The sequence below is a fragment of the Oryzias latipes genome, chromosome 20 (genome assembly GCF_053564925.1).
Source record: "Oryzias latipes strain Hd-rR chromosome 20, Olatipes_Hd-rR_3.1".
Lineage (NCBI taxonomy): Eukaryota > Metazoa > Chordata > Actinopteri > Beloniformes > Adrianichthyidae > Oryzias > Oryzias latipes.
Genome location: NC_136256.1, coordinates 1,889,805 through 1,958,510, shown reverse-complemented (window position 1 = coordinate 1,958,510; position 68,706 = coordinate 1,889,805). Strand labels below are relative to the sequence as shown.

General features: G+C 43.7%; 1 protein-coding gene across 3 annotated transcripts; it reads left to right on the top strand.

The window, feature by feature from the left end:
- The first annotated feature begins 16,703 nt into the window (after positions 1-16,703).
- plppr5b (phospholipid phosphatase related 5b) lies at positions 16,704-62,276 on the top strand. Of its 3 annotated transcripts, none has more exons than XR_002872350.2 (7): positions 16,711-17,073; positions 30,823-30,955; positions 42,952-43,202; positions 46,703-46,879; positions 48,480-48,614; positions 56,058-56,897; positions 61,767-62,276. XR_002872350.2 is itself a non-coding variant. In XM_023950171.2 (6 exons), the coding sequence occupies exons 1-6, from the start codon at positions 16,870-16,872 to the stop codon at positions 56,085-56,087; spliced, it is 930 nt and encodes a 309-aa protein (XP_023805939.1). In that variant the 5' UTR covers positions 16,704-16,869; the 3' UTR covers positions 56,088-62,276. The 3 variants fall into 3 exon arrangements, 1 of the variants encoding a protein (XP_023805939.1); XR_002872351.2 differs by lacking the exon at positions 61,767-62,276 and having other exon boundaries at positions 16,713-17,073; positions 56,058-56,165; positions 56,253-56,392; XM_023950171.2 differs by having other exon boundaries at positions 16,704-17,073; positions 56,058-62,276.
- The last annotated feature ends 6,430 nt before the right edge of the window (positions 62,277-68,706 follow it).

Genomic DNA, 68,706 nt, shown 5'->3' with positions numbered 1-68,706 from the left:
TAAGTGAGACGGAGTCTGAGATTTTAATGACAGCGGAAAAAAATTACAAGTCCATCAAAAAAGTAACATGGCTGAAAAATAATTTAGTTAAATTTATTCAAACTCAATAATTGTTTATACAACTCAAATTTACGTATTTATCTAACTAAATGTCACATTACTTCATTAATCTTTTTTCCATCTTAATTACTTATATTTCTTGAACTTTCATATGTCTAAGTTTGAGCCGGCAGATATGCTCATTTTTATAACAATAAAAAGAACGGAAAAAAATGCACGGAGTGCAAAAATTCATCAAAGAATTTCCCGTCACTGTCATAACATGACTAGGAGGTAGGGGTGCTATATAAACTCATCATCCTCTCCCGTACTCTCACTCATGGTGCAGAGACGTAAGCATAGTAGGACAAAATAGCTCGGCAAAACACGGTGAAACACGGTAAAACAGCTATACAACTAAACACATTTTGTAAAAAACCCACACTTAAACCCAAATCCGTCCAGACAGGCAAAGGGAATGATATCCCAGAATCCCTTGCGGTGCCGATCTAACGGCAGCACCAAAGTTACACCTACTTAATTGAATTAATTTGAACGAAAGGAAAATAATTGTCTGAAAACTATGTGTTATTTTTAAGGTGACCTAACAAAAAAAATGATTTATCTTAACTGAAGCAAATAATTAAGTTAGATCAAAGTATAAAGTTTATGTTTCCAACATCCATATGTGGTCTTATCACCCTCTCATGGTGGAAAAAGTATTATCTGAGCTTTTTCATCCACTAAGTCATCTTTAAATGGACACGCCATGCTGTTTCACCTGTCTGTAAACAAACTAAGCTTCAACTAAACCTGCTCCAGACCAGGTTATGTTCAGAGCATGAGTTGCCATGGTAACTTGACATACCCTGAAACATACCTCCATTTCTGGAACCAAATGCTGAGGTTATCAACTTCCTTAGCCTCAAACTTATCTAGTTTTGACAGTGAGCTAACCGGGAAATTTAGGACAAGCAAGAGCTGTATCCCACACAGACACGTCAACTAAAACTAAATGTTCTACTCATATTTTTTCTGCACAACTTTGCCTTTATGAATACATTTTTTGTGACAGCAAATATCCAGATTGCTCCACAACTACTGACTGGCATGCTCACCTTGGCACAACACCATGGGAAGTCAGCCGCGCATGCGCTTCGGCTCTGGGGCGGCGATCGGGTCACATTCAGCAGACAGGCAGTAAAAGAGAAGGTGCAGGGCGCCGGGTGGAGGAGGAGCTGAGGTCAGCGGCTGTCCCACAGAATCCAGAGACCCCCGCCGACCCCAGGAGCTGTCCAAGGTAGGAAACTCTTCAGCTGCTTGTGGCTGTTGTTTTTCCTGCAGACGCCTGTTTGTCAGTCCAGAGAGGCCGCTCATGTTCCAGTCCCACACAGAACAGGTTCTCATGTCAGTGAAACTCTAACCCACAATGAGAGCGCAGCGTGAGGACATCAGATCCACGTCTCTGCTCCAGAATTCAGGCCTCATTCATACTGAATGATGCTTTTGTGGAGAGGCTTCATGTGAGCATGAACCCTGATGGAAGCTCTACAGAACTGGCATCCCTGAGCTGATGAAGGGGATCCACAGGAATCCTGCTCTTTTTAACGGGAAGCTACTGCTGATTTGGTGTCATTTTTCTTTGTTTATGGTTGATGTAGATCTGAGATTTTAGGACTAATTTAAGTAAGGATTAATGGCAGACGAAGTGTAAGTTATTACTTTTTAACGCACGCCGTGGAAGCCTGAAGTGCATTAAAAAGTGATAATGCACACTTTGAAGGCTATTAACCCGCTTATACCATGGTCACTTACAAAAGCAATACATATTAACCAGCTTTTAGGCCTTAATTCTAGTTTTTTTCTGATTTGGATCACTTTTCTCACAAATAGTCTGCGTGGCACCGCACCACCACTGTAGTCAAGATTCTGTCATATAAAGCGATACATGTTTATGTATATATACATATATATATATATGCTGAGGTTGTTTGTAACCCTTGTGCTATCCTAGGCACATTTATTTAAGAAAAATTAAGACGGCTGAACTGAAGCAGTCAGGACAGAGAAGTCAGTGTTTGAAGACAATCTAGGTGATGATGAAACAACTTTCCCTAAACTAACTTTTGTAATGAGGAAAATATAGAAAAAAACAGTAAATAACCCTAACCAATAGCAAATGAATAAAAACAAATGAACAGACGCCTGTTGGTCATGTCTGTGTGAAGCAGGTGGAACTGCAGGTTACAGCAAACAGTCTGCTTCTCCTTCAAACCTCCATACATCAAGCCAGTGGTTCTGACAGGTTCTCCCCTGGACGGCGTCTGTTCAGGAGAAGAGTTGCTGAGGCAACAGCAACCGGTTTGGAATAAACCTCAGACTGAAGTGTTTGAACCCGTGTTTGACGTCAGTTTCATGAGTGTTTCTCTGTTCAAAGGTTTGGGACTAAATCTGCTGTGAGTGCAGGCGTCACAAGCAGGAGCTTCCTGTGTAATCCTGGGCTGGTTCTTCACGCCAAAGATCGTCAGCATGCCTCCACATCATCTCAGCAGGAAGGAGCAGAGGAAACTGTATGTGTCGTTTGCATGGGAGGTGAGCTCTGTCTAAAGAAAATGTACTTTAAATCTTAAGATGAATTTAGTTTTGACACTGTTTATAAAGTTTCTTTATGTAGGTTTTACTTAGATTTCCACCATGACTCCATATTTTTCTTGGAACAGTTTCACTGAAACTACACTGTCGTGTAACTCCATCCATGTGTTGTCACCATCTAGTGGCAGGACAGCGGAATCAAATCACATCAAACTTAATTTATAAAATAGCGCTTCTCATACATTATGCAGCTCGATGCGCTTTAACATTAAAAAAAAAAAACACAAAATATTACAGTAAAAACCCAACCCACCCTTCACCCTTCCCAGTCCCCTCCGTTAAAACATATGACCCGTGACCCATGACCCCATGAATACTGATATAAGTAACTCCTAAAGTGAGGATACAGTATTTGGGAATCTCTTCATACAAGGAGCCAGCCTGGCCATAGGAACATCGCCACAGTGCCCCCCCCCCCCCCCCCCCCCCCCCCCCCCCCCCCCAGCAGGGGCGACAATTGCAGCAACAACCACTCACCAAGCTGGCAGCCCTGGAAGAAAAGATCCCCACAAGAAACACTGGGGCTAAAATCATGATTAGATACTAAAATTAAAGACAAAATATGAACATAGGTGCTGCACAGTGGCACAGTGGTTAGCGCTCTTGCCTCACAGCAAGAAGGCCCCTGGTTCAAGTCCCAGCTGGGGGACCTGAAAAACATAACATCAATGGGGGACCTTACTGTGTGGAGTTAGCATGTTCTCCCTGTGCATGTGTGGGTTCTCTCCAGGCTCTCTGGCTTCCTCCTTTATTTTAATTTTCATGCTTGTTTTTATGTTGTTTAATTTGTTGTGTTTTAATGTAAAGCACTTTGTGTTATACTATTATATGAAAAGTGCTTTGTAAATAAAGTTTGATTGATTAAGTTGACTTAACTAAAAATAGATTTATCTTAACTGAAGCAAATAATTAAGTTTGATCAAAGTATAAAGTTTATCTTTCCAACATCCATACGTGGTCTTATCACCCTCTCATGGTGGAAAAAGTATTATCTGAACTTCTTCATCCACTAAATCATCTTCAAGGACACACCATGCTGCTTCACCTCTCTGAAAAAAAACTAAGCTTCAACTAAACCTGCTCCAGATATATGGATATATCTGGCTCAGATCTGGCTCAGCGTGGGCGGGGTTAACATTCCACAGCGTTCCAGCATTCCACTATGTTGACCCATTCTGCAGGCTGCAGCCAGGGCTTACTCAAATAGTTAGTCCTTCGTGTTTACATGTGTGGGTAAGCTGTGACTGCTCACCCACGTCTTAATGATTATAGGAAGATTTGGGACACATGGAGCCATGAAATTTTATTTGTAGTGAAACTACAATAATGTATTTGTGATAATACAACTGAATTGAAAGTTTAAACTGAAAGTTATCATAATGTTATGTTTAAAGTTACTTCAACCTTTGGTTAAGTTACCAATAATTGGAATTTACAGTTGTTTCAACTAAAAAAATTGAGTCTTTACATCTTAACATGAGTTGGGAAAGGTTAAGATTCAGAGTTAGGATTACGTGACATTTTATGTCACTGTAACTTACATCTAAGTTGGTCAAAATTAGGATTCAAAATTAATCCAATTTGAACTTTTAAGTTCATACAACTTACAACTGAGTTAGAAGAACTTAGATAAATGAGTTTGCAAATTCCAACACAAAACTTAAAATGTTGAGTTTAGGTCCTTAACTCAAAAGTTTGCGGAACTTCGTTGCCTTACAATTTTAAGTTCTACGAACCTTTCTTTTTTTGCAGTGTGAAGGGATAAGCTCAAAGGTGAACATTGCTGTCTGGGGTTTCTCCACTGGATGGCACAACAACACTTTGAGAGGCAGATATGAAAAGGAGTCAGAAACATGCTCTGCATTGGTCCTACAGAGCATTTTGTTTGTGTGTTCCTGAACTTTACTGAGCTGAAGAGGACTGAATTTACAGTCTTCACATCCTGATGAGGAAGGAGAACAAGTCCTCAACACATGACTGTGTGAAGACACAAACATCAGAGGTTCTGGGACACTTCTCCATGCCAGGACTGATTCAGATTATTGGTAGCTTTCCAAGCATTTTTTCTCTCAGTGTGAAACAATCCAGATATGTTTCCTTTCTGACTTTTGTCAGACTTTCTTTTGGGTTTGGTTCAGTCCCTGTGTTGGTTTTGCTTCATTCACAGTTTTGGCTATAGACATAAACAGGATTTTATTTTAGATTTTAATGTGTTTGTCTTTTGCAGTTCTCTGCTTCAGGTTCTTTGTTTTCATTTTCTTAACTTGTTGCAACCCTTTCACAGGCTTGCCAGAGCCTGTCTTGGCTACTATTGGTTGAAGGCAGGGGTACACCATGGACAGGTTCCTGGTCTGCTGTTTTTTCTCTTCTTAGAATTTAAAATTAATCTGTGTAACGTATTTTGTGCTATTCTGTGTGTGAAAAATGAAGACAATTCAGTGCTGCTTAGTGTAGAATTGGCAAAAAAAAATTAATTCAATTCAATTCAATTTTTTATTTCTGTTGTCCATAATCACAACAACAGCCAGCAACAGCAATGAGCTTCGTACCAGTAATTGTAAAGTAAACATAAAATCATGAGGATCATGAATACATAGAATTCAATAGGAACATTCTAAATTGAACTAACAAACTGACTAAACTAAACTGGGCATTCCTGCCATTAGATTCTCATTCTCTGTGAAGAAAACCTCCGGGAAAAAAACAGTTTCCGGAAAAAAGAAGAAACCTCAGGGGTGTCCACATGAAGGAGGGATCCTCCCCCAGGATGGACAGGCGATTTACCAGAACTCTTAGAGAGAATCAGATCATCTAACTCTACAACTACAGGTTTAAATAGTCCAGATGGAGTTGGGGGGACGGCTGGGGGCACGAAATGAGCCGGAGACAGGATCCACAGCCAGGTGTTGGAGCAGGAGTAGAGACGAGGTACACAGCCAGGTACAGGAGGACGGATGAGCCAACTGGAATCTGGAAGCACTCCCACTCCCCAGAAGGGGAGAGGGAAAGAGGGACAATACATGAATCGCACTGAACCAAACAGAGGCATGGAGAACTAAATGATGACAATAATCCTGTTCAAAGAGGAATGTTTTCAGTCTAACTTGGAATGTAGAAACTGTGACGGCTTCTCTTCCATGAGCTGGGAGTTTATTCCATAAAACAGGGGCTTGGTGGCTAAACGCTCTACCTCCAACTGTAAGTAAGCAGGAGGATTCTGACCTTGATTCTAGAATCAACTGGGATACAGTGAAGTGAAACTAACACAGGAGTGATGTGATCTCTTCTGCTAGTTCCAGCTAACAATCTAGCTGCTGCGTTCTGAACAAGCTGGAGACTTCTTAAGGAACTCTTAGGACACGCTGCTAACAAGGAGTTACAGTAATCCAGCCTCGACGTAACAAATGCATGGATGAGTTTTTCAGCATCACTCTTAGAAAGCATATTTCTGATCTTAGCAATATTCCGCAGGTGAAAAAAGGCAGTTCTGCACGCCTGAGATATGTGAGCCTTAAATGATAAATCCTGGTCAAATAAAACCCCAAGGTTTCTAACTGTGGAATTAGGGGCTATACTTATGCCATCCAGGGAGACTATCTGATCAGACAGAGCATCTCTGAGGTTTTTAGGACCAAGTATAATGACCTCAGTTTTTTCTGGGTTCAAGAGGAGGTCATTAATTGTCATCCAGGTCTTGATGTCACTGATGCAGGCGTTCAGTTTCTCTATCTGGTCATTCTGGTCAGGCTTCATGGATAAATACAACTGCGTATCGTCGGCATAACAATCAAAATTAATGCTGTGTTTCCTGATTATGTTTCCTAGGGGTAGCATATAAAGCGTAAACAGGATCGGTCCCAAGACTGAGCCCTGTGGGACTCCATAGTTGACTCGAGTGCACTGAGAGGAATCTCCATTTACATTAACGAACTGATACCTATCGGACAGATAGGATTTAAACCACTGGAGAGCAGATCCTCTGATCCCTATGTCCTGCTCTAGTCTATGGAGTAAAATACTGTGGTCGATAGTGTCAAAGGCTGCACTGAGGTCCAACAGGACCAGAATAGAAAGTAGTCCCTTTTCTGAGGCCAATAACAAGTCATTAGAGACTCTAACTAGTGCAGTTTCTGTACTGTGGTGGGGTCTAAACCCCGACTGAAAGTCTTCAAAGTGGCTGTTGTCCTGTAGGTGGCAGTAAAGCTGCTTAACTACAACTCTTTCTAGGGTTTTAGAAATAAAGGGCAGGTTTGATATCGGTCTATAGTTGGCCAAGATGCTAGGATCCAAACTGGGCTTTTTCAGAAGAGGTTTAACAACTGCATATTTAAAAGACTGTGGCACGTAACCCGTTTCCAGAGAGGTATTTATCATTGTTAATATGGGATCATTATTTAGGGGAAAAGTTTCTTTAAAAAGTCTAGTGGGAATTGGGTCTAACAGACACGTTGAGGATTTGGAGGATGTAATAATTGATGCTATTTCCGCTTGATCCACAGCAGTGAAGCAGTCTAATGTTACAGAGGTTTCTATGGATGCCTCCATTTCTACCGCTTCAGCCTGTTCTGGGCTGATAGTAGGAATAACTTGATTCAACTTATGTCTAATATTTGAGATTTTACTGTCGAAAAATGTAAGAAAATCATCAGAGCTGAGAGAAACAGGAACATGTGGTTCTACTGAGCTCTGACTGCGAGTTAATTTAGCAATAGTGCTAAAAAGAAATCTTGGATTATTTCCATTCTCTGATATTAAGGTTGAATAGTACTGGCTTCTAGCTCTATGCAGAGCTTTTTTATAATTTAATAGGCTATGTTTCCAGGTATTCAGAGACTGCTCTGAACCGGAGCGGCGCCATTCTCTTTCCAACTTACGGGTTTCTTGTTTAAGAGAACGAGTTTCAGCGTTAAACCACGGTGCTACTCGGTTTTGTCTGACGAACTTAGGTTTCAAGGGGGCAACAACTTGGAGTGTACTCCTGAGGGCTTGTAAGGCATCATTAACAAAGTGGTCATTTATATTAGGACTGATACTATGGGAGCTGGTCTCAGAGTATTTTCTCAGAATATCACTAAGTACTGGCTGAACTGTGAGTTTAAACTCAGACACAGAACGGTCAGTTAAGGTTCTTCTAAGTTGTTTCTTATTCACTGGGGCAGAAGGATGTTCTAATCTAAACTGGAAGGTAATCAGGAAGTGATCAGAAATGATGGGGTTAAGAGGAAGGACACTCAGCTGGCTGATCTCTAAACCATGGGTTAGAACAAGATCCAGGGTGTGCTTATGACAGTGAGTGGGTTCATTCACACTTTGGGTGAAACCAACATCATCTAATAAAGCTGCAAAAGCCTTTCCTAGACAGTCACTGGGGTCATCAACATGAATATTAAAATCCCCTAATATTATAGTTTGATCAGAATCTAAGACAATAGTCGATAGGAAGTCGGAAAACTCAGTTAAAAATTCTGAATATGGGCCGGGGGGGGGCGATAAATAATTATGAGTAAAACAGGTTTTGGAGTTTTCCTGTTTGGGTGATTTATAGACAATATGATGTTTTCAAATGAATTATAAACATTTTTAACTTTAGGGCTGAGAAGTAAGCTAGACTGTGATATTACTGCCAAACCACCTCCTTTCCCTGAAATCCTGGATTTCTGATAGTTAGCATAAGTGGGGGGGGTTGCTTCATTCAATCTAACATAGTCATCCTGATGGAGCCAAGTTTCTTTCAAGGCTAGAAGACTGAGGTTGTTATCAGTAATTAACTCGTTGACTAAGAGGGACTTGGAGGAAATGGATCGAATGTTTAATAAACCGCATTTAATGACATAATTCTGCTTGTGAGAACTGCTGTCTGTCACTTTAAGGTTTCTATGACGCGCTCCTTTCATTTGTCTTTCAGCACATAAGCTAAAGCTAGGACCTGCTTGACTTTCCCTGCATGGGTTTTGCACCAGCACTAACCCTAAGGGAGGCTCAGAGGAGCGTTTTACACTGCTGCTCTGCGCCCGGGTCTCGTCTCTGGGTTGTCAGGTTAACAGACTAAGGCTAGCAGAAATGTTTCTAGAAAGAAGAGCGGCACCGTCCAGAGTAGGATGGACGCCGTCCATTCCAGTTGGCTCATGCTCTCTGCATGAGACCGGGCTTCCCTCAAAACGCTCCCCAAAAGACTCTCCTGTCCTTCTAAAACTTTTGAAAAACACATTGCTTCATTTATTTATGTATGGCAGCAGGCCAGACGTTATTAGAAAAGTGTTTCAGTTAGAAAAATGACTTGGACCAAACTCTGGGATGTTTGGCTAAACTGTTGACCTCTGATTTCATCAAGAAGATTTAAAAACTGTTTGATGTGTGTTCGTTGTGGTTTAAGACATTTAACAGGGAAGACTCATTGTACGCTGAGACGCTGTCACTTTAACCCAATGCATCATGGGAGATGTATTGCAAAACGCAGAAAGACAAGCGTCTCTGAGCTTTATTGTTTTGTTCACTTGTTCCACGGTCTGACACCGGATTCTGTGGAAAGCTACACCGCTAAAGACGAGCTTTAGCTGGTATTTTTGTTGGAACTGAGAGACTTTATGAGCAGAATCAGAACAAGGAAGTTTAGACTTTAAACACTTCTGATTGGTCAGACTGATGACATGTGATTAAGACTCCAAGAATGATTGGTGGAGAAATTTAAATCACGGTACCGTCATTCTGATCAAAGTGTCTTTAATTGAATCAAATAAACAAAGAAAAAAGTATTTTATGATCTTTCATATTTCTAACTACTCAGTGTTTTATCAGGGCCTGTTTGGATGAACACAGAGCTGATATCCTGGAGATGGAAAATCTTTTTAGATCAGGGAAAATAGGCAAGGCAAGGCAAGGCAAGTTTATTTGTATAGCACAATTCGTACACAAAGTAATTCAAGGTGCTTCACAAAACAGAAAAGTGCATTAAAATCACAATACATCATAGAAATAATCAACATAAAATTTACTTTAAAAGAAAAGGAAGAAAAAAAAAAGATTTAAAAAGAAAGGAAGGAAAGAAAGGTGCAGATAGGACCTTTCAGTCATATACACGGCTAAACAGAAATGTTTTAAGTCTAGATTTGAACATGAACACAGAAGAGGCCTGTCTTACGCCTTCAGGGAGGCTGTTCCAGATTTTAGCTGCAGAATATTGAAACGCTGATTCCCCTTGTTAAAATAGGTAATTTCCTGCGGCACACCGGTTGAAAAACACTGGAGTAGGTGAAGGTTTGGCTGCTTTTAAAAGAGTTCAGTGGTTACAGTTCCATCTAGAAGATTATGTTTGTCATTTCTGTTTTCAGTTTGGTCACAGTTGACGTGTTGTCTATAATAATAGCAGATGACTCGTGCAGATTTTGGTCACAAATGCTGCCTTCATTCAGCAGCAGTGGCTTGCAGGAACAGCCTTCATGCCATCAGGTTGAGCGTTCATTTCTCATAAAGTATACCGTTCCAGATAAGCGATGGATGCTGGCAGCATGCTTCTTTGAAGGTTTTTTTTGTTGCTTGGCCTGTTAATGTTTATTTGCATGCAGCGGTACTGAATTCAAAAGTCTAACTTGCCTGCAGAAACCAACGACCTATTTTTGGCCCGTGTTCATGCTGCTTCTGATTGTTCAGGCCATTCTGTGACCTTTAACACATGCTTGAAACGTACAAAACAGACCAAGTGAGGCTTTTCCACTTCATCAATCCCCTGCCTTTGTCATGGCAAAAACAATCCTTTTAGAGGAATGGATGTGTCAAATGCAAAAGTTAAACTCATCCCTTATAAGCTCCAATAAAGTCCCACTCCAACTATATTTTATGTATTGTAAAACTGTTCCCAGTCATTTTTTAAATTAGGATTATGTCGTTTTTAGCTCAAATCAAAAAGCCTGGGTCATTTTTTACGACATTTTCTGCACATCAGCAGTAGCTCATTAGAGATTTGCTTTTGGGTTTTGGGCGCGACTGTTGGCGCGAAAGTTAGTTTAGCTAATTTCCCAGAATGCCTTTGTTTATAATCTCTCCCGCTAGCGACAAGTGGCTCACCAGCCCAAGCTAAGATTTGTGTAGCAAAAACATGGCGAGCAATATCAGAGCTATCCAGCCGCACAGTTTAGAGCTAGACGGGGAAAATGAAGACGTTAATGGATCTATCTGTTTGTCTGCAAGTGGAGGACTGAGAGACAGAGCGGAGAAAGCGAGACTTTGGCCCACCCATGGCAGTAGCCGTGTCACAAGTCCAAGCTTTAATCGTGCGATTTTCTTCTGCTGCTGAGATAATGCAATTAAACTAAAGGAACACCCAGAAACACACTTTAAATATTAAATACTTTAATATATGTCCTCCAGCATGAGAAAATGCGACAAGAATGTGTTAAAAACACCATTTTCATTGGTGGGTCTTTAACTGAAACTTGACTCATGCTGCTGGTCAACTGGAGGATTTTCTGTACACCAAAGAATTGAGGCTTTTGCTGAAGCAGATTTAAATAAAAGCCTCCAAATCAGACCTACACAATTGACCTGACATTGAGATGATCGTGTGCAGTCGGCTGATGGCTTCAATAGTGTTGACAGTTTTTCATCTGGATTGTCTTTCATACTTAGACTCCTGGTGTCAGAGGCAGCTTTCTTCTGAGCTTTATGGCTACGTCTTTGCTTCCATAGTGAACTATCTAAGGAAACAAACTGGTTCAGAACAAAAAGTAATCAGTCAACTCTGGCCTTTTTAAGCTAATTTCAAGGATGTCTTATGACAGTGCTTTCATGCTCTCCACAGATACAGGCTCTTAAATGCGTATAAATGCTGCTGGAGTGAACCACCTGCAAAGCTGATTAGTCATTCTTTAGAAAGGAAAGAGCGTCTACTTCATTAAAGGAGAAGCAGCAATGCCTTCCACATGCAGCCGTCGACTCCTGTTTTTGGAGAAAAGCCTCCTTTGCTTCAAATCAGATTATGTGGGTTTACTGAGACCCTGGAAGTCTGTTCCAGAACTGTGGAGCATAGAAGCTGAATGCAGCCCCTTCATGTTCAGTTTTGACTCTAGGAACTGACAAAAGACCAGATCCAGATAACCCGGACAGGTCTAGCTGGTACATGCTGGGTCAGGAGGTCAGTCGTGTATTTTGGTGTTAAACCTTTGAAAGCCTTATGAACCAATAACAAACTTTTAAGTCTATCCTCTGGCAGACATGCAACCAGTGGCAAAACCTCAGAACTGGACTGATGTGGTCTACTTCTGGTCCTTGATTGAACCCGAGAAGCAGGAACTAGTCTCTCCTGGTCCTGATCGGACATTTCTGGCCTGGTTGGTTTTTAGATGAATAGATTGAAGCTCTGTAGATTGGAGATGACCCCAAAGACAATAACCTCAGTTTAATATTGTTTAACTGAAGTAAGTTATGACACATCCACTCATTAATGTCGTCAATGCATTTACCAAGAGCCTGTACAGGGCCTCAGTCTCCTGGTGTCACTGAAACAGCTATCTGTGTGCCATGGTAACTAACGTTGTTGTTCTTTATCACTTGGGCCACTGGGGGGCATGTGGCCCCCGGATGGAGCCTTGGAGAACTCCACATATAATTTCTGTGAGCTCAGATGCCAAGTTAGTTGACAGAAAATATTTACTGTTTTTCAAGTACATTTTGAATCAGTTCAGCACTGACCCAGTGAGACCCACCCAGCTTTCCAGTGGTTTGAGCAATTAAGCATGGTCAGCTGTTTCAAACACAGCAATGAGATCCAATAAAACTAGCACAGACATATTTCCACTGTATTAGAATCACTGTATTTAACACTGTATCATAACGTTTCTTTGGTGAAAGCCGTGTTGTGGTGCTGGAGGACATCATAGCAGCTGACGGGACTGATCTATTCACAGTCCAGAGTTTTGCAGAGTTCTGACGTGTAGGTTTAGGAGAACCAGACTGTTAACACTTTCTAATTGTCTCTCAGGGCCAAAGCTGATTCCCGCAGTCTTGGTGTGTGTGTGAGTGTTTGGGTGGGGGTGCATGTCGGAACCTGGCCGGTGCCTCAGTCGGGCAGTGACAGATGGACGTGTAGATTTACTGCTAACGCTCTGATTGGATAAGCTGGGTAACTCTTGACGGATGGCTCATGTGGCTGTATATTTTTATCCAAAGGGTGCGTGCACTGCAGATGTAATTGGCTCCATGAGCAACACTTTCATTTGAGAATTCATGTTTAGTTAATAAGAAATGTTGTTTCCAAGCCTTCATTCATGTTCTGCCAAGCTGGGCTGACTTTTCCAAAGGAGCAGTGTGAGTAAATCTGGGATTGTGCCATGAGTCCATGCTGAAGAAGGAGAACTGCAGAGTTTTCTGCACACCGAGGCTCAGTTCTTTGCTTCCATGGAGCTGAACTTACTTCGAAGCAGAACTTCATCAATATTTCTACAGAAATTCTTAAAGCTTTTTGGTTTGGTTCGACAGCTTCGTCGCTCATTTTTAGTGCAGTCGCTGCACTCGACGCTTTCTACGGCATTGAAAATGTCTTTGCTATGTCTTGCCTCTGGTATGTAGACAGTAGACTGCTTCATTGCCTCAGTTTCTAGTTCCAGCTGCCAGGCTGATGCCACAGGATTCACAGAGGAGTTCATGAGCTCCTGATGATATCATTAAGAAGCAAAACTCTGCATTAAAGCTGTGATGTTTAAGTTGGCCTAGTTAGTAATAAAACAGAGAGCGAGTGTGATTCCAACAGCAGCCATTTCTCAGAGTAACCAGTGTGAACCCACCTGACTGCGAATGTGCTCTCATCTCATCTCTCATCTCTCTCTCTCTCATCTGTCTGCGCCTCCATCTGTCTGCGCCTCCATCTGTCTGCGCCTCCTCCGACAGCCTCAGCATACGGACTCCGCCTGTCCTGAAGCCAGCCCGGCTTCTCGTGCCGCTCTTGGATCTCCAGTGCCGGCCGGCCGGCCTCCCTGACCCTTGTGTGGAAATGGGATCAGAGCAGGAAGGCTCCAGGTTTCTCCTTCAACTTAAGGAGAGTGGAAATGGTAGCAATACTGCAGTGAAGCACTTTCAGCTGGAACCAAGTCAGTAATGTGACGTTCCCACTGGGACCGGAAACACTCACTCAAGCAACCACTTCCAATAAAAAGTCGATTTAAACGTGCGTAAACACCCTTTTGGGGCTTCCGCGTTCAAAACTCTGGCCTTCACATGTCGCTACCACGGAGCCCTCAAGGTGCCAGTGGTTAAAAAAAATCTGATAAACCGCATACTAAACCGTGCCCATGGATTTTATTATTTTTCTATTATATATAATATTTTATTATTATTTTTCCAAATGTCGCAGTGTCGTGCACGCACATACATTGCATGTGCGTGTCTCTGAGCAGAGCAGCCGGACTTGTTGCTTCATGTTTGGAGGCACAGGACGGGGCTTTGTCACGGTGTGCACTCCGGGGGAGGCTTCGGATCCTAATCCTACCCCTTCTTCCAGGTCAATTGGGTCAAGAATAAAGCACTGGCCGCACAGATTAAAAACACTATAAGCGAACAAGCACTTAATAATAATCATAACAACAATAAAAGCCTGTTCAGGAGATCATCTCGCTCTTTGCTGCAGCTTTGTGTGTTTACAACAGAACTCAATATTTCTTCTTCTATGGTCGTACTGTAATTTGTCTAGACCAAATGCTCAGCCCCCCAAACACGGCCTGATGATGACATAACACTATTTGATTGGCTGTACTTAAGTCCGATGACGTGATTGGTGGGCTGGGGGGCTCCCTACGCCACAGTCCGTTTTCAGGCTCTCTGTACATGGAAACTGAACTCATTTTCAAAGTGAAACCAGTATAACTTTGACCAATCAGGGACCTGAATTTGGTAGTGACGCATGGATGGTTTGCCTTTTAATTCACGGAAGTGTCAAGCATTTGGAAGTAGATCATGGAGAAGACATGAATAGTTCTGGTTTGTGCCTGGACTTTCATATATTGGAATAGAGCTGTGATTAAAAAAAGGCTGGATTAAGATTCACCAGATCTCTCCCAACTGCAGATACATGCGGTTGTTTTGGGTAGCAACATTCAAGTGTGAACACCGTATGCTGAAGGCATATCCAAAAACCTGCGTTGTTTTATTATTGAATGCAATAGTGCAAAAGTGAAACGGATATTTCTGTGTGTAATAATTCCACACATTGAAACATATCAAGCCAATTTGATGAACATCTTTTGTAAGGAAAACTTACAATTCAGCCTGTCAAAAATAATCAACACTTCAAAAGCAGGACGAGCCACGAAAGACTGCTGCTAAACAAGCTGGTGCCTCACAGACTGAACAGAAAAGTGAGAGGAAGACAAAGACTGGAGCGAAAAGGTCCCCCAGGATAACAATAACCCTGCATGACGGTCAGTAGAATCTGTTCCAGCATTTGGCAGGGAATCCTAAGGAGGGGGCTGAGGCTGGAGTCAGATAAATAGGCTGAAAACATCCTTTTGATTGATCGAATCAGATTTTAGGATTTTCTCAGACAGCAGATTATTTGGTTTTCTCATCTTTAGGCCATCATCATTAAATGTACATGAAATTAAGGTTTATATGCAATGACTTTACTAAAAAAATGTTTTTGAACACACTGGTCAAGAACATTAAAGTATTGCATGATGTTTATCACATGCTGCGGCGATGCATCCATCAGAAGGTTAACAAAATCCTGACTTTTTGACAGATGACATATTAAGGAATACAGTAGCGGTTTTAAGCACAGGCCATACGGGCAATTACTCAGGGTGCAAATTTAAAGGGGGCGGCAGCTCAGTGCTTGTAGAAACAAAATCTGCTCCTCCCTTGGTTTACTATTATATCACAGAGTTTGTAACGGCCTGGAACTGTGAATTGGACCCCCTGCTGCACGCTCCTGTCTTTGAGATAATGCCGCAAATGTGGCTGAAGAAAAAGGGGAGGGGCACCGAGGAGCGCAGCCGCGATTGGGCAACACCTGGATCATGGCGTGCATTTAGATGACTCAGCTCATGCTATGTCATTCTTTATGAACTATTGTAGACATTTCCATGACGTGTCTTTATTTTCCATATAAAATGTATTTTCTTTGTCTGTCTGTGGTTTAGTTGGTGTCAGTATTTGACATGAAGAAAGCCGTTAATGCAGGAAAACAGCTGCAATTTATGAGATCAGAAATAAACACACACAGAAATGAACTTATTCCTAAAAGTGATGCAGAAGTCCAGCTCTAACAAAACGACAAAAGAGCAAAGAAAACGGAATATTTTCATTTGTCATGTATTACCATTCCAAGCTTTGTTTTCTTCTGCAGTTTGTTCCTTATTTGTATAATTTTGACAGAATGGAGAGTAAAATATTAAACGTTATATAATATTATTCCTGGTTTTATAAATACATTTTGAAAGTTTAAAAATGTTAAACGTTTAGCTTTAGTGTGTTCAATAAATGTTTATCTTGTCCGGCTGGCGACTTAAAGCGTGTTTTGGATTTAGCCCCCTGTAAGACTGAGTTTGACCCCCCCTGCAGTAAAATGGATAACATGGATGTCTGTGTAAAATGGGCACATGAAGATAGGGAACACAAAAGAATGTCGTCAAATTGTGTGTGTGTGTGTGTGGGGGGGGGGGGTAAGTCAGTGTAGAACCGCCCCTGCAGGAATAGAACCAGCAGAAAGAACAATGTCAAGGATATTTTGATGCTATAATTACGTTTTAAAGTTTTCCTCATTTACATGGCAGCTTCGTTAAAGCGTGTCATGCACCGACACGCGCACACGCACGCAGTTCATGAAATGCGCGTTCTCGTTGGATCGGGTTTAATTTTCCAGATTCTTCGTGTTTGCTGTCATCACGTTCATATCCAGAAAGATTGCATCGATGTTCTTTGACACCGATCCTCACAACGATCACTGCCCCCCGTCAACGCGCGCTGAGGCTGTCCGCGCGCGCGCCTGGCGTCACGCGCCTCTCCCCCTCCGCGCGCAGCTGAGCCGCGCGGATCAGACGGTCGGAGCAGCGCCGGCAGAGCGGCTGTCCGCGCGCAGCAGAGCCGTCATGAGCCGCTCCGGGGTCGGCGCGTCTGCGGGGGAGGCGGCGGCGGGTTAGGGGGGGGGACACGCCCGGTGTGCTGTGCTGACTCCTGTCGCTCTCCGCCCGCATCATGCTGTACTTTCAGTTGGTGATCATGGCTGGGACCGTCATGCTGGCCTACTACTTCGAGTACACGGACACCTTCGCCGTGCACGTGCAGGGCTTCTTCTGCTACGACAGCACCTACACCAAGCCGTACCTGGGCCCGGAGGACAGCAGCGCCGTACCGCCCCTGCTGCTGTACGCCGCCGTGGCCGGCCTGCCCACGCTGCTGGTGAGTGGCGCTCGATCCCGCGGCACAACTTCCTCTGCTGTCAGCCGAGATGGACATGCCTGCTGCGGCTGCGGGAAACCGGCTGCACGTGCGGGGGCAGAACCACGCAGAGGGGAGCGTCTCCCCACATGCGCATGCATGCATGCATTCATTCATTCATTCATTCATTCATTCATTCATTCATTCATCCATCCATCCATTCATTCATTCATTCATTCATTCATTCATTCATTCATTCATTCATTCATTCATTCATCCATCCATCCATGTAGTGCGGTGATGCTCTGGAGTCACTTCAATGAAGACAGCTTAACTCTAGCAGACACGGGTCAGTTCAGGAGGAAGACCTGCAGCTCTGAACTTTAGATCCTCACTGCAGACACAAGAACTAAGAAGGAGAATCAATGCTGCAAAGACAGAGAGAAATGTTCTGGACTGATATGCATTCAAAAAGATTCACATTTAGGAAAGATGTTTAGTTAAGGTGACAGGAACACTGAGACTTTTTCCAGGCTTCTTCATCAATTCAGATTTAATGGTGAATCAAACGAATACGACTGATTTTCTCAAATAAGCAGCATGAAACTGAAGCTGCAGCTGGTATTTCATTAAAGCTCCAGAGCCTCTCATGTGGCTTTCAGTGACAAAAGTCTGACCCCGTGACACCAGGTGACGACGTTTTATTAGTACCAAAGGTGTCAGGAATCTAGCAATACACAACAAACACCCAGAATGGTTGAAAAGCTGCTGGATTTTTGGAATGATTTCAAACTGAGGTGGAAAAGAGCTATTTGGAAGTTTATAATTATAATTTAAAAAGTAATATGCAATACTCAATACTAATGCAATATGCAATTCAGGCTTGAAATATAAAATAACATTTTAATTTAAACTAAAATTCACAATTCAATTGGACAATTTTGAGAAAAAAATCTTAAATAAAAAGAAAATAATTGTAATTTAAATTATCATGTTTTTATGTCAGAATTGAAATGACAATGCATTCTGGAATTTACTAGATTAGGACATTTCATACATGGTTTGCTTTAAATTCTTTTTAACGTAACTTCAAATCTATTGCTTTGTGAGATGCTGTTTTTGTTTCAGAATTCAAATGAAATTACCAAACAGCGCCCCCTGCTGTAATGCATTGTCATTTGCATAGCATTGCGCTTTATGTGTGTCAAAATACAAACTTATGCAAACTGTCAGACTCTCATCAGGGCGGAGCCTACATCCTTCATAAATCAGTTAAATCCCGCCTCCAACTTCCTTCCAACTTCAGCCGATTAAAATTATGAAAGACTCAACTGACCAATGGAATTATTTGGCGTTGTAGGTTAGAGAAGAGAATGCGCTAATGCTAATGTGGGTCACCTGGTACCGGGTCTCACACACACAAAAAAAACAAATAAATAGAATAACAGGTTATTTCACTTGTTTGTTTTCTGGTCCAGAAGGAAGTTTTATTTTGACAAAACTCCTGGATTCCGTTCACCACATCCGTCTTTGTCCCGTGACTTAAAGCTGGTTCTCTGCTAAGTTAGGAGCCCAAAGCGGAAAAGCTAACAAAAGTCAATCAATGATACATATGTAGAAAGTTCCTCTGGGGACGACAGAGTCATTGAGGAAACCCAAGCAGAGTCTTCAACTTCACTGAAACATAAAGCTTCTGTTTACTGACAAAACGTCCAGAGAGCATCAATGCACACTCGCAGAGACTGCTTTTGCAGAGTTGCAGAATCGGACAGCTTTTACTAAATGGTGAATGTCCTATAGTGAATGTAGTGCACTATGTAATGAGTGGAGGAGGAAAAATGTGAAGAAAACCTCGGCCTTCCTCTCCATCTTCCACCAACTACTGCAATTCTCATCCGGACCCTGTAGGGCAACAGTGCTGCTGGTGGTCATTGTTAACCCGGGACAGGACTTATCCAGTTGTAAAGTTCCGTTCAGGATTTGGATGAGGGGTTTGGCGCTGGCATATGGAAGCTCTGGATTGCGCCCCCTTGTGGTTAAATCTTCCTCCTGGTGCTTCCAAAAGCTTCACAAACCCATTTCAAGGCTCAAAGCGGCCCTGATAAATCAGCTGGAGTGCTGTTCATAAAACTATGAACAGAACGTTGAGTGGTGTGGAGGTGGTTGGAGGATCCATGTCATCAGCTGGAGCTGGGTCCCTGTTTGTCAATGCTACCAGGGAACGGCAGAGCTCTTGAAGCAGCCTTCTGCTGACCAGCTGCATGTAGATGCTGGTTCTACTCCTCAGCAGGACTGGCATGGCATCATCTACGTGATCCAACTCTAGAACTTGTTCCTGTTACCCTTGTTGTGTCCCAATCCATGATGTGATTTTTCATTTTGCAGTGGTATGGCTTTGCCTTTTTTCTCCTCTTGATTATAGAAGTCTGTCTTTTTTCTTTTCACTGTCACTTTTATCCCTTTTTCATGTAATAATCCTATGTTTAGTAGGTTATTCCACAGGTCTTGCACTATTTTGTATTTCTTTTCTTGTTCTATGTTCTCCGTTGAATAAACCCGGACTTCTCTGAGTTTTCTGTGGTGTGTGGTTGCCGTGTTAATGTTGTGTTGTGTTGTTGTGTTGTTAATGCTTCTAGTTTCTTTGCAGCTGCTGTTCTCCACCTTCTTGTACTGTTTTTTTTCTTTGATTCTTGTTTTCTTCCTGTTGTCTTGCTCTTGTTTGTGGCCCTTCGTAGGTCCTTGCAGTGTTCCAGTGTGGTAGGTCTGTCTGTCCTCCGCCTGTCTGTCCTGTGATGACACCGCTCCGTTCATACGATGTCCTGACAACTGACAGATTGTGTGCAATGGGGTGTCCTAATGACTGTAGCAGTCCTGCTCTGTGGGTGTGTGTTTTCTATATTTATGCTGCTGTCCTCTTTGTGTTGATCTTCATGTCTTTGAAGGTTTTTGTGTTTTCTGTTCCCTCCTTGTGGGGAAACGAATGTTTGCTGCACAGACTGTTAATGATCAGTAGGTTCTTGTTTTTGTCCTTGGTGTTTTTTTCTTGATATGTTCTGCACATATCTTTTCTGTAGTGAGTCTGCATTGTTGGTTTAGAGCTGTTGTGGTTGTTTTGTTAATGGCAGATAGAGCATCTCTTTTAGTCTATGAGGGCTTTTGAAACAGAAACAGGTGGATTTTCCTACAAACTGTAAATGCAGATGTGTGTGTCTTTTGGGTTTTGTAATATTTTTTGAGTTTTTCTGAGATTCTGTAATCATTTAGTGTGAATTCTGCTGTGGTTTTGATGAATAGTGAGATGAAATCATGTGAGATGAAGATTTTATCCTTTCAACTGTTATACTTTTGAGTTTAGGGGTTTTGCAGTATCTACTGCCCTGCTTGTCTCTGTGGAATCTGCAGAGAAGCCTCTGTCTGATTAGTGTTTCCATTGTAGTTTTTTGTGTTACTGTGTAGTAAATGTTTGCTTGTGCTTTGTGTTTGGGCTGGTTTTCATAGTTGTGGTATTCTGGCTGATGTGCTGCTTTTCCTGGTTTATGTCATTTCACATTCTTAGAATGTGTGTTCTCCTGCTGAAAGTAGCAGCAAAAGATGCTGTGATGAAGTTTAAGTCCATCACCACCATGGCAGTCATCCTCTTCCTCTCTTCCTACAGAGCATCACTGTTAGCAGCAGGCTGCTATTGCTGAGTTCATCCACAACAAACTCAGGACTTCATTTCTTCTATAAATCATCAGACTTTCTAAGAAATGGATATTGTTTTTCTTGCATTCATTCATAAGATTGAAATGAAAAAGGCAATTATTTTACCATTTTTAGAACAGGAGCCAAATTTTGGAACTGCTTTTATGTCTGTGATTACAAACAGTACAGACCAAAGTTTGGACACACATTATCATTTAAAGAGTTTTCTTTATTTTCATGACTATGAAAATTGTAGATTCACACTAAAGGCATCAAAACTATGAATGAACACATGTGGATTTATATGCATAACAAACAACTGAAAATCTGTCATATTGTAGGTTCTTCATAGTAGCCACCTTTTGCTTTGATTACTGCTTTGCACACTCTTGTCATTCTCTGGATGAGCTTCTAGAGGTAGTCACCTGAAATGTTTTTCACTTCACAGGTGTGCCCTGTCAGGTTTAATAAGTGGGATTTCTTGCCTTTTAAATGAGGTTGGGACCATCAGTTGTGTTGAAGTCAGGTGGACACACAGCTGATAGTCCTACTGAATAGACTGTTAGAATTTGGATTATGGCAAGAAAAAAGCAGTTAAGTACAGAAAAACGAGTGCCCATCATTACTTTAAGAAACTTTTGCCGATTACCGCTAGCTCTGCGGAGAAAGTGGGCGTGTCTGTTAGCCTGGGGGCGGAGCTAGCAGTGCAGGCTCTTCTCCACTTATGTACGACATCTCATGAGAACCCACTCGTTTTAGTGGGTTGGGAGGGGCTGGTGCTCAGAGCGCAGATTTTTAGAGATAAACTTAGAAATGAGTGAATGGATCAAAATTTTGGGGTTTCTTTTTTGCAAGGAATGAACACTATGGCTACGTTCACACTGCAGGGCTTAATGCTCAATTCGGATTTTTTGAAAAAATCCGAATTGTTTGCTAGACCGTTCACATTTCCAAGTAAATCCGAACTTTTGTGATCTCCAGTGTGACCGTGACACGACCCAAACGAGACCCGCATGCGCAGAAGCCAGAAGAATACTCAACGGTGAACGACGTCACTTGTTTGCGGAGCAGATGTCAACAACAGTGTTGTCAAAAGCGGAACTCTTTTTGTAATATTAAATTTATTTTCACGAAGGAGCAGCACAATTACAATGTTCTCATTTTAAGAAGGCATTGGAGTCGGGATCGTCTGTACCCACTGTAGTGGAAGAGGAATGTGCATGTGTTGGGCCCGCGCGCCCCGTGTGTGTGTGCAAGCGCGTGCCGCGATAGAGAATAGGGGGGGGCAGTGTGGGCGCGCATTCATGTTGTGTGTTACGGAGGACGGTAATAAAAGAAGGTTTCCCCCAAAATAAATGCTATGGACTCTTTATTAACCCGTTCTGGAGAATCTAAGGATCAGAACAGGGAGGAGGAGGAGGATCGCGTTGGGTCCCCTGCGCTTCTGAGCACGGTGACGGTTGGAAGGGGAGAAAGAAAAAAAAGTTATAGCGGTAAAGGTTCAACACCACGCTCTGCCATTTATCTGGAAAATTTTTCAAAAACCGCCCAGTTGCAATAAGAGCCCTGGAGTTTGGCCTGAAAAGAGCGATCAGCCCAAATATTAATCCAATCGGGGATCTCGCTTCCCTTCCACTGACTGATCTCAGCAGCATCGTCCACCATGGTTGATGTTTACGTTCTCCTTCCCGCCTACTTTAACGCAAAATGATGACGTTTGTTGCGTGTCGATGACGTACGGTTCGGAATCAAGTCGCCTGGCCGGTCAGACGGCGGTCGCAATTGAAAAGAACGGCTACAATTCGGATTCAGGACGGCAAACCCACGGGGCCTGGGTCGCAATTGAAAAGATCGGATCTGTGTCATTCAGACTGTCGTGAAAAGATCGGAATTGGGCCGCTTAGGGGCAAAAAATTCGGAATTGGGTCGTTTCAGCCTGCAGTGTGAACGTAGCCTATGATACACTTAAAAGCTCAAAAAATTGATTTTGTGTAGCATAGACCCTTTAAAGTGTAACGGTTTACTTTTCTTGCTTTTGTGTTTTGTTCTCTTTATGTTCTGTCATATTTTGAGTTTCAGTTCCCTGTTTTATGAGAGGTGGTTCAAACCCCCCCAATCCAACTTTTAATTCCGAGTATCGAGCAGAGAGCCTTAAGGTCAGATCTTTTGAGGCTTTGGTATGGCTTGGTCACTTATCGCCTTCCAGTCTAAGGGGGGAACCTTCTACCACCAGGCCAGTGTGCATGATGGCCCCTGACCGCACATCCCTGGTTGAAATGTAATTCAGAAAGGAACTAAAACCAACAGAAGCGACCACGAACCCCCCAAGTTACTGCATATCGCTTTCCTTTTCCGCTGCAGTCGAGGTCAGGCCCGGCTCAGCAGTTACCATGACAATGCATCGCACCACGCATCAGATAGTCTGCATTTTGAGAAAAAGTGACTTAAACCTGAAAAGTAACAAGTACTTTTAAAAGTACTAAAAGTACTTTTAAAAGTACTATGGCTACTTTTTAAGGCCCCTGCAAAATTGCAGGAATGGGTTTTAGTAGTGCCTGCCATCAGGAAATGTGGACTGCAGTGTGTCAGAACATGATTGTTCTCCTACTCCCACTATTCTTACTTTACTAGCTGCTTGTAATTGGAGCGGGTGGATCCACCATCTGATTAAAGGAACATGCATGGTCTAATTGCCTAAATGCTCTAAGACTCAGCTAGTGAAGAGGAAGATGGTCGTAGCACAAGCCCTTTCTTGTTTTGTAACCATGGTCTAATGTACATTTTCACAAGCGCTAACTCAGCGCAACAGAATCTGGCTGCACTCAAATGTAAGGCATTTCCACTGTGACTGTGGATTTGCTTTAAGTACCTATTCATCTGTGGTTCCCAACAAAGACCCACTCTAAAGAAAATCCTGCTTTTGGTGTTTTTTTAAACATATTCTTATAGCATTTTTCTAATCATGAAGGACATATGTAAAATATATGGTCTTTTTTTCCCCACTTGTCCTGTCCAACAGCTGAACAGACAGGAGCTGAAGGCCTCTGGTGTTGGACAGATTTTACTGTTACAAAGGGGGTTGTGGATCTCCTGACACACGAGGTGTATATTTGTATAAACCCCTTTTGTAATTTAGGCTAAACTTTATTTTTATAGATTATATTTGTCTCCTTGTTTTTGTTGGACCGAATGGAACGGAAGGAGAGGAAAGAAGGGAGGGATGGGGGGAGACAGGGGGTGAGGGCACAGAAGAAAGGGGGAGTTAAGGAGATCTGGAGGATGATTGCAACAAGATGCTGGAGGATAATCATCATTACTGTCAGGTGTAAATGTGTCAAAAGGGGCGGGGCCTTCCACACATACTCAAATGTTACAAACATAACCGTTGGCTCCAAAAATCTTCACATACAATCATGTCAACATGGACTGAACACAACAACAGTTCACACACACACATGGTCACAAACCAAAACATGTAAAGCGTAAGGCTGCACGATACGAGGAAAACCCGCGATGTGCGATATTAGTAATCAATATTGAGATGACGATATAACTTGCGATAAATGAACAAATGGCAAAACAACCAAAAACATCATTTCCATTTCACTGCAACAGTGTAATTTAAACAAGAGTCAACCCTGGTCTACCTAGGAGGCCAGCATCTAACATAGAGGGCCCCATCCAATGGGTCAAATGCACAAAGGGATTCATTTGATTCGTTCAACACTTCAAGCTGCCATAAGATTGTTTTAGTATATTTAGGGTATCCATTTATTGCAATTTTTGCCGTCTTTTGCGATATGCGTATTGCACATCTTGATATTGCGATAACAATAAATTTGCGATTTATTGTGTAGGCTTAGTAAAGCATCTCATTCTGTCACACACGCCTATTGTGCAAAGGTGAGCTACACCTGTGCTTAGGCGGGTCTTTATGTTCTGCTCGGGTGGATGATGGAATTTAAAAAAAGGGAGAGTGAGCGGCCGTCCCCACACCAAGACCCCCGCTAAAGTGGTAGACAGGGCCCCCGAAACCAGCACCGAGAAGCAGATAGAGGGAATCTGCCTACCGGGCAGTGTAGCCAGACACCCAGACCAGGGCTAGCAGGACCGCCCCAGGGGCCCCCAACGCCAAAGAGCAGGTAGGCACAGGCCCCAGCGTAGCAAGGAGGATAGCCCTCCGCTATGCCACAGGACCCAGACGAGAAACCCACCACCACTCAGGAGTTCCGGGCATCCCCCCTCCTCAACCCCAGGCACGAGCCAGGGCCCCTCAAAGGAGACACTCCAGGCAACCACCCACTTACCCCGCGGGAGGTCGGGGAGAGAGTAAGGCAGGGCCCGCCCATCTCCAATCAATTAAGAGGACGCCCAAGAGAGATGGGGGTCACTGAAGACTGTAGTAAACATTGCACGACCAGGCTCACCCACAGTTGGAATCCAGGAGGGGGCCAGTGCTCGAGGGCAAGGACACGGACACCCCCAGTCTCAGATGTGTTGTGATCCCTGATTCATAATCTTACCAGAGAACTCAGGGGTCCCTCTCCCTGCTTGGAGAGAGGGCCGTCCATCTCGAGAAGCTAGCACCAAGGGACACGGCCCCGTGGCCGAAGGCCTGGTTCCCCCCACCAGGGATGGGGTAGGGGGCCGATGATCAGAGGTCCCTCCTTACTTGTGAAATGCTTGTGTGTTTGTGAGCATGTGTGTGCGTGTCAGTGTGTATACTGTTGAGGCGTAAAGGGTGTGTGAGGACACAGTTTCTGGACAGGAGGTTTGGATGTTGTTGGATTGTACTGCAATGAGCGCGTCCACATGAGGTGGCACTTGATTGTAATGGAATAAAAGATGAGAGTTGAGTTTTAGGAGTGGCATCAGTTTCATTTAGCTACCTTTTGTCTCCATCCTTATTACTGCCTTTAAAACTGATTGTTAAGGGTCATTTTAAAGCACAACAAATCCTTTGCATCACTATAACTGATGATGATGATGTTGTTGATGATGATGGTCACTGTGATAGATAGACTGCCTGCCTTGTGGCTGTGCTGTCCAAGTCTGAATCACAGGGAGAGAAAAGGCAACCAACATTTTCTGAGCAGTGCTTTGCACTGAGCAAGCCTGAGGTGACAGTTGAGAGGAATGACTTCTCCTTGAGTGGAGAAAGCTTCTAGAAGAATCAGCCAAAATCAAGGAGGTTATGTCAATGAAAAAAGACAGGATTAAACACTGTCAATAAAAGAAAAACAAACTAAGTAAATACGTGAATATTAGTATGTTGAGGATGTTTAAAATCATTTTGCAAAGACTGGATGAACAAAAAAGAGAGCTTCTCTCACATATAGCTGCATTTAGCTTTACTTGTGCGCTTTCGTCTGTAGACCAGCATAACGGGAATTAGGAGTTTAAGGGATTGAAGCACAAGGACAATGAGAGTAGCAAACATTCTCGTATTAGTTCCATAACGTTTATAGTGTCTGTATTTTTAACTGATTTCTTAGGTTCTTCTGCTATCACACACGGTTGTGTTTTGTTCATATACCGTGTCTAAAAAAATAGGAGAACCTATGAAGTCAGAGTAGCCAACAGGTTTAGCCTGACCAGAACTGCAGTTCAGCAAATAAGCAGCCAGGTCACCCTGACTTCGCCAGGAGGGAACGACTTTCCTGTGAGGAAGATGAGAGCGAAGCGACAGAGGAAGGTACAGAGGTAGTTAAAGGACCAAACCAGCAGCACAGTGTAGCTGTGGCTGTGTCGGCTCGAGTTAGAGCTGATGAGAAAGTGGGACAAATGGCCTGTGGCCATCACGGCTCTGCACAGGCTTTTTTCCAAATTGGCTTCGGACCTCAGCTCCTACTTGAAATTGTTGGTAATATTTTCATCTCTACAATACGTGCAAACAAAGATTTCAATCTAAATCCAATGTTTAAATGTAATGTTACACTGCTAATAGTGTGATTTCACTTTGTGTAGGGGTTGTGATGCATGTTCTCAACAACAACACTATGACCAACATTCAACAAATGTAAACACACAACGGCGCTTTTTACACCCGTCATAGGACAAGACGTGAATGATGTGCTACTTTTAAAACATGCATTAAAAGTGGCGTTTACAGCACTTTTCCTGGCGATTTGTGAAACCTTTGTTTTCCACACACACACCGCTCATATCGCAGTGTTACCAGACCTTTGCGCCGTGCCCGTAGCTGAAATCACGCCACAGGACCTCAGATTGTGTCTGTACCATTGACCTAACATTGAAACCGCTGCAAGAATCGCGTTCTGTGAGAACGCAGCTTTAAACCCTGAAAACAAAACAAGCTTTGTAGATCTTTGGAGAAAAACACCAGAAGTTATAAAAGTCTTTTTGACATGTTGCTTTAATAATTAGAGCTCAGTATCATCTGCATAAGAATCAAAAATATATGTTGTGCTGCTGACTAATTTTCTTTATCAGAAGCATGTAAAAGTTTGTTAGACCAAGCATATCCCTGTGATCACTACCAGACTGGAATTTTTGGATTATTTTTTACTTAAACCGAGGCTGCACAGTGGCGTAGGGGTGTAGAGGTTTTCACACTCACCTCTTGCCCTGGTTCAAATCCCAGCTAGGTCCTTTCTGTGTGGTGTTTGCATCTTCTTGTGCATCCATGGGTTTATTCCACACATGTGCACTGTCCAAAAATATTCATCATAGCTTAATTGATGATTGTAACTTGGGACAAGTTGTGTATTAATGTGAGTGTGTGGTTGTTTGTCTGTGCGTTACCCTGTGTGCACCCTTTTCTCACCCATCAGTGGCTCGAATAGGCTCCAGCATCCCTTCGGTAGATGAATTCAAATCAAGTAATGATTGCTCCCCTCATGTTCTATTATCTGTTTTAAAATGCTATGATCGTTTCTCAGCACTGATGTCCAAAATGTAAATATGTATTTTAAGTTAAGTTGAAGATTTGTGAGCTTATTGTGGTTTCACTTTTTAAGGGGCAATGAGGAGAAGTTGCTGGTTGCGTGGTCTCTGCTTCAGCTGCTGATGTCATCCTAGGGGTGCAGTGGGGGTGGGGGTTTTCCCCAATAGGCCTGAGGTTGCATAGATGCATGCATGTAGAGCAAAGTTAATGTAAGCAGAGTTTTCATGTTAAAAAAAGGAATAAGTGAAACTTCCCCATATAGATAAAACTATCTGTAACAATCACACAAATGTAGGCTTCTACACAGGATGTGTAAGGATGCACATGTCTGTTCCTTTTGGATAGAGTGTCCGCCCTGAAACTGGAAGGTCAAACCCAGGTCAAGTCATACCAAAGACTTAAAAAATGGGACCCAATGCGTCCCTGCTTGAAACTCAGCATTAAGGGGTTGGATTGGGAGGATTAATCCACCAAATGGTTCCCGAGCGCGGCTGTGTCTGCAGCTCCCCGCTCCCCCAGGGGATGGGTCAAATGTGGAGAACATATTTCACACACCTAGGTGTGTGACAGTGTGATTAAATGTAAGTTAGGGTTATTGTTATGTACATGAGTGCTTTTGCCTTTTTGGTCTGAATTTAAAAAAAAACCGTGAAAGTTCCCTTTGATATTAGTGAAAATTAATGAACATTATCTTCTTTAGTTTGACATTTATTATTGGTAGAGAATAAGAGAGCAAAGGTCTTGTGGGGCTTCCAGATACAAATGGATGGGATGGTGATGGCAAGCAATAGATAAGGAATAAAGAACAGAGCAAAGCTGTTGTGGTGGATGTAGCCAAACCAAATGATGGCAACATCAGGAAGAACTGGAGAAAGCTTGGAATGTGAAGGTGCCAGTGGGGATAAATGAAAAAAATAATAATGATAACTAACGCCCCTCTCACCCTTCCGTGGGTGGTTTATCACCCAAGCTCCTCTACCAGAGGCCTGGGAGCTAGAGGGTCCTGCAGTATCTTAGCTGTTCCTAGCACTGCACTTTTCTGGACTGAGAGGTCTGAGGTCTTTCCAGGTATCTGTTGTAGCCACTCCTCCAGCTTGGGGGTTACTGCCCCGAGTGCTCCAATTACCACAGGCACCACTGTCACATTCACTTTCCAGGCTTTCTCCAGTTCTTCTCTGAGTCCCGGGTATTTCTCCAGTTTCTAATGTTCCTTCTTCCTGATGTTCCCATCGCTTGGCACTGCCACATCCACCACAACAGCTTTCCTCTGTTCTTTATCCACCACTACAATGTCTGGTTGGTTCTCCATCACCATCCTATCAGTCTGGATCTGGAAGTCCCACAGGATCTTTGCCCTCTCATTCTCTACCACCTTCGGAGGTGTTTCCCATTTTGACCTTGGGGTTTCCAGTTCATATTCTGCACACATGTTCCTGTATATTATTCCAGCCACTTGATTGTGGCGCTCCATGTAGGCTTTACCTGCCAGCATCTTAAATCCTGCAGTTATGTGCTGGATTGTTTCAGGCGCCTCTTTGCACAGCCTACACCTTGGGTCTTGTGTGGTGTGGTAGATCTACACCTTGGGTCTTGTCTGGTGTGGTAGATCTACACCTTGGGTCTTGTCTGGTGTGGTAGATCTACACCTTGGGTCTTGTCTGGTGTGGTAGATCTGAGCCTCTATGGCTCTGGTGCTCAGGGCTTGTTCCTGAGCTGCCAGGATGAGCGCTTCAGTGCTGTCCTGTAGGCCAGCCCTCTCTAGCCATTGGTAGGACTTCTTGATATCCGCCACTTCAGGGGTTTGTCCTCCCATGAGGATCTGTCCTCCAGCACTGTATCCTCTGTTCTCCATTGCCTGAGACATTCACTGAGCACACTGTCAGTTGGGGCCTTGAGCATGATGTACTCATACATCTTGGATGTTTCATCCTGGATAATGGCTTCCACGCTCACTACCAGTAGTCATTTTTTTTATTTGGATTAGGCCTGCACAATATACCGCAAATTTATCGTTATCGCAATATCCAGCTCTGCAATAGGCATATCGCAAAAGACTGTGAATATCGCAATAAATCGTAAACCCAAAATGTGTTAAAACAATCTTATGGCAGCTTGACGCTTTTAACGTATCAAAGAAATGCCTTTATGCTTTGACCAATCAGATGGACGCCTTCCCATTGTTTACCAATCAGATGGAGGCCTGTTATGTTAGATGTTTGTCACCTATGTCAATGAGGGTCACTTGGAGTGTAATTTTAAACTGTTTCTAATGAAATGGGAATGATTTTTTTGGCATTTTTCTATTTTTTTATATACCGCAAATTATATCGTTATCGCAATATTAATCTCTAATATCGCATATCGCAAGTTTTCCTCATATCGTGCAGCCCTAGTTTGGATCACTTTTTTTCCCAAAAAGCAGACTATTTGTTAGGTGGTGTTGTGCTGTCACAACCTGGTGCCGAACCTCGACTCCAGCGGCAAAGGAAAGCGATATAAGCTGGTCGTCACGATGGTTTAAATTTAGCATAAGTTCAGAGAGAAAGTTCACCTCTTACCGCTTGTTTTTGCTCAAAGGATGAAGCAAAAGGTTGTTTTAAAGAAGCCGACGCAGTGATACAAAACATTTAAGCTAGGTGACCAGAACTTCTTTTTTCACCGTGCAGTTATCATGTGGTATATCACTTTTTAATGTACACCCAGCTGCCAATCAGAATCAAGTATTCACTCGGACCATTATAGCCTGGAGTGACGCTTTTGTCAAACTGTATCATCGTATGCTTTTGCAGGCATGCATGAGTATTACTCCCTTTTCAAACCTCCTGTGTGCAAGCCACACTCAGTGTTGATGATTATTTCATTTTCACCTGCACACAGATGTGCACTGTTGGTTGCCAACATTTAAATATATTTATTCACCCCTATATTTCCTTAAAAAGTGCATCCCAGCATATGTATACCCAGGCTCTCCTCCTGTTTCTGCAGTATTTGCAGACTTCCTCTCCTCCATATGCTTCATGATTTCACAGCTGTGTCCCTCCAGACGGAGCTTCTGAGTCACATGAACAGCACTGGGTGTGAAATAGTGTGAGAAAATTATCCTGACAGTTATTTTGAATGCTATTGAATTGCTACTGATCTTTTTTTTACATTTTCTTTTGTTTCTGCTCTTCTATCAGATCACAGTAACCGAGACTGTGCTGTTCCTGGTCCAGTACACGTCCAAAGAGTTTGACCGAACAGAGAAGACGGTTGCCACGGGGGACTGCTGCTACCTCAACCCTCTGGTGCGCAGGACCTTCCGATTCCTTGGTACGTCACAGACTTGTCTTGCTGGCGATCCTTGCAAGCAAGTTTCTTGACAAGATTGATAGTTGAAAACATTAGAAACTTAAAATGTGATGGTGATAGTGTGATAATGTTGAGCCTGCAGGCTCAACACAATGTCCTTCAAGTCAGAGAGAAAACTTAAACGTGATTCGAACCTTCAAAAAAACAGAATGGTTGAGGATCACGTTTGAGTGCTTGGTTTTCAGTATGAATGCTTGCTGTGGTTTTGGGTTTAATTTAAAGCCTTAGTCACAGCTGCCTTTACGGGTGAAAAATGGGCAAATCTGTACGAGGCACACGTGTGGTCCACAGGAACAGATTGTAGACATCCTTAAGGTGAAAATGTTAAAGGGACTTTAGCATTCAAAATCGATTTTTTTTGAGCTTTTAAGTGTGTTATAATGTTCAGTCCTCACTATAAACAACCCTGAAGTGGTATTTTACACAATTCTGAGTATTCCTCTTAAAAACCTGCTCTCTGAGCACCAGCCCCTCCCAACCCACGAAACAAGCGGGTCCTCTGATTGTGACGTAGACCAGTGAGAACCGCCCCTTCCAGGAAGAGTCTGCCAGCTCCGCCCCCAGGCTGACAGACACGCCAACTTTCTCTGTGGTGCTAGCGGTGATCGGCTAAACGCTTTCCTTTTAAATGCACAACATGCAAATCCATCTTTGTAAAAGTTCCGATGTTTGTTTTTGTGGACGAAACGCAGACACTGCTGATGCCGACTCTAAGATGACGTCATGAAATGGGCGACACCCACAAGGAGAGAAAGGCGGGGTTTCAGAGATCGAGTCGTCTTACTTCTGGGTAGCCAAACCAACTTTGAAAATAACTAATATTTCTTTGAAAATTGTTCTTTAGTGTGCCATAGGTAATATATGATCATATGTATGGATATTGATTAGTCTAAAAGGCTAAAGCTTAAGAAAAGCATGATATCGGCCCTTTAATGCAATGTTTCTTTCAATGGGTATTCATGGGTGACAGGTTGTAGTGAAAATGTGAGCAACACGGGTTGAAGTAGGACAGGCTTGTCTTACAGATCCTGCACACTGTGCTGGGATCCTGTTAGTGCTGTTTAAGGGAATGCTGGGCTCTTTTTCCATGCATAGCACCAGGGCTCCAGACTAACTTTTTTCACTAGGAGCACAGTGGCCCCTAACTGAAAATTTTAGGGGCGCAACCAGAAAATTTAGGGGCGCATACCGTAAATCAACATTCTAATCAAATCTACTAATTTCCACTGTATTACTAATAAATACTTTAATAATAGATGCAGAAATTACAATGTGCTGTTTCTAATTCAGTGTCACATTTTATTCTGCACTTTTGAAGATGCAACAACAAGGTAAACTGACATCACCATCGCTGTCATGACAGTACAAATAAGTAAAGAAAACGGATGGAAATTTATCTTTGTGACACCAAATAGGTGCAGCCAAGATGCACAATAAGCGTGTTTGAGATCACCCAGGTGAACTCAACGCTGCGCAGATCACCTGGTGTGTGACATATATTTTTGTTTTTGCTCCAACATCAACTGTCAATCATCACAAAAATATCGCGAGAAAGGGGTGGGAGCAAGGGGCAAACCTACCCGGACACAGCTGGAAACTGAACTGACTGAAAGCTGCCCTACAGACTACAAAACAATGCATTATGGGACATGTGTCCTGATGGTTTTTGTAGTGGAGTGATTAATTAAAATAATTTAAAATACCAATTCATTAAAAAAAGGCTACATACATCACAAAACATTAAAATAATCATACAATATATAATAACACAGATCATACTAAGGGGGAGAAGAATATTGAAACTAAATTGAATGTTAAGGACAACTCCAATTTCCTGTCCTCCTTCAGTCTTGCTGCAGATTCGCCTTCATCTCACAGCCCCCCCGCCTGGTGTCCCCAATGATCCAGGCGAGGTGCCGGTTCATCTCAAACACGTCTATCGTTGCATTTTCCCCACGTATTTTCAGTGAGTCTAAAACAAATGTTGTTTTTGCTCGAGCGTGTTTAAAGTTCAAGATCCGTTAGCTGTCACGCATGTACGTGTGGGACATTTATTCTCCTCAGCTGACCCGACTCCCGCAGGAGCGGTGAGCTGCCGTAACAGCCGTGCATAACCCTTTGATGCGCCGCCGTAACCGTAACCAAAACCTAAACCGGTTCTGTGTGACCCAGAGAAAAGTTCAGCACGGACTGCATGTATTTAGAAAATTACGAGCGAATAGATACGTTCTAAAGGAAAGTAAGGAACTCCTTAATGTGGCCCGGGGAGGGAGGGGGCTGTCAGGTGTCCTGCTTTCAAACCCTGTCATTGTCACGCCCCCAAGAGTCATTTACCCCACTGTGATTGGTTGGTCAGCTCCGCGCACAACAATGAAAAAGTGTCATTCATACAAACTGGCGGTCTGCAGTAACATTAAACCTTCATATTAAACATTAAACCTTCAAAATATCATCTTGGGGGCCGCAAATAGCCTGCGGGCCGCGAGTTTGAGACCCCTGCTGTACACTCTGGCACTGGTACACTAGCCGCAGGTCGGAAGAACGAATCAATAGTTCGCTGTGATATTTGTCTCAGTTTCCTTCCCACAGATGTTTACGCGCACTCGATTATCTCTAGGCCCCTCCCCCTACACGCATTTTAGCCACTCACAGTGGCTTTCCCTATACTTCTCACACGCAGTGGCCGCCTCACAGACAGGTATCACGCGAGAGTGTACGTGCTCGCGTTTCATGAGTATGTGCGCGAGTGTGTGTGTCTGCCTGCGTGCGTGTGCGCTCGCGTCTCATTGATTATTTCATTGATCATTGACGTGCCCCTTCCACGTTTAATGTATAAAAAATACGAAGGGTGGGGGAGGCAAATTTACTGGTCGCGCATGTGCGACTGGATGTAAAATTCAGTCGCACACTCTCAAATTTTGGTCGCAAAATGCGACCAATTGCTCGCAGTCTGGAGCCCTGAGCACACAGCCTGGCAGTTAGAAAGAAGAAAATGAGACCATTATTTCTTAGGGGCGTCTCAGGGGCACTTCCTGTGCATAAAGCATTTGCGTGCGGTCGGTAAGGAGGCAGCGCTTGCGCCTCACTAACGGCTAGTGTGGCATAAGAACACCGTACGAACGTATCACTCATACGTCATAAGTGCGTACAACTTCCATAATCCTAATAAATACTTCACAATACACTTACAACATGAACAACAATGGTACGTTTTATTTTCATGAAGTCCGTTAAGGTGATCATACGAGCCTGAAGGAAATTGTAAGACACCTGTGTTCCCCTTAAGATGCGGTCGGTCCCGTCTACGATTCCCTATGAGTCCCAAAAACCTGCATGACCCGTATGGGTTAACCTCCTGTACGGGTGTATGTGACTATAGCTTTCATTTATCTCCAGTTTATCTTGGTAAGTGTGCTCACACGTGCATGTTGGGAGCATTTGCACGACGCATGCCTGACATCTAACAGCTCCTCAGTGTCTCTGTCTCAGTCATGGCTGCTGGAGTTTAGCATTATGAGTCACAGAACTGTGCTGCTGAGAAAAGATTAAACTTAGAACACAGCCGAGGGTCACAGTTTGCTCACAAACCCAAACTTTCACCGTTCTACCTTTTAAAACCGCACTGGATTTTGCTTTGGAGGCTCTCTAAATGGGACTTGCCCTACACGGCCGTGCAAAAGTCCATGTCCGGTCCACCTAGTGCGTGCAGTGTTCAGAAACTGGAGACAGGATTCAGTTGTGAAACCACTGCCTCTTTGTGTCATGGTGTCATGAGTTTCATCGAATTGAACTTTTTCTCACAGGGAGAAATTCACATGCTTAAATTTACTTCAATTTTATTATTTAGCCCAATATTACAACAGTCGTCTTAATGTGCATCAAACCAGTAATTGTATAGTAAACATAAATCATAACAATCATAGTTAATTTAATAGATAATGACTGAAATAAACTAAACTAAACTAAACTGGGCATCCCAACCTTAGACCCTCCTTCTCTGTAAGGAAATATTCTGTGGTTAGACAAACTCAACAAACAGCATGTAGCTGTATGTGTGGTATTTTCAATGCTTTGCTTAAACTCTCTCCTTTCATTCCAAAATTTAACAAACAAGCCAAATATTTGAGTTCTTTAAATCACCACTGGAGGCTACGGAGCCCGTGTCCTGACATTAAGATATAAAAATATATCTTGTTCCCACAGATTAATATCTTGTTCCCACAGGTTATTATGTCGTTCGCACGAAATACTATTACGTTCCCTCGAAATGATTATCTCGTGCGAACGCAATAATTAATCTGTTCAAACGCAATAATTATTCACGTCATTCACGCGGATATGCTCTCTGTACGCCAGCAAAAGCCGCTTTCAGCGGTGACTTCCGTGTCTCTGTGACCCATATTCGTTCAAAAAAGGAACATGAAAAACAAAAATGATCACTTTATTACCGTCTCAATGAATATAAGAAAAATATCAAAAGATTTATGATAACTAGGCTGCTTTGTCATACGATAGCTCCTGCTAGGCTACTACTAGCTCCGCCGCAGAGCTCTTTGATGTATGCCGGCATTTGGGCAACTGGCTGGTCGGTTGACAGACAGCCTATATTGTAGTTTAGGGTCGAATAGGAATAATAATATTCAGGACTTGTCTTTTATTAACTTTAGCAGTCAGTCGCTTTACATTCGAAAGCTATAAGGATACATGCTAACTGACTAGCCGATCATTGATCCTGTTATTAATTTACGTCATAGATTTACAGCAGACACCTTCACATTTCTGTCTGTGTGTGTCTCATTACATTGCATTGAAGACACGGAGGATGTTTAGAGAACAGATTTATTTCTTTTAAAGCGCACAGAAGCATCCATCGTATTCACGTTCACATCATCTGGTACGCCCTCCGGTCATCTTGCTGCATAAACCGCTTCCTGCCGCTACTTCCGTGTCTCTGTGAGCATTCAATAGGGGTAAAAATAAAAGCAAGAATGGTCGATCTGTTATTGTCTCGATGAAAATCTGAAAAATATCATATTAAGCTGGCTGCTTCGCCTAAAGCACTTACCTTTAGCTCGTAGCATAACAACAAAAGCAGTACGTCACGTTTCCCAGCATGCTTAGCGGCCAATCATTGGTCTTGTTGTTAAACCTTGGTCACAGGGACACGGTGATTGGCCAATGATTGGCAGCAAAGCATGCTGGGAAACGTTCGCCGTGAATAATTATTGCGTTCGAACGGATTAATTATCGCGTTCGCACGAGTTAATCATTTCGAGGGAACGGAATAGTACTTCGAGGGAACGCAATAGTATCTTTTGGGAACGGAATAATATTTCGTGTGAACGACATAATAATCTGTGGGGACAAGATGTATTTTATATCTTAATGTCAGGACACGGGCTCAGTAGGAGGCAGCTTTCAGCAATCTCCCAATGGCTCCTGTTCACAAATGATAATTGAGACTTTAAACCAAAAATAATAAATATTTACAGTTTGGCAGCAGAAACATTTTTGGATGTTCATTGGTTACTTGCCTGGTATCCCATAATATGCCCCTCCCACTTCTGAGGGATAGCAAAGATAGTCTGGTAAAGTAACAATCTGGAATTAATGTCATGTAAATATATGACAGTTATATAAATATGGTGAAATGCTTCAAAGGGCCTACATCATGCCAAATCAATATTTTGAGCTCTTAATTGTATTATTGTGTTTATTCCTCACGAAAAGAAACGCCTGTGGAGTGGAGTGAGCGAAGATCAGCAGAACGCCTTCCTTTTTTACGCACAACATCCATCTTTGCAAAAGTCCAGGGGCCTCATTTATAAAACTTTGCGTAGGATTTGCGTCAGAAGTGGCGTACGGATGAAACATAGGACGTGCGTACGCACAGAAATATTCGGAGTTATAAAACCGTGCGCACGCACATCCTACGCATCTTTCCCTTAATAAATCACAACCAATTCTAAATGCAGCGCAGCTTTTGCGGCTTCATGACACGCCCATAGTTGACCATAAATAGTCCGTGAAACGCACACAAATTAATATTCATTGATTGCGAAACCATGGCACACACAGAGAGGAAACGAAAAAAAAACGTAACTTCACTCAATGTGAAGTAGAAGTTATCGTTGGCGAGGTGGAAAAGAGGAGAAAAGTGTTGTTTGGAGGGCACAGTGTGGGCATTACTAATGCCAAAAAGGCACGTGAGTGGCAGACGACGTAAATGCTGTAGCCTCACAACCTCGGACCGTGGCCGGTCCGAGGGGCTGGGGTGGGGGGGGACCGGAGCGCCAGATGCACCGGCTGACGCGTGGTTCCTCCGAGTGCTCCTCTGTAACGCCGGGCCCAAAAGCCCGCAGAGGTCCAAAAGGACGGCTCGAGGAAGTCGGAACCGGCTCATAAGCCACTCGTCCTGGTTTTTATTTTTATTTTTTATTTTTTTTTCTAACTTGTCCTGTCCAACAGCTAGGCAGGCAGATGAGAGCTGAGGGCCTCTTGTGTTGGACATATTTTACTTTAACAAGAGGGGTTATTCATCTTCAGACAAACCAAAGGTATGTCTGAATAAACCCCTTTTGTAATTGAGGCCAAACTTTATTAATTTCAATCATGTCTGAAAATCTTTGGTGTTGGACCGGACGGAAAAGGAAAGAAGCGAAGAAGAGGGAGGGATGTCAGGGGGGGGGGGTGATAGTGAGAGGGGGGGGTAAGACCATGAAGCAGCATAGAGCAGACAGGTTTACTGGTTGTTTATCATTACGGTACGGTTCAAATGTAGTACAAAAAGGGCGGGGCCTGTTCGCACACACTCAAATGTTATCAACACACCTGGGGGGTATTCCAGAAAGCAGGTTATGCTAGCTCCCAACGATAAGTTTGAGGCTAAGGAAGTTGATAACCTCAGTTTTCGGTTCCAGAAATGGAGGTATGTTTCAGGGTAGGTCAAGTTACCATGGCAACCCATGCTCTGAACATAACCTGGTCTGGAGCAGGTTTAGTTGAAGATTAGTTTGTTTACAGAGAGGTGAAGGAGCATGGCGTGTCCATTTGAAGATGATTTAGTGGATGAAGAAGCTCAGATAATACTTTTTCCACCATGAGAGGGTGATAAGACCACATATGGATGTTGGAAAGATAAACTTTTTTACTTTGATCTAACTTAATTATTTGCTTCAGTTAAGATAAATCATTTTTTTGTTAGGTCACCTTAAAAATAACACATAGATTTCAGACAATTATTTTCCTTTCGTTCAAATTAATTCAATTAAGTAGGTGTAACTTTGATGCTGCTGTTAGATCGGCACCGCAAGGGATTCTGGGATATCATTCCCTTTGCCTGTCTGGACGGATTTGGGTTTAAGTGTGGGTTTTTTACAAAATGTGTTTAGTTGTATAGCTGTTTTACCGTGTTTCACCGTGTTTTGCCGAGCTATTTTGTCCTACTATAATTAAGTCTCTGCACCATGAGTGAGAGTAAAGTAGAGGATGATGAGTTTAAATAGCACCTCTACCATCCAAACCTGTTATGACAGTGATGGAATATTCTGCGATGAATTTTTGCACTCCGTGCATTTTTTTCCGTTCTTTTTATTGTTATAAAAATGAGCATATCTGCCGGCTCAAACTTAGACATATGAAAGTTCAAGAAATATAAGTAATTAAGATGGAAAAAAGATTAATGAAGTAATGTGACATTTAGTTAGATAAATACGTAAATTTGAGTTGTATAAACAATTATTGAGTTTGAATAAATTTAACTAAATTACCTTTCAGCCGTGTTACTTTTTTGATGGACTTATAATTTTTAACCGCCGTCATTAAAATCTCAGACTCCGTCTCACTTCCGTCTCAAGTGTCGCGCTTTCTTTTTTTTTTTCTCCACGCGTTTCCATGGTGACTCCAGAAATCGGCGATCTATTGAGAATGTCTTTATGTACCGTGCGTTAACCCAGGGTTACCAAGTCGAGCGTAATTACGCCAACTCATATCCGGTCTTTTGGAACCGACATACCCAGAGTAAGCAAGTTCAGGCGGATTTCAGCCAGAGTTCAGGCTCAAAGTCAGGCTAGTTTAAACATGCTTCCTGGAATACCCCCCAGCTAGCTGCAAAAAATGTTCACATGTCAACATGTACACAAAACAGATAGTGTTCACGAACGCATACCTATGCCTTTAAACCAACTAGTGTGAAATCTTTCATTCATTCAATCATGCAAACTATTAGTGCAAAGGTGAGCTAACACCTGTGCTCAGGTGAGTGTTTATGTTCTTCTAAAATGGATGGTGGAATGTGAAAAGAAGGAGGAGGAGCGCCCAGCCACCCCCACACCCAAACCCCCGCCGCAGCAGCAGCGGCAGCCGGAATTCCCCCAATGCCACACGGGAACAGGCAGGGAACAACCGCCCCCCGGGCGACCAAGACCGCCACCCAGGCCAGGGCCAGCAGGACCGCCGCGAGGCCCACAGAGCCAGAGAGCAGGGAGGCGCGGAGGGAAAGAGAGCACCGCCCCAGCCCAGCCAGGAAAGCAGCCCCCCCGCCGCGCCAGAAGAGCCCAACGCAGGGCCCCACCGGAGAAGGACGCCCACAGCCCCAGACGAGCACCCCACCACCACCCAGGAGTTCCGGGCATCCCCCCGCCCCAACCCCAGGTACGAGCCAGGACCCCCCAAGTGAGACCCGCTCCGCACTCCAGGCAGCCACCCACTCGGCCCACGGTTGGTCCAGGGAGGAGCAAGGCAGGGGCCCGCCGCCCCCGCCCAGGAGGGGGGAACCCCGGGGAAAAAAGGGTGGCCCACAAGGGGTGTTATAAATATGGCCCGACCAGGCTCGGCCACTGTTGGAAGTTTGGCGGGGCCCAGCGCTCAGGGGCAAGGAACAGGACCCACCCCCCAGGGACACGAACACCCCCGGCTCAGGTGTAATATGAACCCCCCCACCGTGCGGAGAGAGCACCGCCGGGCCCAGGGAGCCAGCACCCAGGGGACACGGCCGCCGTCGCCAAGGGGCCCGCACCCCCCACCAGGGAAGGGGTAGGGGACAGTGTGATGGCTTTTGCTATCATAAACTCGTCACATGTTGTAAAAAAGACAAAACAGGCAGAGAACGATGAGTGTAGGGGTTGCAAAATGTGTGTGCGTGTATGTGTGTTTGAGAGGGTGTGTGTGTGCATGTGTGTGTGTTTATGTTGGAATGTATATATTGAAGGGGGAGGGGTGTGTGTATTAAGGGGGGTGCAGTTAAAATTGGCGAGTAGGGCACTAAGGGGACATCTCCTGATTACTCACAGTGATGTCCCCTCACCCTCGTCCTCGTTTGCCAGCACGTCTTCTTGCTGTCTAAAGATGCGTTCACTCCTAATTCTTCCATTTGCCACATCTTCTAAGAGCGCAAGATCAGCCATTGTGCGTCATTACCCATTGTGATGGAGCATTTTTATTTCCATCCATTTATTACATCTGACAAGCTACAGATGTCGGTAATAATCGACGTGGAAATGGGAAATTGATCAGCGCAAATGTAATTTCTTGTTGCTTTCTGAATGGTTGAGACATACGCCATACATTGTTTTATCAAAAATAAAACAAACTAAAGGCATATGCATGAATACCATAATTCTGTAGCTTATGAAGAAATGTTTTACTATGTAAACAACTTTCCCCAGTGGACAATTAATACATCTGTCCGTCCGTTCGTCCGCACACCCGCACCTCTATCTGCTCCGCCAGACGGACACATTAACGAGAATATCAGTTTTGTACATTATTTCGTTCTGTTAACTATATTACTTATGAGGATGAATTACACAACATGCCAATATTGCAGAACATATTTCACTTTTCTTTTTCCAAATAAGTGTTCATTTGAATTTCTGTTGTAATTTTCGTTTGATTTTTTTGTTTGTTTCACTGCTGATCGATCAAACGGGTGTTCGTGTAGGCTGTTAATTGTAAGACTTGCTTTGTGATGTCTTCATGTTATTTCTGAGAGGCAGTATTGTCATTTTCACTTTCACGTGTTTCTTCCATCTGCCGACGGCGTCGCCGTTTCTCATTTCACCCGTTTCTGTGCGTACGCCTGGGTCAGAGCTTGCGTGAAGGACCGCACATTTTCCCGTCAAGTTTGCTTTTTATAAATATCAACTATTGCGTAGAGAGTGGCGTACGCCTTCTTTTGTGCGTACGCAACGTTTATGAATGAGGCCCCAGATGTTTTGTTTTCATGAGTGAAACTCAGACACGCTGTTGAGAGCGACTCCATGATGATGTCATGAAGGAGAGAAAGGCGGGGCCACTTTATCTGCCTTGAGCGCCCCTGGCGGCCATCAAGAAAATGCGTAAATTAGCTGCATCCTTGAATGAGCTGCAGGGTCGAAAGTCTGTGACAAAAGTAGCGGCTTATAGTCCAGAAAATACAGTAGATTTAAAAAGCACTTTGGGCCTGGAAAAAGATGAGAAAGTGCTTTAAGGTCAACGGCATTGACTGTGAGGAATTGAAAAAGTTTATCATATTGTTGAAAAGGTCCATAGCTGCTGGTCATACAAGTGATTTCATGTTCTCTGAGGCCTGTGTTTGTTCCCCACATTCAAAGCTGGTAATCGAAATAAACAACTTTTAATAAGTTAACCGTCCCGATAACGATTGGAGAGTCCAGCACAACCGTCTTTCTCTGGTTGTTATGATACGCCCTCGTAGTTTCTGGCCAATGACTGAAGAGATGTTTAGTGACATGGTCCGCATGCCGGTCTGATCACAGACCAAACGCTAGATTCTGGACTCGACCCAGAACAAATTAAGCGGCCCGATCCCGATCAAAGGATTTTCCCAGTCTGAATATACCCTAAAAGTGCCACAAAAACAGTGAACAATATTGTTTAATCGCAGAGGCACTGTCCCTGGACAAATGAAAATGTGGGCTGGATAAGGACCTACATTCAGAGTTATGGGCTGTTACCCCACCAGGCTGCTCAGAGCAGTAGCATGCATGGATGCACAGTCACCGTGTAGCTGCTCACTGTGTGACACAGACAAGCTAAATGACATTTCTGCCCTACTAAGCAATTGTGGTGGTTTGTCGTACCGTGTTCCCAAAGCCAGCCATGATGAAGAGGCAGAGTCATCCATAAAACACACAGTAGAGTTTTCCTGTTTGGAAAGTGGGAGGAGTTTGGGAAGCACGCGGAGGCTGAGTCCCACCATGCTTGACAAAGCCTGTTTGCTGCTTGTTAGGCAGCAAACAGACCTGTCAGCAGCACCCCCCCCCCCCCCCCCCCACATGCACACACACACAGACACACTGTGAGACGGTGATGATTTACAGAGGAAAAGCAGCGTGCACGCTTGTGATGCCTTTCTGTCGCTTTCATGAGTGTTCCATGAAAATGTCCCTGAAAGTTGAGTTTGGATTTGTCCTCAGCGGAACAAACACTTGGAAATGAGGGAAATGCTGCAGGTATTGCCTCCACAAATAAAAGCTCTTGGCGGCTGATGCGTGACTGCAAGCTGCAGGATCTTTCCTATATTTCAGGGAAGACGTTTCTGTTGGAGGAGGCAGGAGAGGAAGGGCATTTTTAAGCTTTCAGTCCCTGAGACTTGAGTGTGAAGCCAAAGCTTCACGCGGGTCCTGCAGACAGGCATTGTCTCTTTGCTGGTCTGCAGTCTGTGCTCAGAAGTTCTAAGGTGTTTTGGAGTTCCACTGGGAAGAGCAGCAGAAATGTGCTGTTTTTCTGAAGTCTTGACCTAAACTGCAGTTTTACAGTGAAGAACGCGGTCAGGCTGCAGGCTGAGCAGCCAAAGCTCAATGTTCTGTGAGACAGATGATGACCTTTGCATGAATGTACATGTTGATTTAAAAACCTTGTGACAAACATAATTAATGGTGTATTTCAGACCAAAACAGCAGCATCTTCTGTCCCACCAGACCCCTCTCTAAACATGGAATGTCTTCTTTTTCCAGGAGTGTACGCCTTTGGCCTCTTCACTGTTGACATCTTCGTCAATGCAGGGCAGGTTGTGACGGGGAACCTGGCGCCCTACTTCCTGACAGTCTGCAAACCAAACTACACAGCGCTGGGCTGCCAGCAGGCCCTCCGCTACATCAGCCACCAGGATGCCTGCACGGGGAACCAGGAGGACATCTTACGCGCCCGCAAGTCTTTTCCCTCTAAGGAGGCCGCTCTCAGTGTCTATGCTGCACTTTATCTGGCTGTAAGTTTGCGCTGTCACTCAGGAAGCCTTTTCTTAGAATGTGTGTGAAGTTGGTTCTCTGGATTTGATTGCATCCCGTAGGGGAACAGCGAGCTGCATAGAAACTTTCACCAAATAGTTCTGGATTTTCTCTCTGCTTTTAACTCTAATCAGTGATTTCAGAAAACAAAAGGTGTTGATACCTATCAGATCTTTTAATCATTATTAATATTAACATTTCCTCCAAACTTTTGGACGTCACAACAGCAGCTTCGTGGGTCGGCGTTCTACATGTTTTCCAACTAGCCTGCTATTCTAGCGTCACACACCTGGCCACACACACCTGAAGCAGGTAATCAGCAGCAGATGAGGCAGCATTTCTGGAAAAGCAGCAGGGGGCCGGTCCTCAAGGCCCGGAGACGGACACCCCTGCATGAAAGCATTCGTTTTGGAACGAGTTCCCCCTGACTGTGGTTCTGAGGCACCTGCAAACAACTAAAGCGAGCTTTTACCTAAACATGTGGCCTCAGTAAAGGTCACACGGTCACATAACATTTAGCAACCTTGTCATGCTTCACCAACAAACACCTGAGACAAGACTTCTGATCCACAAACAGAACAGAGGAACTGGAACGGTCCTGATACCTGCAGAGAACATGCATGTGACCCATAAAGCCATGAAAGGAAGACGGGTCAAGTCTGAACTACGACCTCAGGAGAAGGACAAACTGGTTGCCTCATTGTTGCCATAGAAACCGTTGGCTAATTATTGCCAGATTCTGTAGACTCTGGCAAAACAATCTTCTGACCTGAGAAAAGCTTTAGATGTAATCTTTTGACTGAAATCTGTGCATAGAACATTCACCGTGCTCGGAACAGCTTGGGTCTCTGCCCCCGTCGCTTTTCTTTGTCTGTCAGAGCATCTGCTCAATGCCCATGAGCAATAGACTCATGGCTTTGGACCATGACTGACTTCATGCACAATAGGGAAAGCAGATTGCCTCTGTTATGTAGGTCAGTCAACAGAGAGCATTGTCTGGATTTTACGGAGCATCATGAGCGCGGTCAAACACAAGCCACCAGCCCAGAGGAGACGATGATCACTCCTTTCAAACGCTCATTGTCTCGGTCATGTCAGCAGTGTCCAGCCCTCAACTGCATGGACTGTGCAGCCGTTTGGCTGTCAGCCTCCCGTTCTGCTGCTAATGATGCCAGAGGACTGAGGTCAGAGCAGGAGGGCAGGTTCCTGTTGAAGCTGAAGCTGGTCAGAGATGCAGAGGGGATCCAGCCTCAGTTAGGAAAAACTGTGGATTAGTCTAGGAAATGTTCACCCATAAAGACCCACTCAAAGCAAAACAGGATTTCTCTCATGACGGAGGACATAGAAAAAGAAAATGAAGTCTGGAATAGCATTTCTGAGTATTTCTTTATTTGAATTGTTGGGAATCAGGAGCAGATGAAAACATGCAGCTGGAAAAAGCCTGTCCTGTGACCCATGTGCTGCAATCAGTGGGCCACAGTCTTCTTGCTCTGCTCCATTCTGATCATCCACCTGCAGACAAATACATCCATGAACGTCTTTGTTTTCCTGGTCTGAGCTGGAATCTGGATCAGAAGTGATGTCAGAAGTGTTTTTTTTTTCTTTTCTTGAATTGATCCGGTCTGCGTGTTCTGTAGTGAAAACAGTCTGTCTGCAGTGAAAGCTTTGCTTTGACGTCACCCTCAATGATAGATTCAAATTCTTTCCAACCAATGATAAAACTTGTTTCCAAACATTTGGACAAAATGATCTGAAGCTGAAATGAATCTGTGAATATGGGCCAAAATAAAAGAACAGCCTGTGCGTCACTCAAAGATTTACTTTCAAACAGAATCTATAAAAGGAACTGCTGAGAGGAGCACAACTGTACGATCAGCAGAAGGTCCTGAACGTGGGATTAAAGAGGAGTCCTCCTACTTCGTGCAAAGGTGTTCCATGAGGGCCCCTAACAACCCCCCCGCGGGTTTGTCCTAAACACACTGCAGCACCACATGATGCAGAGATTTGAGGCTCTGGCTGGAAACCCAACACACTTTCTAGTTTCTCCAAAGCAGAAAAGGTCTGAGCTATTTTTGCATTAAGACAGAGACAACCCTCAATGTCTGCTGGGAAAATGAATTCAAAAAGCTTTCAGGAAGCATCATAAGCTCCAGAAAAAGGAGGGTCTCAATGAGGATCTATGATGTAAAATGATGCTTCAGCAAAAACTAGGAACAGACGTTTCATCTGTTAAAATAGTAATAATCAAAATACTGAGCTTTACACACATCCTGTTTACGTAGTGACCATAAAATATGCCCAGACAATAATGACATGAATTGAACAGAAAACTGAGATTTCATTGGAGCCCGCCCTGACGCTTTGCTGTGGAGTTGAATGAAAGGTGGTCCTGAACAATGCAGTTCAACATTAGCGGCCTCCTGCTGCCTGGACCCACGAGCCAAGCAGGTGCGGGCACAACCACTGAAGGCGCACAAAGGAGCAGAGCACGGTGCACGAGGAGGGAGGTCACGTCTCTATGGTTAGATGCTTCTTCTTGCTGCCTGATCAACTGCAGAGCCTTTTAACTGTAAATGAATGTTGGTGCAGCACGTTTTGCCTTTCATGACATGTTGATGTTGTAAGGGGCAGCTGGCTCCAACAGCCCACAGCGCACTAAAGATGCAGTTCCAGAATTGCACCAAATCAGTATTTTGCACCAATTCCTTTACATTGCAGCTCAAATTTGTTCATGTTTAAAGCAAATCATTAGGAGGGGGGGGGGATTCCTGTTTTTCACGTGTGTTCTGGAGGTTCCTCACAGTTTATAGCATAGTACGGTTGAATACTCATTCTGATTGGCTGCTGGGTGTGGATTAAAAAGTACAAAACGCACAGGGATTACCGCACACCTAAAAAAGTAGTTCCGGTCACCTAGCTTAAATGTTCTGTATCACTGCACTGGCTTCTTTAAAACAAACTATCTTCATCCTCTGGACAGAAACAAGCGGTCAGAGGAGAACTTTCTCTCTAAACTGATGCTTCATTTAACACATCATGATCTTCAGCATAGATATCGCTGGACTTTGACTGCAGCGTAACAAATAGCCCGCTCGTGAAAAAACGATCCAAACCATAAAAATAACAAGAATAGAAGGACTAAAAACTGGTTGAATATTCATTTCTTTTGTAAGTGACCATGGTATAAGTGGGTTACTGGCCTTGGATGTGTGCATGATCAGAACTAATGCAGCAGCGGTTCTGTCTTCCACCTCGTGCATTCATTTCTGATAATGCACACGTCGTCGGCCATGAACCCTTACTTACGCTCGTTCACCAACCAGATAAAGTTTTACGCATCCACAACGACTCAACAAGTATTTGATTCCCTTTTTTAGAAACGTTCAGTGACTTTTAGCTGCAGCCGACTTCCCACGATGAAAGTCTTTAGAAATGCGAGGAGGAGGAGCCCAGCTCTGACCTTGGCGCTGTCCTCTGGCAGATGTACGTGACCTACACCGTGCAGGCCAAGGGGACCCGCCTGGCCAAGCCCGTGCTTTCTCTTGGACTCATGTGTCTGGCATTCCTCACCGGCTTGAATCGCGTCGCCGAGTACCGCAACCACTGGTCTGATGTCATCGCGGGCTTCATCATCGGCATGGCCATCGCCACTTTCCTTGTGAGTGAAACCCCCCAGCACCAGCACCACCTAACAGCCTGCAGGTTCTGAGTCTGTATTTTTAACCCACTTCTGAGGTTCTTCTGTCGTCGGACACGGTTGTGTTTTTAATGAATTCAGTTTTCTAGAGTTGATTCTTCAAAAGCAGATCAAACCTCATTTACATGTGTGTGCGCCATCTTTCCTCACGGATGCGTCTCCATCATACAGGCATTCTGCAGAACCTCAGCCTGTGAGTCAACAACCTGCAGCTGATGTGAGGGAGGGGGGGAAGATGATGAGGGGGGGAAGATGATTAGGGCTGCACAAAACTCGCAATATGTGATATTAGTGGTTAATATTGCAATAACAATATAATTTGCGGTATATAAACAAATAGCAAAACAGTTAAAAACATAATTCCCATTTCAGTGCATCAGATTATTATATTATACTCCAAATGATACTCATCGACATAGGAGACAAACATCTAACATAATAGGCCTCCATCCGATTGGTCAAATGCATAAAGGCATTTATTTGATTCGTTAAATGCCTCAAGCTGCCATAAGATTGTTTTAAACACATTTAAGGTTTACTATTTATTGCGATTTTCTGCGTCTTTTGTGATATGCATATTGCAGAGGTGGAAATTGTGATAATGATAAATTTCCATCACAGCATATCTGTGAAGTGTCCTTCCTTTCGTAGCAGAAAAGACTTGGTTCTTGAAGATGTTTGCTCTTTCTCTGGCCAGTCAGAGCTACTCTGACTGCATGTCCAGAGTTTATGGAGGGGGGGCAGTAAGAATGGTATAAGTGGGTCATCTGGAAACATAGGAACTCTGTTATGAGCTCAGGCTCATGTATCAGCATTAGTGCAGACAGAACGATGTTGTTTTGTAACTCAGAGGAAAAAACCATCCAAGCACAAACATCATTTGTTGTTCTGGACTCAAAACACTCAGACTTTTCTTCTGTTTTTACTTAGGAAAATATATTCATTGTATTGTTTAGGTTCTGTTAGTTAATAATTCTTTTGCTGAGATACAAATAGGAATGGATGAATTCAGACGTAGATGTATATGCACTGGTTGTTTAGATGCAGAACCCTTAAAGATTTAGGACTTTATAGTTTTTTCTCAAAGCAGTAAATGTTGCAGTAGACTCAGTCATTATTTAGTGGTTTATTAAAATATGCAGACTTTACCCATCACACCTTTTCTGCTGCAACTCAGCTGGCTCCTAATCACACACTGCATGCAGTAAAAGACATTACTTTTTACCCACAAGGCCGTTTATAAAGTGCCCCCCCCCCCCGTGCCTTACTGAACTCCTTAATGCCGCTGTCCAGCTCGCATTCTCAGATCCTCCTCTTCCTCTTCCTCCTCCTCCGTCCATCTCACCATCTGTTGACAGAGAGGATTCATCCGCTCAGCCCCTCAGTATTGCTTCATTTTCCTTCTGTGGTTTTGGATTGTATGTTTTTTTACATGTGTACTATTTTGACCGTGTGCCTTGTGAATCGAATGTACGGCTATTATTGCAAAGTTAGGGAGCCAAACTTTAGCTGCGTCCCTTCCCCTCTGCAGGGTGTGAGCGTGTCCTGCCTCTTGTTGTAGGTGGTGAGCGTGGTCCATAACTTCAAAGGAAAGCTGCTGCTGAGCGAGGAGTCAGCAGGGGAGCGGCCGGCCGGCACAGCCGTGCTGAACATGGGCCGGATGGAGAGTCCTCTGGAGAAGTACATCGCCTCACAGGTCTGTGCGGCTCCACACAAAAACACCCCCGTCCTTTACCTCACAGTCACTGTCTTCACGCCATGCTGCCCCGTTACCTAGCAACGGTCCTCTCAATGTTACTCACTGGTTTAGTAAAATGAACCACTGACCGGCATTCATTCATTCATTCATTCATCTTCTTTACCGTTTATTCCCTTTCGGGGTCACGGGGTTGCCGGAGCCTATCCCGGCCACTTGGGCGTAGGCAAGGGATGCCCTGGACTGGTCGCCAGTCTGTCACAGGGTAGAACATCCACAATCACACACCCATTCACTCTCACACTCACACCTATGGACAATATAGAGTTGCCAATCAACCTATGAAGCATGTTTTTGGACGGTGGGAGGAAGCCGGAGATCCCGGAGAGAACCCACGCATGCACGGGGAGAACATGCAAACTCCACACAGAAAGGTCCCCCGTTGATGTGTTTTTCAGGTCCCCCAGCCAGGACTTGAACCGGGGGCCTACTTGCTGTGAGGCAAGAGCGCTAACCACTGCGCCACCGTGCAGCCCCACTGACTGGCATACAACAGGAAATTGTTTACTATAGTTACCATGGTTACCGACGTTATTTGCTTCTTCCTAAAACTGAAGCAAAAGCCAGAGTTGGGATGTCAGAAATGTGTGGAAGTGATTGAATCTCCATGCTGCTCCTGCACGGCCTCAAACACAAACACCAGCAAACTCACATGGTTGTGTAACGACAAAGCCGCCCGGCTGTCAGGGGTCGGAGGGCTTACCTTGTATGTCTGCATCCATGTTGCTTCTGCAGGAGACAGATGATGAAGAGGAAGAGTCTTGCTACATGAAGGAGTGCCTCCAAACCTTTCTGCACTGGCTGCAGGGACTCCGCTGGTTCCAGCGTCTGACAAATAAAAGGCAAACAGAGTTTGCAGTGGTTTCAACACAAACCAAACCAAATCTCTGGACTGAAGCTGTTTAAGGTCCACACGCCTCACTTTGTGCTGCAGGGGGTCAAGCATTAAACTGACTGATGGCGTGCACGTTTCATGCTGAAACTACCTGCACTGTGATGCTCACAGAAGAACTTTTATTCTTGGAAAAGACACATTATTCCAGAGTACAAGGCACCTCTTTCAAATACTAGTTTAAATGCTGTAGGTGCTGGTCATGTGATCATGTTCACCAGCACATACTGACAGGGGAACCTCTAAAAGAAGAGCTCGTGTTTTAAGAAAACAGTTTTCTATTGGAATGCTAATGTGCTGATCATCCTTTAGTTACCCAACAACAACATTCGTCCCCTCGTGCACAAACTCCAACTTTTGACACACAAAATGGAAATTTTTCCAGCCAAAAAGTGACACAAATGTTTTTTTCTCTGTGGAAAATAAAAGAAACAACTTCAACTGCCCTGCTTAAAGGTAACCAACCACCAGGGTTTTTCCCAGCTGCCTTTGGCCATGGAGCTCTCTGGGCCCGGTTGGGTCTGGATCCAGCTCCTCTACTGTCCGCACTGATCCACATCTGCAGCAGCTGCTGTTCTGTCACACAGTGGCATCCCATCGGTTCATGCCGGACGCTTTAAGAGCAGTTTGTGGGGAAAACAGCTGTGTGCTAGAAAAACCAGGAAACCTGAAAACCAGGAGCCAGTCCAGAGAGTGGGTTTGGTGCTGAAGTGCTTCTACAGCTTTCTTCTGAAGTGACTTTGTTTCTAACCCTCCAAAGCCGTCAGCAGGAGCATGTCTGCATGAACTCTGCTCACCTTCTGTCTTTAAACAGTCTGTCTGCAGAGCTGCAAAATGCTCCTCTGGGTTATTTTGCAGCATCCTGCACTCAGTGGCGTGACAGAGAGCGGGACATCTCCCGCTCTCACTTCCAATATGTCGGCCTTGAAGGAAAATTGCCTGCTCCTAAAAATAGCACTGCTTAAAGATGCCTGGAAGCAAAGAAGCTGCAGTGAAGGAAATGTCAGGGGGGAGAGGAGGAAACATGCAACATTATTTCCAAACCAGCTGCTCTGTGATTCATGACGTCATCTGAAAAACACACGTCACTTAGACTGACGGGATAAACCCGAGAATCCCAGACAGGAAGTCAAGAGGAAGTTTGAAAAGAGGCTAAGTGAAAGTAAAAAACGGATTCTTAAATGATCTTTGCAGATCCTCTGAAGTTTCATGACCTTTTCTCTCATTGGGTCATTTCAGACCATGTTAGTCTTTTCTAAAATGATTGCAATTAGAACACCTCTCCCCCACCAGAACCAGACTTTAACAAAGAATGACTTGGGGACACGAGTGGATGAAGCCCCAAAGACGACAGGAAGAGGGTTGTGTTCTGGAAACGGGTCTGTGGGACGGAGGAAGACTGCAGGCAGATGAAAAATGAATGAGCAGCTCAGGAGAAATGCGCTGATGAAAGCAGTGGATGCTGCTCTAAAATGACAGGGGAGCTTCCTGCATTCATGCTGGCTTCACAAAGGCGTTTATGAGCTTTGGAAAAAGCTTTTCTCAAACCCAGCATCCACAGTGAGCTACAGCAGTTATCAGAGTTCATGGTGAAAAGCTCAGATTCTGTGTTAAACAGTTTCAGGCTGAGCAGAAACTGACCACTTTGACCAGAAAAGCCTCATCGGCTGCTGCAGGTGCAGGACTCAGTGGTAACAAAGACGTCCATCCATCCATCCATCCACCTCTGAACTGTATTGTATCAGTATTGTACTACAAACAGATGACCCAGAAAGACTCTGGAGGGTTCGGAGCAAAGTTTCGTTAAAACCCAGTTGAGGTAAAGAGGACATGCAGCAGCAGGAACGCCACAGGTTTTTACAGACAGGGGTCGACCCAAACAGGAGCTGCAGGTTTTTTTTAAAGCTCGTACGTCTACCTCAAGGATGTCATGAAAATGGAACGTACCATTATGGTGCGTGTGGTAAGTGTATCGCAAAGTAATTGTACGGATAATGGAAGTTACTCTCACTTATGGCGTATGGGTGATGCTGTCGGACGGCGTCCTTACGCCGCACTGGGTAGTTGATAGAGACGTGTGAGATCATGCATGGAGCCCCAGTTCAGGGAGATTGACAGTCATGTTTAGCTTCTTCCATTCTCTAAGAATTGCTCCAACAGTGGATCTTTGTGCACCAAGCTGCTTGGTAATTGCCCCGTAGACCTTTCCAGCCTTATGATCTACAGTTTGGTCTCTGGTGTCTTTGGACAGCTCTTTGGTCTGGACCATGTTAGTAGTTGGAGTCTTACTGCTTGTATGGGGTGGACAGGTGTCTTTATCCAGCTAACCACCTCAAACAGGTGCTTCTGATTTAGGAGAATAAGTGGAGTGGAGGTGGACTATTTAAAGGTGGACTAACAGGTCTCTGAGGGCCAGAATTCTAGCTGATAGACGGGGTTATGATTTTTTGATTTTTTTTTTTGATTTTTTTGATTTATTGATTTATTTCAAGCATTGTAGTCAAAGCAATAAAAAAAATTACACATATTTATCAAACTCATTACAGAAATGATGAAATGCATAGATTAAAAAGACAGAAAACAAAACAAAAATGTCACTTAAATTACATTTGCTTAATTAAATACAGTGATAATTAACTGAAGTATAAGTAGAGTTTGATTTATTGCTTGAAAAGGAGTGGGAAGAAGCAAGCTTATATAATCCCACCCCTATTGAGTTCATTCATTTGATAGTTTTACAGAGTTTTAAATCCGGTTCTGATCAGATAGATTCTCTTTAAGTAACAAAATCCAATGCCTAGAAATGATTGATGATCTTCAGAAAACATTCATTCATGATTTCAGTAAACAGTAACGATATCGATATGTAATAATAATTGATTATCATTAGAACACATGATAAGATTAAACCAGAAATTATTGCTACACATTGCAGATCAAGTAAATAAAATCAATAGCTTATTGATTGTAATTCAAACATTTCAGTAATCATTATTGCACATTACAATGTAACTCTCATTGGTTGTAATTAAAAGAGCTTTGATTATTTTACCGAAATCAAGTTCACACATGGATTTGGAATTATTCCAACACCTGTTGATCCTTGAATCCTCTTAAGTTCATATCCTGAAATAAGAGTTTCTTTATACATTTTCTTGAATATTTGAATATTTGAACATTGTTTGAGCTCATTACTTAAACCGTTCCAGTTTAGTGCCACACACCGACACACAGAAACTTTTCTTTGTGGTTCTTATCAGTTTGATCTTGAAGTTCCTACATCCCCTCAGTCTGTAGCCTCCTTCATTTTCTAAGAACTGTTTTTGGATGTTGGATGGTAACAATTTCCAGCTGGCTCTGTATAAAAGTTGCGCAGTGTAAAAATCAACAAGGTCATGCAGTTTTAAAAGTCTTGATTGATAAAATAGATTGTTCGTATGATCAAGATATCCGGCTTTATGTACAATTCTGACGGCTCGTTTTTGAAGTAGAAAGAGAGGATGTAGTGAACTCTTGGAATTATTCCCCCAAATTTCTATACAGTAGGTGAAATATGGTAATATTAAAGAACAGTACAATAAATATCTACTGTTGTATCCTAATATATGTTTAGATTTATTTACGATTGAAATACTTTTTGAGACTTTAGTTTGTATGTGTCTGTGTTGCTTCCAACTTAGTTTGTCATCGATAAAAACCCCTAAGAATTTGATTTCTGTAACACGTTCAATTAAGACATTATTTATTACAATTGAGAGCTCTTTATTTGTGTTGTAGTTTCCAAAAAACATCACTTTGGTTTTATTTAGGTTCAAAGACAATTTGTTGTAATCCATCCATAGTTTTATATTATTTAACTCTGTGTTCATCACCTTTATAAGTTCCCTTTGATTGTCTGTAGAATAGAATATATTTGTGTCATCAGCAAATAATATGAGTTTCATAAGCCATGAAACATTGAATATGTCATTTATGTAAATATTGAATAGCAGCGGGCCCAGAATTGATCCTTGTGGGACACCACAACTTATCTCTTTGGTTTCTGATGTATATTCATCAATCTTGACAAATTGTTTTCTTCCCGTTAAATAGCTTTTGACCCAAGCTAGCGCTAGTCCTCTTATCCCAGACACTTCCAGTTTGTCAAGTAGGATAACATGATTGAGAGTATCAAATGCTTTTTTTAAGTCAATGAAAACTCCAGCTGCATATTTCTTTTTGTCCAGAGCATTTGTGATTTCCTCCACAGCATCAATGATAGCCAATGAGGTAGATCTATTTTCTCTAAAACCATATTGGTTTTCATTTATAATGTTGTGTTTTTCAATAAATAAAGCAAATTTATCATTGAATATTTTTTCTAAAATTTTTGAGAATTGTGGAAGAAGAGAAACAGGTCTATAGTTTGTAAATTGGTGTTTGTCTCCACTCTTATAGATAGGAATCACTTTGGCTATTTTCATTTGGTTTGGGAATCTCCCAGTTTGTAATGATAAGTTACATATGTATGTCAGAGGCTTAGATAAACTATAGATGACTTTTTTCACCACCTTCATATCTATATCCTCACAATCTTTTGAGTTTTTACTCTTGAAATTATTCACAATTGATATCAGCTCATTTTTGTTCAGATCAGAGAGAAAGATTGAGTGTGGGATCCTTTCGATGGGTGGATTATTGTCTTTGCTAGTTTTGCATTTTGGAATTTCCGCTGACAACTCTGGACCCACGTTTACAAAATAGTTATTGAGACCGTTTGCTGCTACATTGATGTCATAGCTTTGACCCTTCTCATCTGTAAAGTAATCTGGATAAGTTCGCTTTTTTGTCCCATTTTTAATTATGTTATTTAATACTTCCCAAACTCGCTTTACGTTGTATTTATTTTCATTCAGTAGATTATTGAAGTACACTTCAAATACTTATTTGCAGACCAATAAATAATTTTAAAAACCATCCAATGGGATTTCCAGATAGTTTTAGATGATGTCTCTCACAGTGGACATAAGATGAAAATGTCAGACCCCTCCATGATTCCTAAGGAGGAGATCTTACTAGATCACAGGGGGCTCAAATACTTATTTGCCTAACTGTAAAAATTTTTGAATTATTTGCAAAAACCCTAAAAACCAAATCTTCTTCTTTTCCTTTCACCTTTTCCATCCAGAGGTCACAACAGCTATAATCAGCATCCTCCATCTGACCCCATCTTCTCCATCCTTTAACAGCGGCTACCTTCATGTCTTCCTTCTCTGCATCTGCATCCACAAACCTCCTCTGCTCTTCCTCTAGACACCAGTTCTGGACTCAGCATCCTTCCACTGTCTCTTCTTTGGACATGTCTGAACCATCTCAGTCTGACTTTATCTCCGCAAAACCCTTAAAAAAAAGACTTCTGCTCAAATTGAAGAAATCTGACAAGTTAATTAGTTGAAATGATTGTAACTCCTTTAAATGAGTTTTAATGTGTTTTTTAGAAGATGACTGTCATGAGTCCGACCCACCCCTTGGCCTGAACTCTAGGCAGTGAATCCACACAGATTAGTTAGATTCTTCATCATACAGAGAAAGGATGATGCAAATCCTTCCAGGTGATTCATCAGAAAGACTTTCTGAAAACAGACTGACGGTCATCTGCTCATCTCTGCTCCTCAGCCCTGACAAAACAAAAACTAACTTTGCTTTGTGATGTTTGCTGAGAAATGAAGATTACAGAAAGAAGCACAGAGTCAGAACGGTCCACTCAGCTGCAGAAGTTCATGCAAACCTCCAGAAAGCTGATGCTGGGTTTCTTTTCTTTGGTCTTTTTTGGGTTCTCTCCTGGGTTCTGGCTTGCAGCTGCGCTCCTCAGTGCAGACTCCCTTCAGGTGTGTGACAAATCATCCAATGTTGCTGTGAAATTTATCACTATATGGAAAGGTCAGCCTCCCGTCCTCACATCTGCATTCTGCAGGTCACAGCAGCAGGTTCGTCCACAGCACCTGTCCGTCTGTTGCTCCAAAAGACTGGGATGTTGAAGTTTCAAGAATGAACGTTGTGTTTGAGGAAGCTTCCTGTAGCTTCTCTTTGTTTTCTGCTGCAGTCTCTTTCCACGAGAACAAGAGCATCCCATGGAGCTGCATGAAGCTGGAGCAGCTCTCAGAGCCGCTCTGTTCCCACTTCTGAAGGTCTGTTAGACAGCAGGAGCAACAAAAACCTGCTCTGACGTCCAAAGGAGTTCCTTTACGCTGGGACTCCTTCATTAAAGGGGCTGGAGTGATGAAGACTGATGTTTCTAGGAAAAGTTCAGCATTTCCAGCCTCTGCTTTATAGTCAGGGAATTCTGACAGCAGGCCGTCCCAGGATAGCTAACGGGCCTCCTTCCACCTCGCCATAAACCTACGTCTACGTCTGAACCTGAGCTGCAGGGAGGAGTGGAAACTCTTTCCCACTGAAATTCACTGGGATCTTTCTCCTCTCATCTTCATCAGTTGCATTTGTTTCTCTTCCAGAATCACATCGGCTTCGCTGAGGTCACATGACGTGGAGTCAGCAGTGTGGCAGACCCACTGGACGTCCACGCTCTTCACTGTCCAACCCTGATAACCAGTTTCAGCACTGTGTGTGTGTGTGTGTGTGTGTGTTGGTTGTTGTTCTGTGTTGTCTATAGCAGGCCTTCACTTTTGTCTGCATGTATTATCTTAAAGGAGAAGCTGGAAGAACCTGCAGCTCATGAGTCAGGTTCTTCTCTTCCATCTATGCACCAGTTCTCAGTCCTTCAGAGTCCAGCGGCTGAAATCGGACTGTTTGTGACGCCATTCCCAGCAGGACAACAAGAAGGATTCAAGCTAGGAAGAGGAAGCATCATCCCAGTCCAGTGCTGTGCAAGTCCCAGTCTGTGTGAAACCCCGCCCCCGTTCTACAAACCGTCAGCGGCAGAGGGAGGGCTCCGCCCCTTTCTGGATGTTTTATTTTAAAGCAGCAAAAGTTGTAACTCCTCCCAGCAGCACAAATGTTCCAGCATGAAAAAGCAGAAGGAGGCAGGAACCACCGACAGCAGACCTGACACGGAGTTTAGAGGGAAAAGCGCTCCAGAACTGAACATGCTTCTGTAAAAGTACAGAAGGAGGAAGGTCACCTCCCTCTGTGACCAACATCCACTGCAAGCCCCTCTTCCTCCCTTCAGCTGAGTGTAGCAGCTCCTCCCCCCTGATGAGGCTCAGGGAGCACCCTGGACTGTTCAGTCCTGGTCTGAACTCCTCTCAACGTTGCTGCTTTTGCCTCCAGCCTTGCCAAATGGTTGATCAACGCCATGCTAGCAGGCGTCTCTGGATGAAAAGCAGTGTCCTCAGGTAGATTTCAAGCTCATGTCAAACATCAGTGACCAGCTTTAAACAGGAGCTGAATTTAAGCTGAATTGACTTATTAACCTCTTGGTGTTTGTTGGTTGCTGTGCAGGTCCGTCATTTTACATTTCCTCAGTGCAGGTTACAAAAGAATCAGTAGTTAAAGACAAATAATACCTGCTGTGCATCAATGAGTTTTAGTGATCAGTGCTTCTTAATGAAAGTGTCCACAGTAAAAAGAAGAACACAGAAATACTTTACCTTTAAACCAACTAAAATGTGTCAACAATCATAAAAAAGGTCTTAACCAGGACCTTCTCTCTAGTTCCACCAACAACCAGGCTCTGTAGGTCAGGCTCGGCCTCCATGCAGGAGGAATGAATGACCCCCCAGCCCCCCGGCACCCACCTGCCCTGTGGGGCGGCCTCCATGCTTCACATCCTTCACACACCGTTTAGGCTGTGAGCTTCCAAAGCAGGTCATGACGAAGGTGCAGCCCAAAGTCTGGAAGAGTTTTTAACCATTTTTTATTTATTAGAAAACATAGAAATTAAACAAATGTGTTAAACTGGTAAATATTTTACTTGAATTGACTAAAGAAACTGGATTGAAATGAAATTCCTGCTAGGTGGAGCCTTTGTAAGGCAGAGGCTTAACATGAGCTGCTTCCATAAAGGTTGATCAGGTTCTGTCTTTTTAGAACTCACACAGACAAGAGAGCAACATCATCAGTGGAGATGAACATATCACCATGGCAACAGTTTAACAATAACCTCCATTTACAGTAACTCCTGTAAAGTTTGACTCTAAAGCACGTTTGTCCAAAATGGTTCTGGGAAATGCAGAGCTGCATGAAGGCACATGCTGCTAATGACGTGTCGTCGTTCTGTACAGAACGATGATGCATTCATTACAGCGACTGTAAGCTGCAGCTGTTGCTGCTTTAAAAAAAAAAGCTGCTGGATCACATCGGATAAAAGACGAAAGAAGATAAAACCTTTTTGTAAAGAAGATAATCATAATCCTGGCATTTAATTTACATATTCAAACTAAGGTGGTCTTTATTTTCCTCTTTTATTTCTGGAGAAACTGAATTATAATTTAAATATCTGTTTGTTTGTTTGCATCTGCAAGCAAAACGTCTATTTGTAAAAAGAAAGGTGCATGTGATTTTGCATTCTTCCTTTGTCCTTCTGTCAAACAGACTGGTGTTTGTAACAGACACTTAGGCGTGTGTGTTTGTTCTATGCGCACACATCTGCAGAGGAGAAAGCGAAAATACTTGTGACAGTGATTAACTCCATGAGAAGAGACGTTACTTTGAGGGATTCCACGTTTTTTATTCCATTCTCAGAGATGAGGGGTCAGTGTTCACCTCTGTATGTCCCTGCAGACGTCCATTCACTGTAAAATGTTAGAAATGTTCTTCAAATGGATTACTTTGCAAAGTGTCGTCATTGTCCCAACTCACCTGAACAATTTGCTAAAAGCTCATTTGGGTGGGAAAGTGTTGGACACTTGAGAGGAACATTTCACTTCATGTGATCAAAAATCTGTTGAGATGTGAAAAACATCCCAGCTTCTCCGGCATCTGTGCTGCCATCAGAGAATTTCCAGCGTTTGCATCACAAGCAGGAAGCGGTTGGGTGTGAACGGATCAGGAACAAAGAGTTTCTTGGTAAATGAAGAGAAAACTCAGTCGTGTTTCGGCTACATCAATGCTGCCCGACGCTGGACCACGGGCCGATGCCAGTGGGTTATTCTGAAATACATTTGACCTCACAAACCTGCTGGATTCTGTCCACCAAATCTGTCTATGACTCACTCTTGAGACATGCCAAGTCTTTGGCCTCGGTCACAGGTCCTAAACACATTTGGTACCTTCTTACAGAGACCGCTCAATAAAAAGCCCAAAGGTAGCAAAAGTAAGAAAGATCTTCGGAAAAGAGCCGTAGAGGAAACCAAAGATGAGCCGTGAAAGAAACCTGAATCCTACTTGATTGGAAGATTTAATGGCAGGCATTTGATTGGCTGTGAAGAAAGTGAGCACTTTAGCTATTGGCTCAGAGTGAAGACCAACTGAGTGACGTTTGGAGTGATGAGTCAGCAAATCCAGTGTACCTGAAGACGAGGTAGATCTTCTTCATTGAAATTGTGCCAAAGCTTCACTCATTCTGACAGTTGTCTCCACAAACCATCATTACAAAATACCAGTTAAATGACAGTTGTGTCATTTAATTTGGCCTTTTTTATCCCTCACACCCCAAAGGTTGGACGAGGTTGACGTTGTCACGTGATCGTGAGCTCCCGCTTTGCTGGTTAAGTGAAAATCTATTTCCCACTTTCATGGGTCCCACTCAAAACCAGGAGTTTAACCCCATGTAAATGATTTGGACTGAAATGCACTGAAAGACATGCCACTGATGAACCTCTGTCGGATATTTCGGTTTGTGTAGCACTGTAACGCTTGTACTATCCTAGGCACTTTAACATTGGGAGGTGGGTCATCTAGACCCACTAGACAGTGCTCTGAACCTTTTTTCTTCAGTGATTTGTGATCTTCACTGGTGTCCATGGATTACAAGAAATCTTTCCACCTTTATCCACCTTTGTCATGGTAGGGAGAACACGTCAGTGTAAGGGTGGGGTCATCTAAGATAGCACAAGGTTAAAAGCATCTACACACAGTTTCAGGCTGTCTTTTTTAAATTATTTTCCACATATAAGCATGTAAATTGCAAAATTAGAGTGAAACACCAGCTTTAAGGCCCGTACACACCGGGACGAATATTCGCCAGGCGTTATTCGCCAGCGTTTTTCGCCACGTTTTTTGTGTTCACACCCAGGCAATTTTCGCTGACGATGAGCCGAGTGAACATGCAATTTCATTCCCTGACATTAGATGGCGCTTAATGTAAACAGAAATACTCCTGTACACAAGGTGGCGCTGCGCAACTTTACGCTTCTTAAAGTCGCTTTTCACTCAGAAGAAGAGAGCAAGTATTTACGCGCTTGTCAGAATCATATAAAGAAAACATGAATATTTCCAGCACCAGTAGCTCCAACTGGTACTTGGTTCAGGGATATTTTTAGAATGACCGTCATTATTTCTTCGCGGCTGTGTAGACGCTACTTGGCGTCTATCTTCTTCGCTGGTATGTGTGCTCAGCAAGGCAGTTTTGTGTTTGAGCGCCCCCAAGTTGTGTTTTACTGTAACTTCAGAAGCTCCAGACACGTGTGCAAAAGCGCCATTCTCATTGGTCTAATAGATTTCGACGCATTAAAAAACAAAAACGAACCCGAGGCGTTTTTTTTGACGCTTTGACGCGTGGCGTTTTTTCGCGTCAGTGTGCACACTCACATTGGTGCCCTTTGTTTAGTCACGAGGCGTTAAACGTCGGCGAAAATCGCGCGCGAAATTCGTCCCGGTGTGTACGGGCCTTTAGCCATACTGGGACCGGTCTGGGAAAGAATCATGTGACATCAAACTGGTCCGTGGTCTAAAAAGGGTTGGGCAGCACTGGTTTAGAAGGAGCGTGTTGCCTGTCAGGCTGGATTAGGAAGCTGCTGGTGCAACAGGCCTGTGTGATCTGAGTGAAGCACAAAAGTGCTCCATGTTTTTCTGGATGTTCCTGGCTGCTGAAAGGATCGTGGACACGCCCACAACCGCAGTGCCGGCTGGTCGGCTGCAGGGACTGCTTCAGCAGAGGACTTTGTGCTCAGGTTCTTGAACATTTTCTTGTGTGTGTGTCTGTAGTGGTGTGTGGTCTGACTGTTATTCTACACGTTAGTCAGTCTGTGGGTTACTGTTAACGCGTCCTAGCCGTGCTGGAACCTCACCTGTCGTCATCTCGGTTCAGCCAAAGCATGCTGCCATCCCTCCTGGCGCTCTCCGCAGGCCGAGCCTTTCTCGGCCTTCAGATCTCCTCTGAACTGTCAGGTTCATGTCAGTCATCTGACAGGCTCCATGTTTGGTTTTCCAATTATTGATGTTTTTCTCATAACTCATTGAGATGTTGTCTGTGTATTAGAGCAACGGGGGGCAGTAACAATGTGAAGGTGTGTTAGCGTTTTGATGTTTTTTGCTGACTGAAGTCCTGAGGATGACTTCGGCAGCCGAAGGTCGCTGACCTTTCGTGAAGCTCCACCCCTGTCCCAGCATTTGGGAACGTGTTCATGTGGCTCAGCTTCACCTCTCAGCCTGGTGATGCACACAAACGCATGCAGCACACACAACACCCACAACCACAACATTGTGCGTGACTTTCCTCTGTGAAGAGTTCACTCCTTCAACTTTCTTTTGCCCGTCTTTGTTTCTGTAGTGATGCTCCAATACCTGTTCAGGTGGTTCAGGTCGTGACCTCTCAGATATTGAGGTTGGGGTTAAACAGGATCCTCCGGTGCTGGGGGGGGGCAGCCAGCAATCCGAGTCTTTGAGCTTTGACTGGACTCTTCTGTGTGGACGAGCAGCGAGTCCGGGCTCTTTGTTCGGGCCACAGGTAGAAAGACTTTAGAGGAGGGGGGTGTGCATATCTGTTTTTGTGTCCTTCATGTAACCGAATCAATTTTGAAATCATAAACCTGGTAAGTGAAACAAACACACCTGCGTCGTCCTTCAGCCTGGACGGGCTGTGGCGGTTTCCGTGCTGGATGGCGTGGAGCTGTGGATCCGGAGGCGTTTGGCTGCAGTTCTCAGAGGCTGGTTCTGACCAGAGGCTGGTTCTGACCAAAGGCTGGTTCTGACCAGAGGCTGGTTCTGACCAGATGCTGGTTCTGACCAGAGGCTGGTTCTGACCAGATGCTGGTTCTGACTAGAGGCTGGTTCTGACCAAACACGGTCCCCCACATCCTCACGCATCCCTCCTCTGGTTTTAGAGCAATACGACGGTGAACTGAGCAGAGGAAGGGATAGGCCGGCGTGCTCCGAGCGCTGTGCAGCAGCGTCCTGACAGAGTCCACATGGCCAACACGCTTCCAGATTCTGCATCCCTCTGGATCCCAAGAGAGCTGTAAAAATGTACATGTAAAAGTATTTCTCTATACACAACTGCTGTCTATTTTCTTATGACTGTGGGGTGTTGACAGTTTCTGGTGGTGGCTGTTTGTGTGTCCGTCAGTGCGATGAGCTGTTTCTCTTCCGTTGGTGACAACATACATTTCTGTCAAATAGCTGTTTTTTCAGAAACCTAACCTCTGTGACTTGCTGGCTATTCCGTTGTTATCTTCTCTCCCTCTGTTTCTGAATTCACTTCTGACCCTATTCTTTCCAAAGTGTTCATTTCTTTCTGTACACCCTCTCTTCTATATCAAATGTGTCTTCACGTGTGACCTTTTACACGGTACAAGGAAAATCTGCAAATCTTTGAATAAAATAATTGAATTAAAGTTGAAAGGCTTTTATTGAAAGAAGACTGAGATGCTGCCTGACAGGCAGAACGGTGGGTTTTCCATGTTCCACTGTGGTGCTGAGCTCAACATTGCCGTTTAGTTGATGTTGAAATGTTTGGAGCAGAACTGGAGAACAGCTTTAGAGGAGGATCTCTACATTTAGGAGTTACATCAGAACTGGATTCCAGCTGAATCCAGAAAACCAGGCCCCAGCCTTGCAGATGTGCAAGCCGGGTATGGCATACGTTGCTCACAGGTACCTGAGCAGGAAGCAGCAGCAAACCAGCGCCGCCCAATAAGGAGATCCTGTTGTAAGCTGCTGTGGTACATTCATCACAAAACCTGGGTTTGGTTTTTTGTCTGGATTATGTTTTCTTAAGCAAAAGCTGCGCCTGGAACAAGACGCTCCCAAAGCAGGTGTGCTGTAGATAAACGATGCACCAGCTGAGGGGCAGGAGGCAGTTGTTTGCACCTACAGACTGTGAGGGACCAAGATGCCAACAAACCACTAAAGTATCCTCTGGAAATATTATGTAGATTTTTATTTTAAAGAATCCTTTCCCAGTAGGTGTCAGATGGGCTGGAAAGAGACAACAGTGGTGACTTCCAGGCAGGGAGGAGTTGCAGAAAACCAATGGGTTGTGAGTGACCATCTCTCCTCAGCAGAAGTAGATGCTTGCAAATGTGCAGAGGATTCGAAGAGGGAGTCACAAGCGGCATTCAGTTTTAACTCCAAACTCTCAAGGTTTCTAAACCAGTCTGTAATCCAAAGGTACTCTATCCAAGAAGTGTTAGAGGACAGTCACATGAAAAAGTCCAACAAAGAGGCAGGCAAACTCTGTGGTCCAAAACAAGAAGCAGGAGATCAAAAGGCTGGGCATCAGATGAGGACCATGGAGGAAACGTGAATCCACGGCCAGAGACACTCTGAGTGTATGTGTTGGCAGCGATGCTAAGGGCTGGGTCGTCTATAAAGGCGGTCACGCAGGTGAGTGGAATCCTGCAAACCTTTCAGCGTCACTGGAGCCTATCCCGGCCACTTGTGGGCAAAGGAAGGGACCTTGGACTGTTCGCCAGTCTGTCGCAGGGCCACAATCACACACCCATGGACTCTCACACTCACACGTGGGGACAATTTAGAGTAACCACTAACCTATGAAGCATGTTTTTGGACGGTGGGAGGAAGAAACCCCACGCATGAACAGGGAGAAGATGCTAACTCTACACGGGAAATGTTCCACGTTGGTGTTCTGGTCCCCCAACCGGGACTTGAACCAGGGGCCTTCTTGAGGCAAGAGCACTAACCACTGCACCACCTGCAGCCAACAGAAAACAAATGACTTTAAATTCAACTTTTTCATCAGTTTTAGTCTCACATTTTATGTAAGTGAAATACAAACCTTTATAACTACAACATATATTCATTTTAATTTAGTGACAGTGGTCAAATGCCTCCATCATATAGTGTATTTCTAATCAGGCACAGGTTAGACATCCCAGCAGGTGAGAAGAAGAAAATGAGACAGGAAAGACGAGCATCCTGGTGTTTGGTCAAAGCAAGCCTCACCAAACCAAAGCAGAGCTTTTCCTCCAGCCGTGGCAGTGAATCTCCTGCTGCACGGTTGTGACCAATGACCTGCCTGGATCCATTTCTGACCTCTGCAACTATGGTAGTCCTGCTGTTTAAGTGGGCTTATGCAGACATGGACATGTTTGCTCAGCAGCTACATGTAGCTGCAGGAAATGTGGTCAAAGACAGACCTGCAGATGCAGTTAATGCAGAACACTCAGGGGTGACGTTAGTCTGCAGCAGCAATTACATGCAGCTGCCACCTTCTGAAAGACGGGCTTTGATTCATCCTTAAAGGACAGAGACAAATAAACCATCGGTCTTCCTGTTTTGAAGTGACAAGTATATTAAATTGTAAATAATGTGTAAGTTTGCTTTGGGTGATGTATCCGTTTTCTCCAAGTTTACTGTCGCAGTACCAACCCATGATCAGTGTGCGGTAACTGTTGTTAAGGCCCTGGTAAAGCACCGGATCCAGCCCTATGGTGTCCCCTCTAGGATACACTCTGACCAGGGTAGGTGTTTTGAAGCAGATGTGGTGCAGGGTTTATGTAAAGTATATGGGATCAGGAAAAGCCAAATGACCCCCTATCATGCTCAGGGAAACGGGCAGTGTGAGCGCTGGAACAGGACCCTACATGACCTGTTGAGAACACTGTATCCACATCAGAAGAGACGATGGGTTGAATACCTTCCTGAGCTGCTGTATATGTATAACACCACCGAACACCAAAGCACAGGTTACTCACCATATTTCCTGATGTTTGGGAGGGCCCCACTTAGGCCTTTCGATATTTGGTTGGGTCAGGATAGGGAAGACTTTGAGGGTGACGAGCATGCTTGGGTGGTGGAACATTAGGAGCGACTGCGTTGGACTTATCTGCAGGCGGGCCAGAATCTGGACCAAGCGGCAGAAGCTTGTCGTGCTTATGCAGGCCATGTAGGGGGTGATGCATCCCTGCTGCCGGGCCAACTGGTGTACGTAAGAAACAGGCGGTTTCCCAGAAGGCATTAAATTCAGGATGTGTGGCTTCCTGTTCCCCATAAAGTGTTGGAGCGTCTGGGTGGAGATTCGCCTGAGTACTCTGTTGCGCCTGTCGACTCCTCTGGGCCAACCCGCAACGTTCACCGTAATGAGCTACAACTGTGTGGTCCCACTGTACAGAGTGGGGCTGTGATGGTGCCCCCTGTGGCAGAGGAGCATGGTGAGTTAGATGCCAATGGGGAGGCTGATGACTCAGTGATTGGTGTCCTTGTGCCGAGCACTGGGTCCAGTCTTGAGGTTCAGGGGCCTGGTTCTTGTAGGGGTGGGGCTGAGGCTTCAGCTGCTTCTTTTGACACTCCCGCTCCTGTCAAGTTTCCATGGCAACTCATGCTCTGAACATAGCCTGGTCTGGAGTAGTTAAAGGCTAGTTTGTTTTCAGAGAGGTGACGGGAGGTGTGCCGGTTCCCACAGTGCGTCCCTCAGCATGTGGGGTTGAGGTGCGAGCAGATGACCCACAGTTGACACCTGTAGTGTCTAGGCCTGTTGCGCCTCGCCAGACGGCTCGTTCCACTGCAAGGTTATACTCTAACCCTTTTCGTTTGCCAAAGTCGGTGTTACCATCTTATGGGAGACACTGATCTTTTCTTGGGGGGGCATAAGTGTGACCAATGGGGTTTTGGTTCGGGGGCGTGATGCAGTATATAAGGAGAACAGTTGTGTGTGTGGGATGTAACACTTGACCGTTTCCGGTTTTGCGGTGTGTCGTTGCTGTTTATGGTATGTGTTTGTTTTCACATTCATATATATATAGTGTTTAATGTTTCACCTGTTTCTTTAACCCTCGTGCTATCTTGGATGACCCCCCCCCCTTCCATTGAGGTGTTCTCCCTACCATGACAAAGGTGGATAAAGGTGGAAAGATTTCATGTAATCCATGGACACCAGTGAAGATCACAAATCATTGAAGAAAAAAGGTTCAGAGCACTGTCTAGTGGGTCTAGATGACCCGACTCCCAACGTTAAAGTGCCTAGGATAGCACAAGGGTTAAATATATTTGTGTATGTCACATTATTGTATGTCATCATCTTTTGGTTGCAGTGCTGCTGCTTTGGTCTGACAATATAAAAATAAAAGGGCTAGAACCTTTCCATTGTCTTCGCTCTCGTTTCTGCCGTCGTGGCACGCACCTGCGGAGGAACCGGCTACATTACTCCTGGATTTCCACGCACATATCTGGGCCATAACAGAGCAGAGTGAGACTTTCAGCGCATTGCCTCATGCTGACCAGAGTCTCTGCGTTTTCATTCCAAGCTCCTCATCTGAGCTGGAATCAGGTTTTTTACACTCTGAGCTTTCCAAACGCATTTACATCACTAACACAGGTCTGCAAGGAATGCCCCACACACCTGCATCCACACGACCCTAAAGTGGAACCTTAGGAACTAAACTTTCAAATTTTTTTCTCCAACGGTTCGTATCTGTGGCACACCTGCAGCACAGAGACTGCTGTGCACTGAGAGAGGGTTAGCCTAATTCTGCCTGTAAACCAGAGTGTGCAGCTGCACACTCTGTCTGTGTGTACGCAGTGTTTCCATAGGCTAGATAGATAAAATCAGGAAGTTGGGTTTATCATGGCATCAAACTACATTTAAACAACACACAAAACAAAGAGGAATTACTTTAGAATTGTTGTTTTTTAACACTAGGGGGGTATTCCAGAAAGCAGGTTATGCTAGCTCCCACGGTAAGTTTGAGGCTAAGGAAGTTGATAACCTCAGCTTTCAATTCCAGAAATGGAGGTATGTTTCAGGGTAGGTCAAGTTGCCATAGCAACTCATGCTCTGAACATAACCTGGTCTGGAGGAGGTTTAGTTGAAGGTTAGTTTTTTTTCAGAGAGGTGAAGCAGCATGGCGTGTCCATTTGAAGATGATTTAGTGGATGAAGAAGCTCAGATAATACTTTTTCCACCATGAGAGGGTGATAAGACCACATATGCATGTTGGAAAGAGAAACTTTTTACTTTGATCTAACTTAATTATTTGCTTCAGTTAAGATAAATCATTTTTTTTAGTTAAGTCAGCTTAAAAATAACACGTAGTTTTCAGACATTTATTTTACTTTCATTCAAATTAATTAAATTAAGTTGGTGTAACTTTGGTGCTGCTGTTAGATTGGCACAGCAAGGTATTGTGGGATACCATTCCCTTTGCCTGTGTGGACGGATTTGGGTTTAAGTGTGGGTTTTTGACCAAATGTGTTTAGTTGTTTTACTGTGTTTTGTCTAGTTATTTATCCTGTTATTTTTAATTCTTTCTGCACCATGAGTGAGAGGGAGGAAGAGGAAGATGAGGTTATTTAGCACCACTAGTACAGTAGTGTGGAATAAAAACTGAAGTTACAGTCAGTCATAATAATTAAATGTGTGGTATATATTGTAAATTAACACTATCATTTATTTTAATTTTATAAAAATGAGAAAATCTGCATCCTCTAACTTAGACATGAGAGTTCAAGAAGTAGAATAAATGAAGATGGAAAAACATTTAATTGAATTGGAGTAATGTTACATTTAGTTGAATAAATATGTAAATTTGAGTTGTATAAACAACTATTAAGTTGGATATACATAAGAAATTAGGCTGAATAAATTTAACTCAATTACTTGTTACCAATTGAATCAATTCATTTAAGTTTTATAAGTTGTATATATATATATATATATATATATATATAAACACATCACAATGTAATTGGAAATAAGATCAGAATCTCATGCGTTTACTTTGTCCGTACTTTTTCTCCAAGCAGAAACTCTTTCTTTTGCTGATGATGCAGCCGTATTACTTCTTTGATGGACGTATAGTGGTCTCCAACCTTTTTCATGCCACGGACCGGTATGACCTCACACAAACTTTCACAGACCGGTCTTTCAAATATAGGCGGATGATTATTGTAGCAATACTAGGATGATGGAGGGTCAAATACGTCACAAGACGAACCCTGTGCTTTTATTTTGATACGCTTAACAGTCGACATTGCACAGGTGTCATCATCCTCTCCCCTTCCCTCACTCATGGTGCAAAAGAAGTACTCTCTATTAAATGTAGCTTTCTCTTTTTGGGAGTGGAAGGCTCCTCCTCTGTCTCCTGGCTGGGCCTTTTCCCCTCGGCAAAGTAATTTTCCAAAGACGTTTCGTTTTTTACTCATTTTGCTAGTTCCAGGGTTTTATTTTAGTGGTATCCTATCACGTGAAGAAGGGCGCCTTGGAATGGGTGAAAAATGACATTCCAGGGGTGCTCACACTTTTTTGCCATGTGAGCTACTTTTGAGTTGACAATGTCTTGAAGATCTACCTGTGTGCATATATATATATATATATATATTTACATGTTTTTTGTACATTGTTTTTTATGTACTGATGATTAAAAACTACACAGTACAATTACACAAAAATCCTTTTGTATTAACATATGAGGCGTTCTATTGCTTTTATCTGCTGTAAGGCGTGCTCTCGGGGGAGCGTGGTATTTCCAAAGCGCTGCTGGCTCCGCACGAAGCGCGTGCCACGGAGAAAGCACAGCTTCCTTAATGAAATCGTATTTATCGGGCAAGAACCGCAAAGCTGGTAGCAGGGGGACACACGCGGGGCGGCTTCAATAAACACTCCGGTTGTCCGCAGTGATCTTCTCCCAGGGACTCGACGTGCCGCTGTCAGAAATGCGACTTTTTGATGACAGACAGAATTTGCACTCAGTGTATTAAAGCACCCATGTGCAGTGACCTATGTATTAGAAGATGTCCGATTGGCCGTTCTGCATGTCAATCAAGTCCCGTACTTCCCGGTAAGGATTTTGATTGGCTGGTGGATCT

Bases quoted from the DNA above. Each gene is read 5' to 3' on its own strand.
- plppr5b (XM_023950171.2), top strand. From the start codon at position 16,870: ATGCTGTACTTTCAGTTGGTGATCATGGCTGGGACCGTCATGCTGGCC. The intron at 30,956-42,951 runs GTACGTCACAGA...TTCTTTTTCCAG, and splicing joins CAGGACCTTCCGATTCCTTG to GAGTGTACGCCTTTGGCCTC. The intron at 46,880-48,479 runs GTGAGTGAAACC...CTCTTGTTGTAG, and splicing joins TGGCCATCGCCACTTTCCTT to GTGGTGAGCGTGGTCCATAA.